At 47.1% G+C, this 72,089-nt stretch overlaps 3 protein-coding genes across 3 annotated transcripts; all 3 read right to left on the minus strand.

The window, feature by feature from the left end:
- Window positions 1-42,495: 42,495 nt before the first annotated feature.
- On the minus strand, window positions 42,496-43,213 carry LOC100694743 (neurogenin-1-like). Its single transcript, XM_003460371.4, has one exon. The coding sequence runs from the start codon at window positions 43,081-43,083 to the stop codon at window positions 42,496-42,498; it is 588 nt and encodes a 195-aa protein (XP_003460419.1). The 5' UTR covers window positions 43,084-43,213.
- A 2,502-nt stretch (window positions 43,214-45,715) lies between these two features.
- On the minus strand, window positions 45,716-46,547 carry LOC109198427 (GTPase IMAP family member 5-like). The gene is made up of 2 exons (XM_019353901.2): window positions 46,232-46,547; window positions 45,716-46,048 (listed from the first exon to the last, which is right to left on the minus strand). The coding sequence occupies exons 1-2, from the start codon at window positions 46,323-46,325 to the stop codon at window positions 45,810-45,812; spliced, it is 333 nt and encodes a 110-aa protein (XP_019209446.1). The 5' UTR covers window positions 46,326-46,547; the 3' UTR covers window positions 45,716-45,809.
- A 7,062-nt stretch (window positions 46,548-53,609) lies between these two features.
- On the minus strand, window positions 53,610-57,887 carry LOC109198428 (GTPase IMAP family member 5-like). The gene is made up of 3 exons (XM_019353902.2): window positions 57,825-57,887; window positions 54,334-54,437; window positions 53,610-54,150 (listed from the first exon to the last, which is right to left on the minus strand). Exons 2-3 carry the CDS (start codon window positions 54,425-54,427, stop codon window positions 53,912-53,914), a joined length of 333 nt encoding a protein of 110 aa, XP_019209447.1. The 5' UTR covers window positions 54,428-54,437; window positions 57,825-57,887; the 3' UTR covers window positions 53,610-53,911.
- Between the last annotated feature and the right edge of the window lie 14,202 nt (window positions 57,888-72,089).

Raw genomic sequence — 72,089 nt, forward strand, 5'->3', positions numbered from 1 at the left:
ATTCCTGCCTGGGGCGTCTGTATCCAGTAAGGGTCCTAAGGCTAGACCCCCTATGCTAAAGTGAGCCTACTGCAGACATGAGCGAGACAGATAAACATGAAGGCATGCCGGCTCGGACGTTGCCCGGATCAACAAGGTCCGCGTCAGGTGTTGAGGAACCAGGGCACCCTGACGACAAGTGGGCTACTGGAACAAGAAGGCATCGGTGGGCAAGAGACGAAAACAGGACGTTGTTGGAATGCTACTACGCAAGTAACCCTGGCGGAAGGGGTTACATGAATAGGATGAGGGACCTATGGATTCTTCGATACCCAACATCCACAATGACGGCGAAACAACTAGTAGCTCAGTGTTCCAACATTCGAAAGAAGGGACTGCTCTCACAGCTAGAGATTGACGAGGTACAACATAAATGCTACGGCAAGGAGGAGTCAGGACGCCAGGTCAGGGGGGAGATATCATCATCCCCACCCGAGATTGGGTACATAGCCCCAAGTGCGATAGGAGAAGGATCGTTGAGTGCGAGAGGAACTGACCTGAAAGATAGGATCATGGCCAAGCTTGAAACCTGGATCCCCCGTAGCCGGTTACCAAGATTACGTGAAGTACCCTCAGAAGGTCTGCTAGATGATGTTAATGCAGCACTACGGATGATACCTACAACCACGATTACCGACACTAACAAGCTGATCTACACTACGGCAGCAGTGATCAGTGAGATGCTTGGCTACAAGTTGAACAGCCACAAGGGGCAGTACCCTCCATGGAGAAGGAGGCTAGAGGGCAAGATCAAAGTAGCACGAAGGGAGGTTAGCCAACTAACGGAGTTGCAGAAAGGCGCGACAAAGAAGGTGCATAAGAAATACAACAAGCTGTCCATACCTGAGGCCTTGGAAACTGCCAAGCAAAGACTCACAGCCTTGGCCAGCCGCTTGAGGAGGTACACCAGAGAGATAGAAGGCAGGAGAATAAACCAGCTGTTCTCCACAGAACCAGCAAAGGTGTACTCTCAGTGGCAAGGGAACAATAATAACAGAACAGCACCACCAAGGCTGGAGACGGAGCAATACTGGAAGAGCATATGGGAGAAAGACACAACCCATAACGGCAATGCTCAGTGGCTAGTGGATCTGAGGGCAGACCATAGCGACCTCCCTGAACAGGGTCCAGTAACCATCACAGTGGCAGACATCCAAGAAAGGGTCTCCAGTATGAAGAATTGGACAGCACCAGGCCCCGACATGGTTCACGCCTACTGGCTGAAGAAGCTGACTGCACTCCACGAGCGTCTGGCAGCACAAATGAACCAGCTGCTAGTTGACGAGAGACACCCGGAATGGCTAACCGAAGGTCGGACGGTCCTGATCCCCAAGGACCCCAAGAAGGGACCGGTCCCATCCAACTACCGACCAATAACCTGCCTCAGTACTACATGGAAGCTCCTGTCAGGCATCATATCGGCTAAGATGAACAGGCACATGGGTCAATACATGAGCGGGGCACAGAAAGGGATTGGCAAGAATACAAGAGGCGCAAAACACCAGCTACTGGTAGACAGAACAGTCAGCCGAGACTGCAAGACCAGACTGACCAACCTGTGCACAGCCTGGATTGATTACAAGAAGGCCTATGACTCAATGCCCCACAGCTGGATACTGGAATGCCTAGAATTGTACAAGATCAACAGGACCCTAAGAGCCTTCATCAGGAACTCAATGGGGATGTGGCACACAACACTAGAGGCCAACTCCAAGCCCATAGCACAAGTCACCATCAAGTGCGGGATCTACCAAGGAGATGCTCTGTCCCCACTGCTGTTCTGCATAGGCCTGAACCCCCTCAGTGAGATCATTAACAAGACTGGCTACGGATACCGACTACGGAACGAAGCGGTTGTCAGCCACCTCCTGTACATGGATGACATCAAGCTGTATGCCAAGAGTGAACGAGACATCGATTCACTGATACACACTACCAGGATATACAACAATGACATTGGAATGTCATTCGGACTGGAGAAGTGTAGCCGGATGGTAACAAAGAGAGGGAAGGTAGTCAGAACTGAGGGGATTGAACTACCAGAAGGCAACATTGCAGACATAGAGGACAGTTACAAGTACCTGGGGATCCCGCAAGCGAATGGGAACCATGAAGAGACCGCTAGGAAAGCTGCAACCACCAAGTACCTGCAGAGGGTCAGGCAAGTCCTGAGGAGTCAGCTGAACGGTAAGAACAAGATCCGGGCCATCAACACCTACGCCCTGCCCGTGATCAGGTACCCTGCTGGGGTAATAGGCTGGCCAAAGGAGGAGATAGAAGCCACTGACATAAAGACAAGAAATTCAATTCAATTCAATTCAATTTTATTTATATAGTGCCAAATCACAACAAAGTCGCCTCAAGGCGCTTTATATTGTACAGTAGATAGCACAATAATAAATACAGAGAAAAACCCAACAATCATATGACCCCCTATGAGCAAGCACTTTGGCGACAGTGGGAAGGAAAAACTCCCTTTTAACAGGAAGAAACCTCCGGCAGAACCAGGCTCAGGAGGGGCGGCCATCTGCTGCGACCGGTTGGGGTGAAAGAAGAAAAACAGGATAAAGACATGCTGTGGAAGAGAGACAGAGATTAATAACAGATATGATTCGATGCAGAGAGGTCTATTAACACATAGTGAGTGAGAAAGGTGGCTGGAAGGGAAAAACTCAATGCATCATGGGAATCCCCGGCAGCCTACGTCTATTGCAGCATAACTAAGGGAGGATTCAGGGTCACCTGGTCCAGCCCTAACTATATGCTTTAGCAAAAAGGAAAGTTTTAAGCCTAATCTTGAAAGTAGAGATAGTGTCTGTCTCCCGAATCCAAACTGGAAGCTGGTTCCACAGAAGAGGGGCCTGAAAACTGAAGGCTCTGCCTCCCATTCTACTTTTAAATACTCTAGGAACAACAAGTAAGCCTGCAGAGCGAGAGCGAAGTGCTCTAATGGGGTGATATGGTACTACAAGGTCATTAAGATAAGACGGGGCCTGATTATTTAAGACCTTGTATGTGAGGAGCAGGATTTTGAATTCAATTCTGGATTTAACAGGAAGCCAATGAAGGGAAGCCAAAACAGGAGAAATATGCTCTCTCTTTCTAGTCCCTGTCAGTACCCTTGCTGCCGCATTTTGGATCAGCTGAAGGCTTTTCAGCGAGTTTTTAGGACATCCTGATAATAGTGAATTACAGTAGTCCAGCCTGGAAGTAATAAATGCATGAACTAGTTTTTCAGCGTCACTCTGAGACAGGATATTTCTAACTTTAGAGATGTTGCGCAAATGGAAGAAAGCAGTCTTACATATTTGTTTAATATGTGCATTGAAGGACATGTCCTGGTCAAAAATGACTCCAAGGTTCCTCACAGCATTACTGGAGGCCAAGGTAATGCCATCCAGAGTAAGAATCTGCTTAGATACCATATTTCTAAGATTTTCAGGGCCGAGTACAATAACCTCAGTTTTATCTGAATTAAGAAGCAGAAAGTTAGCGGCCATCCAGGTCTTTATGTCTTTAAGACATTCCTGCAGTTTAACTAATTGGTGTGTGTTACCTGGCTTCATGGATAGATAGAGCTGCGTGTCATCTGCATAGCAGTGAAAATTTATGCTATGTCTTCTAATGATGCTGCCTAGGGGAAGCATGTATAATGTAAATAGAATTGGTCCTAGCACTGAACCCTGTGGAACACCATAATTGACATTAGTGTGTGAAGAGGACTCTCCATTTACTTGAACAAATTGGAGTCTATTAGATAGATATGATACAAACCACTGCAGTGCAGTGCCTGTAATACCTACAGCATGTTCTAATCGCTCTAATAGGATATTATGGTCAACAGTATCGAACGCAGCACTGAGGTCTAGCAGGACAAGCACAGAGATGAGTCCACTGTCAGAGGCCATAAGAAGATCATTTGTAACCTTCACTAAAGCTGTTTCTGTGCTGTGATGAGCTCTGAAACCTGACTGAAACGCTTCAAATAAGCCATTCCTCTGCAGATGATCTGTTAGCTGTTTGACAACTACTCTTTCAAGGATTTTTGATATGAAAGGAAGGTTGGAGATTGGCCTATAATTAGCTAAGACAGCTGGGTCTAGAGATGGCTTTTTAAGTAAAGGTTTAACTACAGCCACCTTGAAGGCCTGTGGTACATAGCCGATTATTAGAGATAGGTTGATCATATTTAAGATCGAAGAATTAATTAATGGCAGGACTTCTTTGAGCAGTTTAGTAGGAATGGGGTCTAACAGACACGTTGATGGTTTGGAGGAATTAATTATTGAAGTTAACTCAGAAAGATCAATTGGAGAAAAAGAGTTTAACTTAACATCGATGGTACTAAAAGCTCCTTACCATGCATGGAGGGTTTCACCCCAAGTCCAGCACCCTGAGGCTGTACGCTAAGCGGAAGGAAGGGGGCCGGGGACTGGTGAGTGTCAGCACCACAGTCCAGGATGAGACAAGAAACATCCACGAATACATCACAAAGATGGCCCCAACTGACAGCGTGCTCAGTGAATACCTCAGGCAGCAGAAACCCAAGAAAGAGGAGGAAGGCGAGGAACCATCATGGAAAGACAGGCCCCTGCACGGTATGTACCACCGGCAGATAGAGGAGGTGGCTGATATCCAGAAATCCTACCAGTGGCTGGACAAAGCTGGACTGAAAGACAGCACAGAGGCACTAATCATGGCAGCACAAGAACAAGCTCTGAGTACAAGATCCATAGAGGCTGGGGTCTATCACACCAGGCAAGACCCCAGGTGCAGGCTGTGTAAAGATGCCCCAGAGACAATCCAGCACATAACAGCAGGGTGCAAGATGCTAGCAGGCAAGGCATACATGGAACGCCATAACCAAGTGGCCGGCATAGTGTACAGGAACATCTGTGCCGAGTATAACCTGGAAGTCCCGAGGTCGAAATGGGAGATGCCCCCAAGGGTGATGGAGAATGACCGAGCTAAGATCCTGTGGGACTTCCAGATGCAGACGGACAAAATGGTGGTGGCTAACCAACCGGACATAGTGGTGGTAGACAAACAGAAGAAGACGGCTGTAGTGATCGATGTAGCGGTTCCGAATGACAGCAATATCAGGAAGAAGGAACACGAGAAGCTGGAGAAATACCAAGGGCTCAGAGAAGAGCTCGAGAGGATGTGGAGGGTGAAGGTAACGGTGGTCCCCGTGGTAATCGGAGCACTAGGTGCGGTGACTCCCAAGCTAGGCGAGTGGCTCCAGCAGATCCCGGGAACAACATCGGAGATCTCTGTCCAGAAGAGCGCAGTCCTGGGAACAGCTAAGATACTGCGCAGGACCCTCAAGCTCCCAGGCCTCTGGTAGAGGACCCGAGCTTGAAGGATAAACCGCCCGCAGGGGCGTGCTGGGTGTTTATATATATATATATATATGTGTGTGTGTGTGTGTGTGTGCGTGTATATATATATAGCTCTGACGTCAGTCAGAGAGAACACATGCAAACTCTACGAGTTCAGGTTCAGGCTGTAGAATATATTTTTACCCATAGTTACGGTGACCCTTGAGACAAAGCATGTACAAACTCCAAAACACTTACAAATTCCACATAGCATGCACAAACTCCAAAACACATACAAAATCCGAAACACATGCAAAATCCAAAAACACGTACAAAATACAAAACACATGCAAACTCCAAAACACGTACAAAATCCAAAACACATGCAAAATCCAAAACACATGCAAACTCCAAATCACAACGGAAATGCTCCAGGACGCTAGGGGCAGTGTTGAGCTCGATTTGCAACGGTCTAGTCTCTGTCGCGCTGCCCAGGTTGCCTAGCAACCATGATACTAACCGCTGGAAATGTGTCATACAACTTTGTTTGACAGAAATGAAGGAGAACATATTTTGTTCATTTGTTTGTTTGTTTCTACGCAAGCTTTGTGTGATTTGATAAGTATCTGAGGCTGAGACCACAGCACTGTAAAACATGATTTTTGGGCTTCATTTCTGTACTGAACGGTCATTTAAGATTAGCTAGTAAATAACAATTAGCTAATGTTGTTCATAAGGCTAAAGTCATCTCACTTTGGTAATGTAAATAGAATATGGCCAATATTATAGTTATATTAATCATTATTAGCTATTACAGCAGTGAACATGAACTCTGTGTCAAATACTGAGCCTCAGTACAGATTCAAGTTGCAGTTATTGATATGTCTTATCACCTTAAATCTTCACTCAAAGACAAGTATCTTTGACAGTGCATATATAGGTGTATCATATATAAGAGACAAATGTTGTTCCTTCAGTATGTTGGCATTACTAAATTTGGCTCATTGCTTATGTAGCCGGTCTGGCCTTAAACTCCGTTTGCCGTTAGTTCTCTGCGTTGTGTTGTGTAAATAACCAGAGGATTCAGCTCTCTCTTTGCCAGCTGGGGCAGATTTATTCTCCCAGAACTGTTCAAAATAAACATAAAACAGTACAGCAACTTCACTTTCTGGACTTCTGCATGAACACCTCTCCTCAGCGGGACCTCTAGGCGACTGAGGTGCAACATCACAACGAATCTACTTAACAAATAATACTGCTAAAATGTATTTATAATCATATATATAACAAATGAAAATGCACTGCATCGTGAACATATAGTGACAAGTACCTCATCAACAAAATTATAGTTTAGGGAGACTTCATTTTCCAGTGGCAATTTTACATATTTTTTATATCTAACAGTAAGTTGAAACAATGAACATGAATCACAAACAAAAGATATAACCAGTACACATGACTCAAAAATAAAGAGGGAGCTCACATACCTGTTCAAAATAAACATAAAACAGTACAGCAACTTCACTTTCTGGACTTCTGCATGAACACCTTCAAGGGAGAGAGAAGGATAGCGGACCACATGAGAAGTCACCTGCATGCTCCTATGCTCTCATCTGAGGATGGCTAACTAGCACAGCATAAGTTGCTTAATGAACGGGTGAGGCAGACAAATTTTACCATCGACATGCTAAAATCTCAAGAGGAGCGGATCCGACGGAGACTGACAATGCTTCTAGATGAGAATACTCTTAAAAAGGTGTTTGACTTCACTGAGAAGGCTCGTCTAGCACAGCACAAGAAGTCTAAGACCAGGCAACAAAGGAAGTTTGACTTACTTGTTGTACGTCAGAAACCACCGCAAAATACAGAGAGTGTCCTCAGTGGTCAGAAGAGACAAGGATGCGACACAGAGGATGTGGACAAGTGGGTGAAGAATTTGTCTGACAGACAGCTTACCCCAACAGAGAAAAACATCCTCGCTAAAGGGTTGAATTTTGCCGTCACACCGAGACAAATCCCGCTAGTGGAGCTGATCACAGCCACAGAAACAGCAATTCGCAACAACAATATTGCAGAAGTGGAAGCAGAGCAACTACGGACGAAAGTTTCGGCCTGTCTCAGCAATGCAAAGCCCCCAGCATCCAACATCACCATGGAGGAGAGGAAGGCACTCACTTCACTTAGGGATGACAACAACATTATCATCCTTCCGGCAGACAAGGGTAGGTGCACAGTATTGCTTAACCAGAAAGACTATCATGAGAAGATTTTGTCACTACTCAGTGATGAAAATACTTATGAGCCCCTGAAACGAGACCCAGGAAGTGGCTACAGGAAGAGGGTGATAGACTGTCTGAAGCAGTTGGAACAAGACAAGGCTATCGACCGGACCTCATACCACAGGCTGTACCCAGGGGAGTCTACACCAAGTCTGTATGGTTTACCGAAAATACATAAGCAGGGTGCACCTTTAAGACCTATTGTCTGCATGATCAACTCGGTCACCTATAACATCTCCAAGTTTCTGGCTTCGATCCTCAACCCGCTGGTGGGCAGCTCTGAACACCACATCCAGAACACCCTGGATTTTGTTGAGAAGGTGAGAGATGTCATTATGGAGGCAGATGAAACCATGGTCTCGTACGACGTTACATCTCTCTTCACTTGCATCCCAGTCACGGAAGCGTTGGAGGTAGTCCGTAAGAGATTACAGGATGACACCAACCTCAGCAACAGGACCACTCTCAGCATCGACCAAGTGTGTTTGCTTTTGGAACTGTGTCTTCATTCCACCTACTTCACATACAAGGGTCAGTTCTACAGGCAGAAACATGGGTGTGCCATGGGCTCCCCAGTTTCACCCATCGTGGCCAATTTGTACATGGAAGAAGTGGAAAAGAGGGCTTTGCTATCCTACCCTGGAACACCACCAAGCCATTGGTTCAGATATGTGGATGACACCTGGGTGAAAATCAAATCTCAGGACGTACTACATTTCACGGATCACATTAACTCGGTGGACCGACACATCAAATTCACCAGGGAGGATATGAAAAGTGGCAGGTTAGCCTTCTTAGACTGTGAGATTTCCATCAGTAATGGGGGACATCTAAAGGCCAACGTGTACCGTAAACCTACACATACGGATCAGTATCTAAGGTTTGACTCTCATCATCCACTGGAGCACAAACTGGGTGTCATCAGGACGCTACAACACAGAGCGAACACCATCCCCACTGACACAGCGGCCAGGCAAGCAGAAGAACATCACATCAAGAAGGCCCTGAGTAAATGTGGTTATCCCAGCTGGACTTTTGTCAAAGCGGGAAAGGCACCTAAAGAAAGCTCCAGTCAATCCAGGAGAGAAGGACAACCGCTGCCCAGGCGAAAACCTGTAGTGATCCCATATGTGTCAGGAGTATCGGAACAGTTGAGACGCATTTTTTCTAAACACCGTGTCTCTGTGGCTTTTAAACCCCAAAACACGCTGCGCCAAAAACTGGTCCACCCCAAGGATCGGGTCCCCCGACACAAACAGAGTAACATAGTGTACGCTGTTAAGTGCCAGGAGGATTGCCAGGATTTATACATCGGGGAAACCAAACAACCTCTAGCGAAGCGGATGGCACAACACAGAAGAGCAACCTCATCAGGCCAGGACTCTGCAGTTTATTTACACCTACAGGCCAGTGGACACTCTTTCAACGATGAGGATGTACACATCCTGGACAGGGAGGAACGCTGGTTTGAGCGCGGAGTCAAGGAGGCCATTTACGTGAAGAGGGAAAGACCATCTCTGAATCGAGGAGGGGGCCTAAGGGTACATCTTTCGCCATCTTACAACACTGTGATTGCAGCCATTCCCCAACTCTCAGTGAATGGTACTCATGGCCATTGATCAGTGTTCATTGATCAGTGGGTTTTGGTCAGTGATTGTTGATCAATGGTCATGGGAATTTGCATAATTATGATTAAGGAACTGACCTCACAGCCCATTGTTCCTTCAGTGGGCTGGTTTCAGTCATTATGCAAATGTACTGTTTATAAGGTTTGGGGAAACCTGCAGTCAGCTGAGACTGAAGAAGTCACTTGGATGAGTGACGAAACGTTTCTCCCACAAAACGCTACGTCCAGATGAACAGATTCAACTTTTGGAGATTTACTTTCCTGGATGATTGAGAATGCATCAAGATCTTTTACTAACTCGGCCGGCTCGCGTCATGACAACATTGTGCGGGCCTGCCCGTGGCTGTTCTTGGGGACCCACATCATGACACACATCCGTTGGAGACATCTGTGCGTCGGCAACATGCACTGGGGCTATTGGTAGGGGCTTGGTGTGTGCATCACGATCTGTGCCTGATGGATGCGAGTGGGTGAGTGCAGTTTCTGGAAGTGTATCTAACACAGACGGGGAGTCTAAGTCAGGTTCTGCTACCAAACTGTCCAAGTCTGTGTCTCTGTCTGGGCAGTCCTCTCCTACCAGGGAACACTGGGCTGAATCCCCTGCAACCACCTCTGGTTCCTCACTCAGGGTCTCCTGACTCTCATCATCATCCGAGTTGATCCAAGCACTGGTCCTGTCCTCTGCAGTCTCCTCATCCAAGGAATCTAACTGGTCTGACGCACATGACCCTTCCTCTGATCCAGTGTCACCCAGTTCAGCTGTCACTACTGGCAGGAAGCTGATATTCAAAACCAGGTTGCGATGTACCACCTTTGTGTTGCCTCTGTCATCTTCCAACTTGTATGTGTGAGTCTGCAAATTTCTGTCTCTGACTGTGTACACTGTTGCGTCCCACTTGTCAGCAAGTTTCTTCTTTCCTCTCTCGCCCTTATTTGCAATGAGTACTCTGTCTCCTATGTTCAAATGAGTGCCCTTTACTTTTCTGTTATATCCTTTTGCCTGTTTGTCTTGTTCCTTGATGGCATGAGTCTGGGCAATCCTAGCTGCCTCATGAAGATGTGACATGAGTGTTTTCACATAACTTTTGTGATCCACAACTACAGGATCACAGAGCACCTGTTTAAACATCACATCAACAGGGAGCCTCGGGATGCGGCCAAACATGAGCTGAAATGGGGCAAAACCCGTGGTCTCATGTACAGTTGCATTATATGCAAATGTCAGACTCTGTATTTGTTGAGGCCACTTGTTCTTTTCTCTGAGGGGCAAGGACCTAAGCATGTTGCCAAGTGTCCTATTAAACCTCTCAGTCCCTCCATTTCCCATGGGATGGTACGCCGTAGTATGGGATTTGGAGACCCCCGAGAACTTGAGCAGTTCTGCCAAGAGCTCACTTTCAAAATTTGCCCCCTGATCGGAGTGAATCCGCTCAGGAAACCCATACACACAGAAAACATGGTCCCATAGTTTCTTAGCCACCTGCTTTGCAGTCTGGTTTGTGCAAGGAAAGGCATGGGCTAGCTTAGTGAAATGATCTGTAAGGACAAGAACATCTACTGAGCGCTGCTTACTATCCTCTGCACTCCAAAAATCCAAACACACCAACTCCATAGGAGCGGAGGTTCTGATGCTCTCAAGTGGGGCTCGAGCAGATGGTTCTGGTGTTTTGGCCAGGATGCATCTTTGACAGCATTTGACATACTCCTTTATATCAGACTCCATCTTCGGCCAAAAGAACCGTTGTCTTGCCAGATATAAAGTCTTCGCCTGCCCCTGATGTCCTGCAATATCATGGACACCGTTCAATGCTTCTGCTCTGAGACTTTCAGGCAAAACAAACTGATGTCTCCTTTGTTTACTCAGGGGGTCCTTTGTGATCCGATAGAGAACTCCATTTTGGATCCTAAGCCTCTCCCACTGTTTAAATAACACCATGGCTTTCGCATCAAATCCTGCCCTTTCACGCCTGGAAGGTCGCCGTCTCCTTGTGACAAATGGTAAGATCTTTGAAATGCTGGGATCAAGTTCCTGGCTACGCTGGAGTTCCTCTAGTGTGGACACAGGAAATGACTCCTGTCCTGGCAACACTAGGTCCTGAACTGACTGGAACAGTTCCACAGCCCTTGTTTCAGCAGCCAGATCCCACTCACTGTGACAATCCAAGATTGCCTTAACATCCATAGCATCACATCCAGGCTGAGACGAGGGCGGCTGCAGTCCTGTGGTGCGGAAAGGTGGTGTGTCCACGCGTTGACCTTGGACCTTCAACCGGAATGTATTTTGTATTCCCTCAGAACTGACACTCTCAGATTCAGCAAGGAGGTGACTGTACTGCTCTGTGATCAGCCTATGGCTGACTGTTGTTGCAAAGGGGTCTCTGCTGAGAGCATCAGCTACAACGTTCTTGGTACCAGGTATGTGCTTCAGATCAAATGTGTAAGGAGCAAGCTTGGACACCCAACGCTGCTCACAAGCATCAAGCTTTGGCTTTGTCATGATGTAGGTGAGAGGGTTGTTATCTGTCCACACTGTAAAGGAATGACCTCTTAGCCAGTGACTGAACTTCTCACACACACTCCACTTCAATGCCAAAAACTCTAGCCTGTGGGCTGGGTACTTTTTCTGTGAATTGCTCAGGGTCTTACTGGCAAAAGCAATTGGACGGGCTTTCTGCTGTCCAGCTGGTATTTGTGACAATACAGCACCGAGCCCATCTAATGAAGCATCAATGGACAATATGAAAGGCAAAGAAAAGTCTGGATGTGTAAGGACTACACAATTCAACAGCTTCTCTTTCAGATTAGACAGAGCTGCATCACATTCATCTGTCCAGTCAGAGGGCCTCAGTTTTCTGTATACACCAGCATTGGTGCCTGTTTTAACTCTCCCTCTCCTCTTTTGTCCAGCAGTGAGGGCAAACAAGGGCTTCGCCATAGAGGAGCAGCTAGGGATGAAATGCTGATAGTAGAATATCATTCCCAGGAATGACTTAATCCTCTTAACTGATGGGGTGCAGCCATCATCCTCCATCAATTCAGCCTTTGTCATCTTTGCTATGACCTCAACCTTCGCCGGGTCCACAGCCACTCCATTGCCATCTATGATGTGGCCTAAAAACTTGACTGATGACCTCATTAAATGGCATTTCTTAGGACTTAGTTTGAGGTTATGGATACGCAAGCGCTGAAACACAGTCTCTAGCCGCTCCAAAGCCTCCTCTTCTGTCCGAGCAAATACAAGCAGATCGTCGAGATAGCACAGCAGGCTACTGAAGTTCAGATCCCCAAAAATGCTGAGCATCATTCGCATGAATGAGGCGGGGCTGTTGCAGAGTCCTTGGGGCATTCTGTTGTACTCGAACAATCCCATTGGGGTTGTAAATGCTGTGTATTTCTTGTCTCCCTCTGCCATTGGGATGTTATAAAATCCCGAGGTCAGATCCATGGTGCTGAAGTAGGTATTTCCACCCAATGCGGCAAGGCAGTCAGACTGGTGCGGCAGTGGGTGTGCATCTTTGAGGGTCCTTGCATTCAGCCATCTGAAGTCAGTGCAGATTCTCAAACTACCATCCTTTTTCCACACTAACACCAGTGGAGAGGCATACTCGCTCACGGACCTTCTGATGATTTCCTGTTCTTCCATTTCAGACAAAACTTGTCGCAGCTTTTGGTAATGTGCTGGAGGGACTCGGCGGTAAGGAAGGCGGAATGGCCTCTCATCAGTGAGCCTGATGCGGTGTACAAAGCCCTCGGCCTTGCCACAGTCATGTGTATGCTTCGAGAAAATGTCATTGTACTTCTCAAGCATTTTAACCAATTTCTCCTTCCCCCCTTGACCAACATGGCACAGGTCAATATCAATTTCGCTGAGCCCAACCTGTTTTAGTCTCTGTTTAAGATCAGTGAGGTGGGCATCATCCTTTTCTTCCTCCTGCTCAGATTTCTGGGGTTGACAGGTGCCCTGGAAAACTTCAAAATCCTCAACAGCAACACAAGGGGACACGTCAGCCAACTTACTGTTTCTTTTCAGGGTGACTGGTTTATCCAACAGGTTAGTGACCTTCATGGGAACCCACCTATCACCCCACAATGGCGTTATGATGCGGCCAACCATGATGCTACGTGGCATGGACTTTGATGAAGTGGCTTCAACAATCACTGTGCTCCCTGGTGACATAGAAACATTACTCGGCAGCTTGCCCCAGACTAGATGCTCTTGTCTCGCTAACAAGGTGACTGATTGCTGAAGCTTGACTGTGCCGATCTTGTCTGGGAGCTCTCCACCTCTCCATCGGGATGAATTAGCCATGAGGTCAAGAAACTGCTCACACTCTGGGGGACAACTGCCACCTGACACGAGGCGCCAATAGTCATTGGTTATTTTCAACTGGTGCATGAGAAACCGGATGACATTTGTGCCAATGATTATATCATCACGTTGACCTGGCACTACAAGGATGGGAACAGTACAGGTCTCTCCATACAGTTTCATTTCAACTTCATACATGCATTTGGGCTTTGTAAGTGTGCCACCACAGCCTACTAGCACGATTTCTTGAGTCAGGGGAGTGGGTTCTGGCAGTATATTCTCACTCAGCATACTCTGTTCTGCTTGCTCACTGAGTGTGCACGCCATGGAACCAGAGTCAAGCATACCCTGCATGTGGTGTTTGTTATTAATGCTGACAGGAGTGTAAAACAGTTTGTCAAACGGGCCAACTCTCTGTGTGTTTTGTACTACCACCTTAACACCATCTGGTGCGGCTGCACATGCTTTAATGTAATGCTTTTCAACATCATCACTGCCGAGGGTTTCAACATCTGTGCCCACACAACCCCTCACCAAATGCGGGCCAGCTAGTTTAAAGGCTGGGTGTCATGAGGTTGGGAGGCAGGGTGCCTTTGAATAGGTGAGCGACGAGGGCAGTTTCTCTTAATATGGTTTGGCTCAAAGCATGCAAGGCATAGGTGTTTCTGCCTACAATGCGCAAGGGTAGAATGTTCAGGGGACTGGCATACTCTACAACATCTGGGTCGGGCTAGACCTGGAGGCAGCTGCTTGTCTGCAACCTGGTTATTCTGCGACAAAGCATGGTCAAAAAGGCTGATTAGTAATTTCAGGCAACTGTCGTTACAAGGGGCCTTTAGTGTCTCATTTGATCCCGCCTGCACCTGTGCTTCTCCGGGGTGCATTGATGTTGCTAGACCATCAGCTGCAGGGGTCTGGATGTTTGCTTTAACTGGTGTGAGACACTTAGACCTGGGGAGCATACGTTCTTTCATCTCAAGCTGGTACCGATTCACATGCTCCTGAATCTCACTGGCTGCCCACTTATCTGGTGCCTTGAACTTGAAAACAGCAGCAAGGGTGGGATCAGGGCAGTACTTCACAAACATCATGGCTGCCTCCTGGCACGGATCCTCTATGTGCCGTCCGAGCCTCTTCAGGCTTTCCTCTGCTGCATCAACTGCCTTATTCAGCCTGACCCAGTATTCTACAGGAGTTTCTCCTGGCGCTGGAACGGTGCTGTAGAAATCGGCCATAGGCATACACGAATATGTCATGTCACTGAAATGTTGCCTCAGTATGTCATATATAACATCAGGATTCTCACAAGGTTTCAACGATGGGGTGCTTCTCAGAGTTATTCTTACAATGTCCTTAGCTTTGCCCATCAACTTGAACATTATTTCTTGGTACTGTTCCTGAAGAGGTGTTGCTCGCTTCTTGAAATACATTCTCATCAACTCCTCCCACTCACAGACTGTATGTTTATCCGACCCATCTCCTCTGAAGACTGGAGGCTCTCTCACATCTGACTGCAGGACTAGCTTTGCCCCAGTCAGGTTGAGGTAAGTGGGCTCGCTGGGTGGCTGGCTTAAACTGCTCTGAGCTTGTGCGGCACCGTCATCCCTTTCCCCACATTCCCCTTTCAACTGATCCCTAATGGTCTGCCCCACCTGTTGAGCTATGTGTGTTATCAGGTCATTTAATGCTGGGTCTGCTGTGGCTGAAGGGTCTGAGAATGATTTACCTTTACCACTACTGGAAGATGTGCAACCAAGTATGCGAGTGGAACAGAAAGCTGGGGAGCCTGCATTACGAACTGGTGTACTAGGCAACCCCTCAATTACCCTCCCTCTTCCCATGGCAAAGCTGAACCCGTCACTTGAAACTTTTTCATCATCCATTGTTCTAATATATATACAATGCAAACAGCAGAATTAATTTTTTTGTAAACAACAGTCCAAAAAAAAAAGGTGCAAGTGTCTCCTAGAACGCTTGGGATTTGTGTTCAAAGCTTACATTACATTGTCCATTACAGCAACCTCTGGTGACCAAACTGACGTTGATCGCATCTCCACGAACCACGATGAGCAAGTCTGAAGTGGTGTGGATCCGGGTCACGGCACCACTGTAGCCGGTCTGGCCTTAAACTCCGTTTGCCGTTAGTTCTCTGCGTTGTGTTGTGTAAATAACCAGAGGATTCAGCTCTCTCTTTGCCAGCTGGGGCAGATTTATTCTCCCAGAACTGTTCAAAATAAACATAAAACAGTACAGCAACTTCACTTTCTGGACTTCTGCATGAACACCTCTCCTCAGCGGGACCTCTAGGCGACTGAGGTGCAACATCACAACGAATCTACTTAACAAATAATACTGCTAAAATGTATTTATAATCATATATATAACAAATGAAAATGCACTGCATCGTGAACATATAGTGACAAGTACCTCATCAACAAAATTATAGTTTAGGGAGACTTCATTTTCCAGTGGCAATTTTACATATTTTTTATATCTAACAGTAAGTTGAAACAATGAACATGAATCACAAACAAAAGATATAACCAGTACACATGACTCAAAAATAAAGAGGGAGCTCACATACCTGTTCAAAATAAACATAAAACAGTACAGCAACTTCACTTTCTGGACTTCTGCATGAACACCTTCAAGGGAGAGAGAAGGATAGCGGACCACATGAGAAGTCACCTGCATGCTCCTATGCTCTCATCTGAGGATGGCTAACTAGCATGTTACAATAAAGTGCTGTACTTGACAGAGAAACAATAATTCATACTGAAACATCTAACAAAACTGTGAGACAAAATGTACAAAGGGAACAAGCAGCGTTTGAATCACTTTTAGTTACTTTAACTGTGTTTATTCACTCTGTAACTGAGAACACTAGCGTACGCTCACCTCTCCTCAGCGGGACCTCTAGGCGACTGAGGAAAATAGCGCGCAGCTACAGGAAGTGACTTCACGGGAAGTCAAAGGTCACACAAACAAAATAAAAGCTCCCAAAATATAAATACAGAAAATAAATATATATAAATAAACACATATACATAACCAGTACTGACAAGGAAAATAACACTGCAGGATGGATCTTTGGTGAAATATAAATTATTTTTTAATACACCCGTTACACTTACATATATTTATAAAAAAAAAAGGTACAAGCTGTGATAACTGTTTCTGATAGAATGAAGAGTAGACTGATATATTGAATATTCCTTTATTGGGTGATAAAATCATACCATGTCATAACTGCCTCAAGTCATACAGAATAGATATCAGGGCCTTAAACAGGCTGACTTCTGCTAAATGGGTCAAACTGGGCAGAAAGTATACAAACACATAACATCCTTATAGAATATGATGTAACATTATAGATCAACTTACCTCAGAATATATAAAGCATATAAACAATTACAGCAATATGATGCAACAAACACAGCAGTACTACTAATCCAAAATACTCAAAGCTTCACATAACTGAAACAAACATTTATTTTTAGGTCCATTCTGCTGCTGATAAATACTTAAGGTTTCTGAATATTAAACTTGTTTCTGCCTTTCATAGTGTGTAACTTGAAGGCCCTGAGTACTTTCTCCCACACTGAAAACACTCGAATGATAAAATTATTAGAACATTACCTAATAAGACTGATTCAGGACAGACAATTAGTTATGTTAAACTTTCATAGCAGTCCTTCACAAACAAGGAACAGTCTGTCTATTCTCTCCATCTGTCAGCTGCTGCTGGCTCTTCCTCCTCCTCTTCCTCACATACTGCTGAGTTTGTCCTGGTGGATCATCAGGGGTGCAAAGCCTCACAGATGATGTGCAGCAGTGGGTCCCTCAGTCTGTCCTCACTCTGGACACTTGCAGTTGTCACACATGGAAATCAAATGTGTGATAAGCTGCAGGATTCAAACACAAGTGTAACTTATAAATACATGTTCATACTTTTATTACACAATCAGAGAGAAAGAAAAAGAGAGAGAGTGCAGGACAGACAGACAGGTGACAGTCTCAGATGTATACACTGCTACAAAACAGCACAAGAGAAGGAGGATTTAGAGTTTGTGTTATTACGAGTGCTAAACAAGAAGAGTTCCCAGATGGTACAGTGGACACATGTGTGACTCCTGTGATTAAAGCATCTTTCTTTCAGCTTAACGAGTGAACCGTCAGCTCGTTCAAACACACGTTAAAGTCCGTTTAGCTCGACACCACCGAACAGAGGCAGCAATATAACATAGCTAACATTAACATTGCAGTGAATCCTGCTTGTGAGGTGATATTCAGGACTGCAAACCGAGCAGCATCACTGACTTTCAGCTTGTTGTGTTTGTGGATATATGACTGACTTTAATTATCCATAAAATCATCACATTCTCTGTAAGATTAAAGTCAACTATTGAACGGCGTATATTTTGAAGTAAAGGCTTTAAAACCAAGTTAGTACAAACATCGCTAATGTCACATAAATTTCCCGACATGTGGCCAACAATAATGTTTTAATGTTCTTCATTATTAAACATTTGCGCATAAATAAGTGACATAATATTCAGTACTTTTTTTAAAGTTTACTCTTCGGCCGCTCTGCTTCCACCGTTTTCTTTCGGCAAAAATTATCCACACCACCGCCGCGCTATGAAGTCTGGGATATGTTGGGCCATGAAGGCTACACCGACCCATCCTTAAAATTCAGGGAAATGAAGGACGCATTTGAGGGCCGCATTTCGAGCAGCCTTTGAATTGGGACAGCCTTCGTCACGTCGCTGTGACGTAATCGGCCTTAAAATGCGGCCTTTAACGCTGCAGACCCTGAATTGGGATACAACCCAAATCCGGTCATTGGTACTTCCTGGCTTGTGTAGTTACTAGGTAACAAAAGCTCAACACTGCCCCTAGCGTCCTGGAGCACTTCCGTTGTGATTTGGAGTTTGCATGTGTTTTGGATTTTGTACGTGTTTTGTATTTTGCATGTGTTTTGGATTTTGTACGTGTTTTGGATTTTGTACGTGTTTTGTATTTTGCAAGTGTTTTGGAGTTTGCATGTGTTTTGGATTTTGTAAGTGTTTTGGAGTTTGCATGTGTTTTGGAGTTTGTAAGCGTTTTGGAGTTTGCATGTGTTTTGGATTTTGTACGTGTTTTGGAGTTTGTGCGTGCTTTGTCTCTAGGGGCCACCGTACATAGTTGCCATCAGCAGAATTAAATTTTAAAACCACTGAGTTGTTAGCCAAGTACAGTTTTTAAAAAAAACAAAAAAAAAACAATGCTCACAGTGAATGAGTTTCCATACAAACGTGGAAGGAAGTTACTTCATTATTCTCTTATAATCTCACTTTTTAACGTACATAAAGCTGGTAAAATACTGTATAAACAGATACTTGTATTTAAACAAAACCATAACATTAACATTATCATGGAATAAAAAAATTTCTAACTAGTGTGTTTTTCTAAACTCTGCAGTAAGAATAAGATCTCTATAGCTCTACAATAAATAGGCTGTGGTTTAAGCTGTGTAAAGGCGAGACAAAGGCCCTGACTATTCAAACAAGCTTTACTTGTTCCACAGCATTACATTTGTCTTTATTTATTTTTCTTGCAGTGCATCGTGAAAACTTCTGTGTTAAGATTGGCTGTATGTAAAAAAGGGGAGAAAGTATAAAAGAGGCAAAGAAGCTGTCACTTCTCTTGAACCACGCTCCAGAAACAGCAAAATCACAGACTCTGCCTGAAGCACTAGACTGAGTAAGAACAGATCATTTTATTTGTCTTTAATTCACTGTTTGTTTATTTTACACTCAGAAACACTTTGTTTGTTTTTAAAGTGTTGGCCATGATTTATATAACTTGCATGCAGGAATAACAGAACATATAACATCTGGTATAAATGACCAAGGTTTGTCTTTTGCACTCAGGAAGCCGCTGTGGGTTCAGTAGACTCTTCTTCACACCAAGTTAACTGATTCAGAGAAATGGCAGGAAACACCACTGGAACTGTGAGTACTAAATACAAGAGCTCTAAAGTAAATGTGCATTAAGTAAGTAAATGTGCTGTGCTGGTCTTGATCATGTATGCAAATGTGAAGCATGCTTTTATTCATTTACTAATAGTTAATTAATGCTTTATCTGTTAATGCATTGAACATCAAGTACTGGGACTGACCTGTAAATGAAGAAGAACTAAAAGTCAATGTTCAGCTGAGCTCGTGTTTGGAAAATAAATAGTAATGTATTATATCGTATATGAATAATGTTTGCAAAGACCACCATAAAACTTAACATAAGGATTATGCTCACTGCCAAAATGAAATTCAGATTATATGTACAATCAGCAGACTCATCTTCTTAAAAACATAAAACCATTTATGTATAACTCTAACTTAGCTATCTCTGGCTATCATTAGCTAAATGACTCAGTACAGTCTCCATGAAGAACAGTGTTGGGCAAGTTACTTTGAAAAAGTAATTAATTATAGTTACTTAGAGCTCGGAGTTAGTAACTGAGTTACAAGATTCTAAAAGTAATTAATTACTTGAAAAGTAACTATTGCATTACTTTAAAAAAATGTTTAAACCTCTGGGGTCCAGGGTATAACTGGCTATTTTTAACTACTTCCGATTTGACCTCTACATTTCACCTTCAACCCTGGAGAACCCATGGGGTCAGAGCCGACTTCATTGGTTTTCTAGGGAAACCATGGGGTCAAATTTGACCCGTCCGGTTAAAAGGGAGTTTTTCCTTTCTACTGTCACCTTGCTCATAGAGGGTTGTATGATTTGGGGTTTTTTCTTGTTACATTACTATTACTTGTTACATTATTACAATACTGTAATGGAAAAAAAATTATGACACAATTACAGTATACTGTAATGGAAAAAAAATTATGACACAATTACAGTATAGTGTAATGGAAAAAAAATTATGACACAATTACTTTTTAAAATATTTTATTTTAGGTGCTGGCACGTCGTTTTGATTACAGAGGTGAAACGGAAGACGCCAGAAGAAAGGAAATTAAAAAGGATATCCTGACAAACAATCCAAATGAACTCTTTTGTGACACTTATGAAACCAATGAAATCAGCAACTTAATTTTCTATAGTGACTTTATAGAACAATGGAAAGAAGCAATAGAAGCAGCCTACCCTGGAACTAGAAGAAGAACTCTGCCGAACGCAGTACAACTAAAATTCCCTGACAATGGTGCGGTGAATGTATATTTGAATCGCGGCCTTCCTGGTGCAAAGTTTGTGATTAATCTAAGACCGGTTGCATACAGAGAATTTGCAGAAACCTTTTATAAACTAAAAGATGGTGACATATTTGTGCAACAACTAATGATTATAGGGAGTGATTCTGATTCTGATTCTGATTAATCCCTCCATCTGAATAAAACGTTTTGGTTTACTTACACACACACACACGCATGCATGCTGTGAGATTATTATATTATCTTATGCCACGTTATACCCCTAATTAAAGATTGTGAAATTATTATGTAGTTTTAGTTTGCATTATTCTCCTGACTTAGAAGAAGGTGATAACTGTTACATTTATTAGACTGATTTGTATTACATTAGACTGCTGCTTTATTGTGAATGAATTACATTGTTTTATGATACATTTTACTGCTGATTTATAAGAAAATACTGTTTTCAGAGAATCATGGCCTTTCTTTTCTGATTACAAAGAGAACAGAACATACTGCACAGGAAGCCAAGGTCATAACTTAGGCTCACTGAGAGATAGAAAGTATGTGGATGTTTAGGCTTTTATGACTAGGTGGGGTCCACCAGAGACTATAAGAGTTTGAGTAACGGTCCGACATTTTGAGATCTGCTGTGACCGTCTTCAGCACATCTCCCATCCAGATGGTCAATGGTCAAAAGTGTTGTATGGAATAATGAGAATTCTATGGAATAAAGGGATTGTTGATTGAGCATTTATACACTGAGTGTTGTTCTTCCTTCAGCCCAAAGATAAAAGAATTGCGATATTTAACAACTTGGTGCCATGTGACCAGGATCTTTGGCGTGCTGAGGAAGGCAGATTTGGCCCATGGTGAGATTGTGAGACGAGGCGAACAGAGGACCGGTCCAACAGAAAAATATTGCTGAATATTTTTCAGCAAAGTTAAAGCACAGAAACTCAACATACTACTGACAAATAAACTCTCTGGGTTGCAGGACAACAACTTAACTAAAAAAAAAAGAAAGAAAGAGACAGGTATGACCAACCAGCAATGGTCAAAAAAACAGACTGAAAAGGAGGAGGGCAGGATCTTAAGGCCGTGGTTTACCCAAGACACCAGAACAGGAAAGTGATGAACACACACACACACATCTACACACACACACGTCTACACACACACTGAAGCTTGAAGTGAGACACACACATGAACACATGTGCACTGTTGATTGAGTGAGAAAGGACACAAACCTAAATCGAAATGCTGATTCACTGAAAAGTGATCCACATACAAAATACACATGTGCACGCTTGTGCAATGAAGAGTGATACACACACACATGCTGATGCAATGAAGAATGCTTTGCTAACAAATGCTTATGCTGATATGCAAAATGCTGCACACAAACATCCAAATACAGAATTTGTTACAAGAAGCATTGATTACTTATTAGTTAAATGCGTTTTATGTCACCCAGAGGGCATTTATGTTGATTTAAGGAACAAGGTCTAAAATTGTCTGGTTATGAAAACAATGTCTGTGAGTGATGTCTGTTTATGGCTGCTCAAGGCCTGGATTGAATTGTTTACTGTGCCTCACATAGACCTGATGAGGAGCAGTTGTACAGAGTGAAAATGATGAACTAACTATGTAAGGTTTATTTCGGAGCACCACATTTTTTATGACTGAGATTTAATTTAGGCAGGACCAAAAGGTGCTACGGCACCTGAGGTTCTTATTCCCACATAATATTGTTCCATGAGGAAGCAATAACTTCCTGTGAATTTTCTTTTGGTTGAGTTTTAGGTTTTGCTTAGCACAAGGTTGATTTTATCAGTGAGGTTTGGGTTGTTTTCTTTCTCTAAGCGAGAGAGAGAGACGGTTTTATGCTTGGACATGTCTGCAGTGGGCCCTAGTATGTGTTATTTTATTATTATTTTATTGGTTACCTTTGTTTTTGCTTTTGTTACAGTGCATTGAGATAAGGAAATCTGGGAGGTGTGATCCACCAGTGGTGATATTTTGTGAGTTCATGATTTAACAATTAGCTCTTTAAACAGGCCTGAAAGATTGAAATTTAAAGTGCTATAAAATATTCTTACTGGAAACAGTCGCAAAGTGTGTTTCTCCATGATTATAGTGGGCTTTGGAGAAATTCAATTATATGGGACACTGATCACATGAGATGGTAAGTCCTGAGTCTAAAAGGATTGCACCAAGTCAATCCAATCCAAAATCATAAAGAATTGTTTTCAATTTAAAAAGATGGCGTCATCTTGTTGGTGATGGATACTCGAATAGGTTGCGCGTGAGACTCCACTATCAGCAATATCTGCAGTGTTGGGAAGGTTACTTTTAAAATGTATTCCACTACAGATTATAGAACACATGCCCCAAAATGTATTTTGTAACGTATTCCGTTACATTACTCAATGAGAGGTTGGATTGGATTACTTAATATATTATCATGCTTTTTACAACTCCATCAATGTACTATTGCTGTGTGATTTATTACTGTTACTGAAGGTCCGCAGCTCCGAACCGTAGTAAAGGGACCTCTGGCTAATAAGTCGGGTTCCGTGTCGGGCTCGTAGCCGAAAACTAGCTTTACTTTGTTGTCTGGGTCAACTTTGCTAGCGAGAGACAGAGAGAGGCGTTGAAAGGCTGCTCCAATGGAACTTATTGTTTGGGAGGAAAACACGAACACAGTGTAGAGTCAAGTCTTAATAGCTTACTTACAACTGGGCTTGTCAGGCACTCTTCTTGGCTGCAGTGGTTATTATTATATTTACATGCTTCTAGCTCCCGTTTCTGCTTGATGACAACTCGTACTTTTCCTATTTTATTTATTTATTTATTTAGGACAGTGCATGTTAATGAACATAAATGTAAAAAAAACATTACATGAATGTAAACATGCCAGATTATAGCCAAAGGCTAATTTCCATCTGTTGTCCTTAAACATAAAAAAAATAAACATAATAATTCATAAAAATTCATCATTCATTCATAATAAAAACTCTATCACCAAACTTACACATACACACCATTCTGTTCCCAAATAAAACATTAAAACTATACAACTCATACATGATCACATACTTGATTTGTCCATAACCAGTTTTTAACCTTTGCCTTAAACAAATTGAATGTCGAGCATTCTCTGATGGATGGCGGAAGACTGTTCCACAGATGGCCACCCTTAACCCTTGTGCGGCCTGGACCAAAAAAAAAAAACAAAAGGGAGGGGGGGTCACGCAGACCCCGGCAGCGCAGACCCAGGTCTCGTCGCGAAACAGGGCCCCGGCTCGGGGTGGGGGCGGATGGGGGTCAGGTGGACCCCCGGCTATAGCGGGTCTCGTCACAGCGTCGGACAAAGGCACCTAATCGGCTGTAACCCTCCATCGATCGGGTAAGTTACGATGGCAAACCGTGGGGTCTGGAGGGACCCCCAAACGCCAAGGCAACAACTCTCAACTTCACATCATCATCTTCATCATCATCATCATCATCATCGTCTCCTTCTCGAGAGTGTTCGCGTAAACCGGCCTCAGTGAGGACCTCGGGCGCTCTGTGTTCCGTGGGTACTCTGTGACCCCTTAGTAATGGTGATGAGGTATTTCGCAACCCCAATGCACATTCGTAAGTTGCAATGACAAACACTGGGGTCTGGAGGGACCCCGAACTGCCGGAGGAAACAACTCTCAACTTCCCATCATCATCATCATCATCATCATCATCATCATGATCATCTCCTTCTTGGCAGTGGTCGCGTAAACCGCCCTAGCTGAGGACCTGGGACTCTCCCTGCCTCCTAGTCCTCCTACCTCCTTCCTCTTGGTTCTCCTGCGCCTCGCTGTGGGATTCTTAGCTTTGCAGAGGGCAGTGTTCGCATAAACCAGCCTAAGTGAGGACCTCGGACGCCTCCTGCATCGCAGTCCTCCTACCTCCTGCTCCTCGGTTCTCCTGCTCCTCGCAGGGTAGGGCTTAGCCTTACGGGCCCCGGGTTACGCGTAAACCGGCCTAAGTGAGGACCTCAGACTTTCCATGCCTGCTGGTCCTCTTTCCTCCTTCTGCTCCGTTCTCCTGCTCCTCGAAGGCGAGCACCTTGCCGGATGGGCCCCGGTTTACGCATAAACCGGCCTAAGTAAGGACTGGGGGTGCTCTCTACACTGTGGGTACACTGTGACCCCTTAGTAATGGCGATGGGGTATTTCGCAACCCCAAAACACATTCATAAGTTACGATGACAAACACTGGGGTCTGGAAGGACCCCGAACCGCCGGAAGAAACAACTCTCAGCTTTAGATCATCAACTTCATCATCATCATCATCATCATCATCGTCTCCTTCTCGGCAGTGTTCGCGTAAACCAGCCTAAGTGGGGACCTCGGACTCTCTGCTCCGTTCTTCTGCACCTCGCAGGCCAGCGCTTAGCCGGATGGGCCCCGAGTTACACGTAAACAGGCCTAAGTCGGGACCTCGGGCGCTCTGTGTTCCGTGGGTAATGTGTGACCCTTTAGGAATCGCGATGGGGTATTTCGCAACCCAAATGCACATTCGTAAGTTACAATGGCAAACACTGGGGTCTGGAGGGACCCCGAACGGCCGGAGGAAACAAATCTCAACTTCACATCATCATCATCATCATCGTCTCCTTCTTGGCAGTGTTCGCGTAAACGGACCTAAGTGAGGACCGGGGGTGCTTTCTACTCCGCGATTACTAAGGGGTCAAAGTGTTCCCATGATGGGGTATTTCACAACCCCAATGCACATTCGTAAGTTACGATGGCAAACCTTTGGGTCTGGCGGACCCCCAAAACACCATGGCAACATCTCTCAACTTCAAATCATCATCATCATCATCATCATCGTCTCCTTCTCGAGAGTGTTCGCGTAAACCAGCCTAAGTGAGGACCTCGGACTCTCCTTGCCTCCCCGTCCTCCTTCCTCCTTCTGCTCTGTTCTCCTGCTCCTCACAGACGAGCGCTTAGCTGAATGGGCCTCGGGTTACGCGTAAACCGTTGTAAGTGAGGACCTCGGACTCTCTCTGACTCCCTGTCCTCTTTCCTCCTTCTGCTCTGTTCTCCTGCGCCTCGCAGGTGAGCGCTTAGCCAGATGGCCCCGAGTTACGCGTAAATAGGCCTAAGCGGGGACCTCAGGCGCTCTGTGTTCCATGGGTAATGTGTGACCCTTTAGGAATCGCGATGGGGTATTTCGCAACCCCAATGCACATTCGTAAGTTACAATGGCAAACACTGGGGTCTGGAGGGACCCCGAACGGCCGGAGGAAACAACTCTCAACTTCACATCATCATCATCATCATCATCATCATGATCATCGTCTCCTTCTCGGCAGTTTTCGTGTAAACGGGCCTAAGTGAGGACCGGGGGTGCTTTCTACTCCGCGATTACTAAGTGGTCAAAGTGTACCCACCATGGGGTATTTTGCAACCCCAATGCATATTCGTAAGTTACGATGGCAAACACTGGGGTCTGGAGGGACCCCGAACGGCCAGAGGAAACAACTCTCAACTTCACATCATCATCATCATCATCATCATCATCATCTTCTCCTTCTCGGTTGTGTTCGTGTAAACCGACCTAAGCAAGGACCTCGGACTCCCCCTGCCTCAGCATCCTCCTTTCTCCTTCTCCTCGGTTCTCCTGCGCCTCGCTGTCCGACGCTTAGCTTTGCAGAGGGCAGTGTTCGCGTAAACCGGCTTCCATGAGGACCTCGGACTCCCCCTGTATCCTTATCCTCCTACCTTCTGCTGCTCTGTTCTCCTGCTCCTCGAAGGCGAGCACTTAGCTGGATGGGCCCCGGGTTACGCGTAAACCGGCCTAAGCGGGGAACTTGAACTCTCCCTGCCTCCTGGTCCTCCTACCTCCTTCTGTTCCGTTCTCCTGCTCCTCGCAGGCAAGCGCCTAGCTGGTGGGCCCCGGGTTACGCGTAAACCGGCCTTCGCGAGGACTGGGGGTGCTTTGAACTCCGTGGGTACACTGTGACCCCTTTGTAATCGCGATGGGGTATTTCGCAACCCCCAATGCACATTAGTAAGTTACGATGGCAAACACTGGGGTCTGGAGGGACCCCGAACCGCCGGAGGAAACAACTCTCAACTTCACATCATCATCATCATCATCGTCATCATCATCATCATCATCTCGTTTTCGACAGTGTTCGCGTAAACGGATCTCAGTGAGGACCTCGGACTCTCCCTGCCTCAGCGTCCTCCTTCCTCCTTCTGCTCCGTTCTCCTGCTCCTCACAGGCGAGCGCTTAGCGTGATGGGCCTCGGGTTAGGCGTAAACCGGCCTTCGAGAGGAGCAGGGATGTCCTCTACTCCACGATTACTATGGGGTCAAAGCGTACCCACGATGGGGTATTTTGCAACCCCAATACACATTCGTAAGTTACGATTGCAAACACTGGGGTCTGGAGGGACCCCGAACCGCCATTCGTAAGTTACGATGGCAAACACTGGCGTCCGGAGGGACCCCGAACCGCCGTGGGAAACAACTCTCAACTTCACATCATCATCATCATCATCGTCATTATCGTCGTCTCCTTCTCGGCAGTGTTCGCGTAAACCGGCCTAAGTGAGGACCTCGGACTCTCCCTGCCTCCAAGTCCTCATTCCTCCTTCTGTTCCGTTCTCCTGCTCCTCACAGGGGAGCGTTTAGCCGGATGGGCCTCGGATTACGCGTAAAACGGCCTTCGAGAGGAGCAGGGATGTTCTCTACTCCACGATTACTATAGGGTCAAAGCGTACCCACGATGGGGTATTTCGCAACCCCAATACACATTCGTAAGTTACGATGGCAAACACTGGGGTCCGGAGGGACCCCGAACCGCCGGAGGAAACAACTCTCAACTTTACATCATCATTATCATCATCATCATCATCATCATCATCATCGTCGTCTCCTTCTCGGCAGTGTTCGCGTAAACGGCCCTAAGGGAGGACTTGGGACTCTCCCTGCCTCCAAGTCCTCATTCCTCCTTCTGTTCCGTTCTCCTGCTCCTCACAGGGGAGCGTTTAGCCGGATGGGCCTCGGGTTACGCGTAAAACGGCCTTCGAGAGGAGCAGCGATGTTCTCTACTCCACGATTACTATGGGGTCAAAGCATACCCACCATGGGGTATTTCGCAACCCCAATACACATTCGTGAGTTACGATGGCAAACACTGGGGTATGGAGGGACCCCGAACCGCCATTCGTAAGTTACGATGGCAAAAACTGGGGTCCGGAGGGACCCCGAACTGCCGGAGGAAACAACTCTCAACTTCACATCATCATCATCATCATCGTCTCCTTCTCTGCAGTGTTCGCATAAACGCGCCTAAGTGAGGACCTCGAACTCTCCCTGCCTCCAAGTCCTCCTTCCTCCTTCTGTTCCGTTCTCCTGCTCCTCACAGGGGAGCGTTTAGCCGGATGGGCCTCGGGTTACGCGTAAAACGGCCTTCGAGAGGAGCAGGGATGTTCTCTACTCCACGATTACTATGGGGTCAAAGCGTACCCACGATGTGGTATTTCGCAACCCCAATACACATTCGTGAGTTACGATGGCAAACACTGGGGTATGGAGGGACCCCGAACCGCCATTCGTAAGTTACGATGGCAAACACTGGGGTCCGGAGGGACCCCGAACCGCCGGAGGAAACAACTCTCAACTTTAGATCGTCATCATCATCATCATCATCATCATCATCGTCGTCGTCTCCTTCTCGGCAGTGTTTGCGTAAACCGGCCTAAGTGAGGACCTCGGACTCTCTTTGCCTCCTAGTCCTGCGACCTCCTTCTGTTCCATTCTCCTCCTCCTCGCAGGTGAGCGCTTTGCCGGATGGGCCTCGGGTTACGCGTAAATGGGCCTGAGTGAGGACCTCGGGCTCTCCGTTGCTCCCTGTCTTCCTTGCTCCCTCTACATCATTCAGATGCTCCTCGCTAGCGTACGCTTAGGTCTCCGGAGGGCCGGTTTCGCGAACACCCTCCTTCGTTTAGGACCTCGGGCTTTCCGTGCCTCCGTGTCCTCCTTGCTTTCTCTCCATCATTCTCAAGTGCCTCGCTAGTGAAAGAGCAGCTGTTTGGCCTGCCCATTACGCGAACACCGCCCTCTGTTTATGCTCCTCGCTAGCATACGCTTATGTCTGCGGAGGGCCGGTTTCGCGAACACCCCCTTCGGTGAGGACCTCGGGATCTCCGTTACTCCGCGTCCTCCTTGCTCCTTCTCCTTCGTTCTCATGCACCTCGCTAGTGAAAGAGAAGCTGTTTGGCCTGCCTAGTACACAAACACCGCCCTCGGTTTATGCTCCTCGCGAGAGTAGGCTGAGGTCTGCGGAGGGCCTATTACGCGAACACCGCCCTCCAGTTGGACCTCGGGCTCTCCGTTGCTCCTCGTCCTCCTTGCTCCCTTTACATCCTTCTCAAGCGCCTCGCTAGTGAAAGCGCAGCTGTTTGTCCTTCCTATTACGTGAACACCGCCCTCCAGTTGGATCTCGGGCTCTCCGTTGCTCCTCGTCCTCCTCGCTCCCTCTACATCATTCTCAAGCGCCTCGCTAGGAAAAGAGAAGCTGTTTGGCCTACCTATTACGCGAACACCGCCCTCCAGTTGGATCTCGGGCTCTCCGTTTCTCCTCGTCCTCCTCGCTCCCTCTACATCGTTCTCAAGCGCCTCGCTAGGAAAAGAGAAGCTGTTTGGCCTACCTATTACGCGAACACCGCCCTCTAGTTGGACCTCGGGCTCTCCGTTGTTCCTCGTCCTCCTTGCTCCTTCTCCTTCGTTCTCATGCACCTCGCTAGTGAAAGAGAAGCTGTTTGGCCTTCCTATTACGCGAACACCGCCCTCCAGTTGGATCTCGGGCTCTCCGTTGCTCCTGGTCCTCCTCGCTCCCTCTACATCGTTCTCAAGCGCCTCGCTAGTAAAAGAGAAGCTGTTTGGCCTTCCTATTACGCGAACACCGCCCTCCGTTTATGCTCCTCGCTAGCGTACGCTTATGTCTGCGGAGGGCCGGTTTCTCGAACACCGCCTTCGGTGAGGACCTCTGGATCTCCTTTGCTCCTCGTCTTCCCTGCTCCCTCTCCTTTGTTCTCATGCCCCTCGCTAGTGAAAGAGAAGCTGTTTGGCCTACCTATTACGCGAACACTGCCCTCCAGTTGGACCTCGGGCTCTCCATGCCTCCTCGTCCTCCTCGCTCCCTCTACATCGTTCCCCTGCTCCTCGCTAGTGAAAGAGCAGCTGTTTGGCCTGCCTATTACGCGAACACCGCCCTCCGTTTATGCTCCTCGCTAGCGTACGCTTATGTCTGCGGAGGGCCGGTTTCGCGAACACCCCCTTCGGTGAGGACCTCGGGATCTCCGTTGCTCCTCATCCTCCTTGCTCCTTCTCCTTCGTTCTCATGCGCCTCGCTAGTGAAAGAGAAGCTGTTTGGCCTTCCTATTACGCGAACACTGCCCTCCAGTTGGACCTCGGGCTCTCCGTTGCTCCTCGTCCTCCTTGCTCCCTCTACATCGTTCTCAAGTGCCTCGCTAGTGAAAGCGAAGCTGTTTTGCCTGCCTATTACGTGAACACCGCCCTCCAGTTGGACCTCGGGCTCTCCGTGTCTCCTCCTCCTCCTTGCTCCCTCTCATTGTTCTCAAGTGCCTCGCTAGTGAAAGAGCAGCCGTTTGGCCTACCCATTACGTGAACATGGCCCTCCGTTTATGCTCCTCGCGAGCGTACGCTTAGGCCTGCGGATGGCTGGTTTCGCGAACACCGCCCTCTAGTTGGACCTCGGGCTCTCCGTTGCTCCTCGTACTCCTTACTCCCTCTACATCTTTCTCAAGCGCCTCGCTAGTGAAAGAGCAGCTCTGTGGCCTGCCTACTACGCGAACACCGCCCTCCGTTTGGACTTCAGACACTCCTTGCCTCCTCCTCATCCTTGCTCCCTCTACATCGTTCTCAAGTGCCTCGGTAGCGTACGCTTAGGTCTGCGGAGGGCGGGTTACGCGAACACCACCATCTTTGAGGAACCCAGTACCTCCTACACACACACACACACACACACACACACACACACACACACAGGAGGCAGTGAGGAGGAGAAGGAGGTTGTTGCTACGCCTGCGTCGCGAAACCAGGGCTCATTGTGTGCGCGCCCGGAGCAGCTACGGGGAAACACGTGGGACAACCGACCAGTTTGGGGTCATGGTTTATTCAACGTGTATTTTCAGTGTGGTTTAACTTGCTAATCTGATCTGAAAGACTTTCCCTGAATGTGCCTTTCTCCTTTTCTTAGCTTACTGAAAATGTTGGCGACCAAAGGCCGGATTCAGGGACGTGTGCTGCTTGTGCTACTGGCGTTATGTGGGCAAACTGCTCGCTGTCAACATCGATACAAAGGTAAAGCGCAATCCCAGGGTTGTGTGCTGCTTGTGGTACTCGCTTTATGTGGACAAACTGCTTGCTGTCAACATCGACACAAAAATAACAAAAGAATAGCCTAGTGTAAGGTAGTGTTTTATTTTTTTATTTTTTTCTAGAATGATTCAAATGTAACCATCATTTCCCCAACCCCGCAGGCTCTGCGACCCGTGAAGAACTGAGACTCCTTCTGGTCGGTAAAACAGGATCGGGAAAGAGTGCGTCCGGAAACACCATCCATGCGTACGCTTTCAAAGAGGACGTTTCGCCCGAGTCTGTCACCGACAGCTGTCTCAGAAAACAGGCAGAGGGCGACAAACTGGTGGGAGAGGATGTGGTGAAAATCGGCCAGCTGGTCACAGAGTGTTACAAAGGAGATTACTGAGATTCGTTTGTAACAAAAGGCTGATTCTTTCAATGCACGAATCCTACGGTGAGATTTATATCATGTATTCACAGCCACCAGAGGCGCTGTACAGCACCGAGCGCCTGAAACACGGACAGTTTGTTGATATTGTAATCAAAAATACAGACCCCGGGGGGGGAGGGGGGGCGTTTTAAAAACGCACCCCCCTATTGCTCATGTCCCTAAATGGTATGCCTACTTCCTGGCCAAGTTCCCTGGCAGAAGGGGCCAACCAACAAAACCTCAAAAACACTACCAATGGACCCCCCTCACCAGGAAAGCCTGTGAACAGCCCCCCACAAAGTACTCCTAACAAGAAGAAAAGTAAGGGCGCCTCCTCACCAAGTACAGGTGTAAGCGTCCCATCGCGTAACCCTCAACGGGTGAGGCTGAAACGCTGGAATACAAAAACCAACCAAACACCCTGTAAAAGAACAACGAAAACCAAACGTGTGGTAACTACAACGCCTCCGCAAAAAACACAGTGTGTGCTCAGCAAGTCATCACCCACTGCACCAAAAGGCCAAATGGAGAACCTCGACTTGAAAATGGACGAGATTCCTCCTGAGATAGACCCCGCTGAAACAGCGCACGAAACCACCACCATTGGAGATACTCAGGTCCATGATAACACTGAGATACAGATGTTGCGCGATCCAAAGGAGGACGCTGATTGCATATCCGAGCGTCACGGCGAACCCGCACTTGGAAACTGCGAGACCGGCAGTCTAGCCCCGCTTCAAGGTGATATGCCAACTGAAGGCGGTCACAACTCGGGTCACGACATCGACTTGATCAGCGCTGCAAAAACCCAAGCGCTAATCCAGGTGTTAAATAACAATAACCCATCATACCTGTCAGAAGGTACCTCACGACAAGTTACAACGCAGCAGCAACAAAGCGCAGGTCCAGAGTCTGCAGATCCCTCAGCTGAGGAGACAATCAGAGCCAATGAAAGTTTGTAAGTCAATCATTTTGCATAACATAACCCAACTGATCTGTATCAAAGGTAAACTAATGCTGTTTTTTAAAAAAAATTGTACAGGTTCCATAACAATAACCCATCATACCCGTCAGAAGGTACCTCACGACAAGTTACAACGCAGCAGCAGCAACAAAGCGCTGGCCCAGAGTCTGCAGATCCCTCAGCTGAGGAGACAAAAAGAGCCACTGAAAGTTTGTAAGTCAATCATTTTGCATAACATAACCCAACTGATCTGTATCACAGGGAAACTAATGCTGTTTTTTTTAAAAAACAAATTGTACAGGTTCCACGTAATGGATGAGTTTCAAGAGAGCGCTGCGTACATAAATGACATGCAAGAACATTTCACCCCACTAAATGGTCCACAATTTGCTGACGTGCTCGTCTCGGTAGTGGAAGGGACCTGTAACGCTTATAGTAGCAACGACCAACAAGCCTCATACCTCTTGCCACCGCATAATGCAGAACCTAGCGCGGATACTCACACTCTGATGATCAGCCATGAAAACTCAGATGGGCTGTCAATCGAACCCAAACAAACAACCCCCTTTGAAGAACACGTTGGTAAAACAATAACAGAAGAAGCCAGCTCGCACATCCACACCGGGGATGAGTCGACCACTAAAGCATACCGACAATCACCTTCCGACACATCCTTCCTCCCAAGGCTGTCCCGGAGGAGTCCAAATGAAAACTTCCAAGACTGGAACCGAGAGTATCGTGAATTCCTGCAATCCATACTTGAAATGGTGCAAAAGTCCATCAGATGCACAGTCTGCGAATGCACATTCAACAATACTGTACTCTGCAGTAATTACATCATCAAGTTAAACCGACCAGTTCAGTGCGCCTGTGGTTGTGTGATATGCTCACTGTGTTACACCAAAGACCGAGGTTGTGTTAAGCACAAGATAGTATCAAAACGCGCTACTGTCAACGTTACAGCTAGTCAGCTGGCTAACATAGCTGAAGCCGATGCTCAGTGGGATCTACAGCTAGATAACACAGCTCCATTTAGGACCGAGATCAACAGAAGCGTACAAGATATTATACACCTGCACCGCAGCGCTCCCACCGTAGACGAATTGAAACAAGGTTAGTTGTGAAAGTGTTGTCTTGTGTGTCTATGCTATCCACTGCGAGCGATGTTCATATTTTCGTATGTTTTCTTTTTTTTTCTGTTTAAGCTTTCGAGAGTTTGATCAACGCACAAGATGTGACGGCCTTCAGGTACTGGCTCAACTCCCCCATGCCGCAGCAGTCGGCGTACAGATACGTGTGTATACCGCACGTTCCAGGCTTCTGGGATCACATCGTGGTGGGATGCAACGTGCCCAACACAGAAGCTATCCTAGCCTCTGATGTACACACACCAAGATTGTTTGATGTTAACATGGGTGCCGTAGACTTTCATTGGTGTTGTTTTGTATTCGTTGACCGCGTTATCCTGGCCATGTGGTGCTCCACGAGAAATAATGACACTGGTGTCATCCTACTGCCAATCACCGACAGAGCCGACAATCGAGTACGGACTTTGACATCGTCTAAGGAGTTTAACTCTATGGTGTACTATCTACATAGATGGGTTTGTGTGAATTATGGCAAAGGAACGTTAGACCTTGTCAAGGTCGTATTCGATTGCATGCCTTCCGAGAGTCCCACTTTTGCTCATTTCATCTCTATGCTCGCAGCTAAAACTGGCATGGATGCAACTGTGCCTCAGATTAAACAGCAAAGAACAGAGACAGATTTAAGCTATGCCATTGACCTCAGGTACCCAGAGCAGCTATTTAGTCAACCCCCTGACTATCTGGATGGAGATCCTAAGATCGACATCACACACGAGTTTGGGTGTAATCGTGTTATGGCACTTCATATGCCTCAGGTCTATACTTGCAATGATGACTTACTCAGACCTCTGTGATAACTGGGAATTGTTGAAAGTGTTTGTTTGTAATTTTGATATGGTGCTCGTAATCGTGTTACGGTGCTTCATATGCCTAAGGTCTGTACTCACTATGATGACTTACTACTGGGACCATTGTGATAACTGGGAATTGTTGAAGTGTTTGTTTCTGTTACATTTCTCGTCAATGATGACTTACTACTGGGACCACTGTGATAACTGGGAATTGTTGAAGTGTTTGTTTCTGTTACATTTCTCGTCACGTGTGTACTTTTATCTAACACTGGTGTACCTTGGGAAACTTTTTTGTATATTTACATTTCAATAATGTGAAATCACCACATATGAACTTTGTTAGTGTTCACAGAATGTATTATCTAAATCATGAAGCTTTTACTTGTTTCTGTCTTACATGTATTTTGATCAACACTGTAGTCGAACTCTTGATGATGGGAGGGATCCGAGGTCATTATGATACCCACCAGAAGTATCCAGTTCATAAGGAAAGACCGTCATGTATAACATTTTATATTTCTTACAGCAGGTCTTACTGGATGTCTTACATCTCTTGCACTTGATCTCTTTTGTTTTGTATTTTGCACTGCCTTTTACATTTACATATATGCCTTGCATGTCATTAAAGGTGTTACAAGAACTCTTATATTGTATGGTTGTTTGTACTTGACGACAAAAGCCTTGATCGTGTGAAACATGCGAAATACACGAATGTGTTCCTCTGAGACAGAGGACCATGACAAAAGCTACTACGCTTTATAATTCTGGATGGAACACTGAACAGCGTCACATTCACTGACACGGGCACACATCTTAAATCTGTGCAATACACAAAATCTACATACATAGGTAAAATTGCGCTCTTGCGTCGGGCAACATACTGTCGGTTGGGAGATTATCTCTCGGTCCGGATATTATTTTTTTTTTTTTTTGGTCTCTTATGGGGTATGCATATAAAATGTCAGCACAGCACACAACTGAACAGTTATATCATTCAACTTCACAAGAGTTAGTTGGTGTACGCCTGGATCATCTACTGTAGTTCTGGGATGGAACTTTCATGGAAATTTCGCATCTCACACTACCTGAGCAAAAATCGAAATGATTTCGAGTGGTTATTGAAAACACTGAGTGAAGACCAAGGATGTCTCAATGAAAAACAGCAGGATTTCGTCAAGCGTGCGTTTAAGAAACACAAACATGAGACTGAGCACATGCTACATCCCGAGTGTCTGATCTCCAAACTGTCCAGGTTCATGGGCACAAAGGATGCAGAAACGATGATCATGGGCATGTTTGAATCATTAAAAAACGATGCTGTGACATCACACAAGGATTACAACGTCACATGTCCTCTTGAACTGAAAATCCAAGGAGAACTTGACTACATCGATGAGAAACAAGCGTTGTGTCATGTGTTCTCCATGCTGAGCGCGAATGAGCTATGTCGAGTGAAGAAGCTGTTGTCATGGAGGATTGTGCAACGAGAGGCCAGCATTCCCTATGGTACTATGGAATTGATGAGCAGCTACCAACTGGCTGAAAAGGTCACAAATCACTTTTATGGCATGCACAAATGTATCATGTTCGCGATCCTAATCCTTTTGGATCGCAAGGATCTGATGCCGGGGTTGGATATCCCGGAGGAGACACATCTGGTCATCTGGGAAAAATGACTGTTGTGACAAACATTTGCTGACATTGTTACGTTTGTACCAAGAACCTATAGCTGTGATTACTAACAATGTTGGTGAAAAAAAAATAAAGCTTTATTCCATTACGTGACTGATATTCGACTGTTCTTTGACTGTTTTTTTTTTTTTCTTGTTTTATTGAAGACACCAGTCAAGATTATGGCTAGTCATAATGATTGGTGGATCACAGATGGTGACGATTGGCTCAAGGCAACACTTATAGCTGCTCCGATCTTGATTGTGTTTGGTTTAATTTTGATCGCCTACAGGCTCCACGGAAAACGAACATCATCGTACATTTACAAACCAGGCTCTCAGACTCGCATTTACGGCTCTGTGTATGAGCCTACCACCTGCGCAATCGACGAGAATGTGTGCTCCGATGAAGAAATACACGCCACCGTAGCGTACCCGCACAGCCCTTCGGTTTTGACCATGTCCAAGGAGCAACAGCAATGCAAGACCAGAACAGAGGCCGACTGATGGTGTAGCTCGCTAAAAGCATTATGACATATTCTGTGTACACTTGAGTGGTCTGGAAGTATCTGACACACAAACAGTGGATAATGTATCATCAACATGCTTTATTGGTTTTTCACACAATTATACTTCTGTACTATGAAACCTAGTCATTCTAATGTATCTGTTTCTCTGAACACAAAGAGTGTAAAGGCAATACACACCATAAACGAAAAGTACGAAAGACACAATTAGAACCAGTATCATAGTCCATGTACACCACTTGTTGTGTTGTTCGGGGTTAGAGGGAATATACTGGGTGTGATTCCACATTGTTTAGGTGAATTGCTTTAGGCTGTAATATGGCCGCGAATCCAGCGTAGGGTTTTCTCAGCGGCTTGGTTCTTTGCTTGTTGCTTAGAGGCTCCAGTGCCTAAAGCAAAACATAAACACAGTTGAATGTGTTGAGATTGCACGTAGTGTGATTAAAAAATTAAAAAAAATAAATAAATCACAGGCCTCCGGCGCCTGGAGCGAAGCACAAACACAATGGAAATCTTTTGAGATTACACATATTGTGAGTAGATAACACTACATGCTTTACCGTGTAAGTATGTACGGACGCAGTCGTCTAGAATTTCGTCTAGAGGTATAGTAACCTGGCACTGGCACCTGAATAGACAAGTCTCTTCGATGCGTTCTACATCATACACTGGTAAGGGCCATTTGTTCTTCTGGCAGATTTCCTATTGAATTGGAACGATTGTATTATTCCTCTGTACAAGTATGTATTAGTGTGTAAATATTAAATACAACTCCTATACCTGCAGTTGTCCAATGTTGTTCACGAAATCTTTGGCGTCTTTTTTCTCAGGGTCTATGTCTTATTTTCTCTCAGACTTGTTGTCCTTTTTTCTCTCAGACCGGTTGTTCTCTTTCTGCTCAGAATCGCTGTCCTCTTTTCGCTTAGAATCTTGTACACATTCGCTTTCCTGACACTCAGTTGTATGGACATTACAAGTCTTTTGTTGTAACAAGGCATACAACGTTTTCGAGGCTTGCCGTTTGGCTTTTTTAATCGTTGTACCAATTCCTACAGCTGTACGATCAACGTCACTATCAAAGTACGCGGTGACAGCATGCATAGGCCTGCGTGTCAAACCAGTAGTTTCTACAGTGTACACCACTTGACAACCTTTAGAGTCAGTGTATTCTTTTAACAGTGAAATCCAATTGACCTCCATCGTGTAATAAGAGTAATGCGTATTGACCGCACCACAGTGTTTATGCACACAATCTCCTAAATGAGTGTCGTCTTAAACGCAGCCACTCGGTAAAGTGCTCTTGGCTGGGAAAAACACTGCCGGTCCGGACTGCCCGTCGGGAAAGTTCTCTCAGTTGGAAAAACACTGCCTGTCGGGAAAACGCTGCCGGTCGGGACTGTCGGTTGGGACAATAGGCTCAGTCGGGTGTTAACTGCTGGCTGAAAAGCAGTGAGCTCAAGACAAAAAGACCTTCGTCAGAGATACAAGTCTTGGTGAAACACGCATCGTCATCGAACTTTATCATGGAGAACATGACATTCGTAGTGACGGACAAGCCTCCCTGGTACTGGACTACACAAAATGACAGCCAGTCGTTCAGGTGCGACGACACCACCGGTCTATTTCACCAGGTAGCTCTTACTATGAGTGTGAAGTCATCTATGTTATCCGAGAAGCACAAGGCGTTTCAACACAAGACAACTCGGAAAATCATCAGGGACATGGTCATCGAAGACATCGGCAGTTTCAAACAAAAGCCTTGCAGGGCGCTGTTAAGCGCGCTAATGGATATCGTGGACATTGAAGCCAATGGATTGGAATGCATGTCAACCGACGACAGGGCCGGTATGAAGCAACTGTTGTTGGCTTTGAAAAACTACACTCTTTTCTACATACCTAGTAATGAGTTAAAGGCGACTGCGGACAACCGGAAAATTATCCCCGTCGTCACTGTGTGGTCACAAAACGATGTGGAACTAGAGCTATGCTTCTGCGACAGACCCAGATCCATGCTGGGTACGTACACGGTGAACCTGATGTGCGGAACCGCTGCTTATTTCATGCAGCAAGTGCTGGTTGTGCCAGGTGCCGAAAGCTTAGAGTTGTTGAAGGATGTAACTGGCAACAAGTACCATTTCTGGGACATGTCACTAGAAGTCCCCACTCATCCGGACGCTCTCACCCCAGTCTTTAAGCAGATTCAGCCCTCCCAGTTGCTATGTACTTCGCAGTCAGAAAACTCGACTAACCGCGACGAAGCCATTGACAACGCAGCCTCTCACGTGGAACCCATCCGGCCCATGTGCTGCGTGCTCGATGCAGAATCTGCCAATCTGCAGAATGTAAAACGTCAGGGTAGCGTCGACTGCTTCGGTGACACCGAGGTAGTGTGCGATTTGTCGAACTTCAGATGTGACTCGGGTGTAACTAAAACGTTGTACTTCAGACGAACCGGCAAGGTTCTGGGAAAAAAGCGAGGCAACATGGTACCCGTAGTGTCGCTAAAAGACATCCAAATTGACAAACGGACCTTGTATATCTCCACCACCGCAAGCTTTTGCAGAGCCCTAAAACACTCCTGCGTGAAAGGCAGCGGAGAGCTTATAAGGTGTTGTCACACAACCTTGAACGAGCTTGGACAAAGGGAGACTTTCTTGAGCGGACCCGAGTTGCATCAGGACATAATCAGCCCCGTGCTTACTGCGTTCGTGAAACGCGTAAGTCCCGCTGCCAACAACTGGTGTAACTACACCCCAGCACACGTAGCCTGCTTACTGGAAGATCCCATAAAGTGTGAAATAGTGGATCTCGGTATCAAGCTAATGGACGACAGGATACCAAACGCGTTCGCCGTTGCGGAACTGTTACTTTGTCCTATGAATAAAGTGAAGCAATACATGCTGGCTCACAAACGTTACACTACCGACAAAACATTCCGTCTTCAGGTTCACAAAAATAACATCAGCTCGTTGGAGGACCAGATAAAGAGCGCCTGGGAGTCCCTAGTAGTCTCCGTGGACAAGTTCATAGAACTGAGATACGGAGACAAAACATACAAGAAGAGCTCTGAAGACACGGCGGCGATATTGAACCTGAGGGAGTTGTTCAAGTCTCATTCTGCCTTCCGTAACATAAATGCGATCTTAAAACAATGGCAACAACTGATCAAACAAGAGTCTCAAGGCGTTAAAGGAGCAGACTCTAAAAGTGAAAAGGACAAGTGGCTAGCTAAAGAGTACAGTGAAACAAAAGTGCTTTTCCATAACCTCCGCGTCTACCAAAACAAAATAGGCAAACTCAACAAGAAAGTAAAAGCTTGCGAAGAGAAGAAGGGTGAAGGCGAGAATTATCAACAATCGATGCCATCGACCGCCGATGTGTCAACCTCCTCCTCGCCTGGATCAGATGAAGCCTCTGGAGCTGAGTCTGCAACACCGAGATCTTCACCTGAAACCACTCTAACCTCGGGCGCTTCGGTGATTGTACCGGACAACCCGCCTTTGATATCCTGGGTGAGAAACATCGGTACCCTTTTGATGAGCACAGCATGGTTGTATGCCGCTAACGTAAGGAGAGAGGCTGTATGTAACTTGCTTGGTCTGGAAAAAACTTTGCTACACACAAAACACGTTGATGTCCTCAACCAGTGGGTTGCCCACAACCCTACCACGGTGGAGCAGCTGAAGCATCTAGGTTTACAAGATAAACTAAGCCTGGCGTTAATCAACCGTTTGGATGTTATATCTACAGAAAACTGGATACGTAAAATCGAATATTCTTTCAGATGGAAACTGGCAAAGAAGTCTGCTAAGCTCGCAACCAGGAAAGTTCGTAAGAGTTATTACAAGAGTGAGCTTGACAAATCCACAACGAAGAAGTGAGCCAAAGGTCTTGCCTCATTGTGTCTCGGGACTTGTTTTCTGGGGAAGCCTGCTATGACGCAAACATAATGGAAGACTCCGAGGAGGACTATGATGAGGACGACCAGGGTGAGGATTTGATAGAAACTCTGGATTACGATAACGACGAAAGGTTGGGCAAATATGACATTGAGGATGAAGAAAGGTTAGACGAATACGATCTACAAGACGATTTCATAGACGATCGGAGTTACGACGATTACAGCATTGCCTCGAGCGACCGTGATGACCACGATGAACCGTCATGGACACGACAGAAAAAACCTAGAGCTAAACGTGAAGTGTATGAACAGATCACCGTAGGTTCTGGTGAATATAAACCTGTATTATCCTCTGACTCAGACTCTGATGAAGAAGTTCCTCTTGCTAGAAACAGAAAAAGACGCCAACGTGTTATGTCTGAGGTGGAGAAGGAGGAGGAGGATGATGAGGAGGAGGAGGCATATGAGAGGAAGGGAGCAGCCACTCGTATGATAGGAAAACCAGCAGAAAGAAACCAGGCAAAACCAAGAGTAAGTCATCTCTGACTTCGAACCCTGCACAGCTTACATGTCGATGACTGTGGTGACATGAATGAAGACTGCCTGAGAAAGGACCAAGGACTCTATCCTTCGCATGAATCAGATTTCGTTTCATCAAAGAAAAGCGGTAGCAAGAGAAACCATTCTAAATACTGCAAGGCCATAACTAAGCACCACAGAGAAGCTCAACCCGTAAAGTTGTCTTCTTATGATTCTGATTCAGGCTCCGATTCACCGAAGACTCGACGTAAAAGACACAGACCGAGCGCTGACATTTCTACATCCATCTCACCTCAACCAGGCTGCAGCTACGACGCTGAAGCAGAAGTTTCCGAGGCACCCCCGCGCATGACTGCGTGTTCGGAGTCTGACACAGACCCCGATACAGACTCTTACGATTTTCATGTGAATATGTGAGTTGTTCCACTATGTCAGCTGTGTCTAGGAAAAGAAAAACGTGCCCTGGTCCACAGAGCAATGTCATGATAAAATATTCAGAGTCTCTTGTGAGAGGAATGGATGTTAGTCAAATATCAGAACCTTGTTCAAATAGAGTACCCACCGCAATGCATTCGGATTACGGGGAACCCGAGGCGAAGCGTGTACGCTCGACCGATGATAATGTGATTGTCAAATACCTCGAAGAAAAGTAAAGAGCTTGCATGTCATATTAACATTTGCTGGGTTTTTTTGTGTGTAGCTACGCCACAATGATGTGAGATAATAAAACAAGACAAAAGACCTGGTTTGTTTGATTGTTATCATTTATTCACATGCAACAGGTTACACTACACTCATGTGGTTCATAACATACATGGTTTATTCACAAGTAGGTAGTAGTCATTTCTTTATGCACATCAGCGTGTATCGTCTCATTGTTGTCAACCTACAATATCACAAGTGGTGGTTACACTACACTCACATTGCTCATAACATACATGGTTTATTCACAAGTAGGTAGTAGTCATGCAGAGAGAGGGTGTGTGTGTGTGTGTGGAATACATAATGAATGCGGGCAGCTCCTTTCAGTCTATTGTGGGAGCGTTGAAACTCGATTTCCACGCTCTCTTTTCTGCAGAATCACTTTACTAATTGTAAAATTGACTTTTCACCTCCGACACGAAAACAGAAAAACTGAGACTGACTGTAACCTGCAGACTGTGGGGGAGAGAGAGGGGAGAGGGGAAAGTGCAAAGGTTTTTGGAGAAATTTACAAAACCCAAAACTAATAATAAAAAACAGATCAAATTCAGTTCCTCTCATTTCCAGTCCATCCGTAGAAGCACGACGATGATGATGGTGATGAGGAGAAGGAGGTGTGAGTAAGGCAAATAGCGGCTCTCAGTCTTATTCCAGCGGGACCTCCGGGCTCATGGATCAGTAGATGCCCGGCACGAAGCTGCGGAAGCCGTACAGCGCGTCCTGCCGCAGGTAGCTGTAGTCCTCGGGGGCGGCGAGGCTGCCCGGGCTGGATGCGCAGTAGGCCGGGGAGGAGGAGGACGAGGAGCCGCTGGAGCTCCAGGAGCAGGCATCGCTGCCCGGGCTAGGGGCCTCGGCTAGGCACGGGCTGAGCAGCACGGGCGGCTCTCCGACCTTACCCGCCTGCAGGTCCGCGATGCGGATGGTCTCGGACAGCGCCCAGATGTAGTTGTGCGCAAACCGCAGAGTCTCGATTTTCGTCAGCTTCGTCTCGTCCGGGAATGCGGGCAGCACGCCGCGCAGCGCGTCCAGCGCGTCGTTCAGGTTGTGCATGCGGTTACGCTCGCGGTCGTTGGCTTTCAGGCGCCGGTTCTTCTTCACCACCTGCACCGTCGCGTCGCTGCGCGCGCGACCGCGACGCTGCTGCTTCTTCTGCTGCTGCTCAGGCTGCAGGGACGCGCAGCGCGGGCCTCGGGACTCCTCGTCTTCGCTGTGCGGGAAGAAGTTGCAGCTGTTGCTGTCGATGTCGGAGTAGAGCGAGTCCATGACTGCGGGGAGAGGAGAGGAGGCGTGAGGGATCCACGCAAGAGGAATTCACCTGAAGTCTGTGGCAGTTCGGAGCGGCGCGCGTGTCTCTGCGTGTTTTCTGCTCTGGATCAGCTCGTGCGAGCCGGTGAGCCTGGCACACGACCGGCCTCAGCCCGCTTATATAGCGTGCTTGGGACAATGACCGGCCCCTGCCCCGCGCCCCCTGTGACCCCCCCCCAGCCTGGCATTAGCGCGCAGGATGAGGGGATGAATGCTGCGGCAGGTCTGCCCCGTGCCGCGGGAGAAGCTCATTAACATAATGACGCCCGCGGTGTTTGTCCGCCCCGCGCAGAGAAGCGTGCCGGTAATCACGGCCAGCCAATCAGAGCACGCGGTCGGCCACGCGAACTACACGCAATGCCCCCCCGCGAGACAGAAAGGACCAAAGCCACTACGAGAGTTTAAACCAAAAACATGAAAAAAGGTGGAAGAAGAAAGCAGAGGCAGAGAGACCTCCACCTCCTCCACCCCGCCGGGCTGAGACACGCTTCGGAGAATCCATCCATCCATCCTCTGCTCACTGCTCTACAAACAGAAAGAGGAGCAGCAGCAGAAGGAGAAAGGAGCTTCATCCTAACAAAGAAAACTAGTCCTTTCTACCCGGAAGTCTTCGTCATTGTTTGGCTTTTTCCTTAACGTGAAGAGAAACGTCTCAAAGTTTAACTTGCACCTGCTCATTCTGTGCACCTCAGCAGCCATACAAAAAAAACTACTGTTCACCTTTAAATCCGACAGACGTGCAACTATGAAGCCTTTCACAATAAAAGTCTGACCACCAACAGCTTTTAAACATAATTATTATGTGCTCCGGACCCCGGGGGTCCCAGAGTACCCCTGGGTCGCATTTCACAGGCCGAGCATCAGGGTTGCCTTATCACACATCTGTCCTCCACAAGCCAGGGAGTTTCGCGTAATACAAGCGCTATCCTCTCACGTCGCCTTCTCCACTGGGTCGCATTTCACAGGCCGAGCATCAGGGTTGGCTCCCGCGTGTGGTAACAGACAATACGGTGAAGCGACACGCAAGCTACGCGAAAGCTGTGCTCTGTCCGTGTCCCAGCCTCCACCACACTCTGTTCCGTGTGTGTTTTGCACAACCCCCCCCCCCCCCCCCACCCCAAAAAAAAGAACCAACCCAATATCACTCCCGGCCTACAATTTCACCTTGCCTAATTTGTTTTGTTTTTTTTTATTCAGCGCATGAGACTCAATTTCAGACCCTCTCCATGAGACCTGCGCCTGTGTTCATGAGCTTGTGTTCATGAGCCTGTGTTCATGAGCCTGTGTTCATGCTTATCACACATCTGTCCTCCACAAGCCAGGGAGTGTCGCGTAATACAAGCGCTATCCTCTCACGTCGCCTTCTCCACTGGGTCGCATTTCACAGGCCGAGCATCAGGGTTGGCTCCCGCGTGTGGTAACAGACAATACGGTGAAGCGACACGCAAGCTACGCGAAAGCTGTGCTCTGTCCGTGTCCCAGCCTCCACCACACTCTGTTCCGTGTGTGTTTTGCACAACCCCCCCCCCCCCCCAAAAAAAGAACCAACCCAATATCACTCCCGGCCTACAATTTCACCTTGCCTAATTTGTTTTGTTTTGTTTTATTCAGCGCATGAAACTCAATTTCAGACCCTCTCCATGAGACCTGCGCCTGTGTTCATGAGCTTGTGTTCATGAGCCTGTGTTCATGAGCCTGTGTTCATGCTTATCACACATCTGTCCTCCACAAGCCAGGGAGTTTCGCGTAATACAAGCACTATCCTCTCACGTCGCCTTCTCCACTGGGTCGTATTTCACAGGCCGTGCATCAGGGTTGGCTCCCGCGCCCCGTACACCCACGTTTCCCTCCCCGGATGCCACTCCCGTTTCAATTTTTCTCCTAGTTTCGGGCAGGCTCTATGGCGTTCGTCCATGAGAGGCCGCTGTTAACCCTCATGCTCCCCTTCGGGCAGCCCCAGACCCCGGGGGTCCCACAGTACCCCACCCTCAGTAGAGACCGGTGAATGAAAAGGTTAACCCTCGTGCTCTCCTTCGGGGCAGCCCCAGACCCCGGGGGTCCAAGAGTACCCCAACCTCAGTAGAGACCGGTGAATGAAAATGTTAAAAAAAAGACAGAATGATCATTTGGGGTCGAAGAGTGCCCCAGAGCGATTCTAATGGGTTCGTCAGGGGATCGGGAAAGAAAACGTAGCACTTGGGGACCACGCACAGAAGCTGCTGCGGCACCATGGGGGTCATTGATACCCCAGTACATGAAAATGAAGCATAATCACAATAATAATAATAATAATGGTAATAATAATAATAATAATAATAATAATAATAATAATAATAATAATGAGAAGAAGAAGAAGAAGAAGAATACAACACACAGATGCTTCTGAGTTTTATTTTAATTTATTTGAAATTACACTCACGATACAACTGAGGCAATCTGGAAGGCAAAATAAAAGTCAACAACGGGGTTGAATCAGCCTTTCAAGACAAACGAATCTCAGTAGATATGTCAAGAACAGGTTTACATGAAAAAAAAAGAAGGTTTACATTAAAAAATATCAACAAACTGTCTGTGTTTCAGGCACTCGGTGCTGTACAGCGCCTCTGGTGGCTGTGAATACATGATATAAATCTCACCGTAGGATGCGTGCATTGAAAGAATCAGCCTTTTGTTACAAACGAATCTCAGTAATCTCCTTTGTAACACTCTGTGACCAGCCGCAGCTGGCCGATTTTCACCACATCCTCTCCCACCAGTTTGTCGCCCTCTGCCTCTTTTCTGAGACAGCTGTCGGTGAGAGACTCGGGCGAAACGTCCTCTTTGAAAGCGTACGCATCCCCCAGGATGGTGTTTCCGGACGCACTCTTTCTCGAGCCTGTTTTACCGACCAGAAGGAGTCTCAGTTCTTCACGGGTCGCAGAGCCTGCGGGGTTGGGGAAACGATGGTTACATTTGAATCATTCTAGAAAAAAACAAAACAAAACATGAAACACTACGTTACACTAGGCTATTCTTTTGTTATCTTTGTATCGATGTTGACAGCAAGCAGTTTGTCTACATAAAGCGAGTACCACAAGCAGCACACAACCCTGGGATTGCACTTTACCTTTGTATCGATGATGACAGCGAGCAGTTTGCCCACGTAACGCGAGTAGCACAAGCAGCACACGTCCCTGAATCCGGCCTTTGGTCGCCAACATTTTCAGTAAGCTAAGAAAAGGAGAAAGGAAAAAGAGGTGAAATTAAGGCACATTCAGGGAAAGTCTTTCAGATCAGATTACCAAGTTAAACCACACTGAAAATACGCGTTGAATAAACCATGACCCCAAACTGGTCGGTTGTCCCACGTGTTTCCCCGTAGCTACTCCGGGCGCGCACACAATGAGCCCTGGTTTCGCGACGCAGGCGTAGCAACAACCTCCTTCTCCTCCTCACTGCCTCGTGTGTGTGTGTGTGTGTGTCTGTGTGTGTGTGTGTGTGTGTGTGTGTGTGTGTAGGAGGTACTGGGTTCCTCAAAAATGGTGGTGTTCGCGTAACCCGCCCTCCGCAGACCTAAGCGTACGCTACCGAGGCACTTGAGAACGATGTAGAGGGAGCAAGGATGAGGAGGAGGCAAGGAGTGTCTGAAGTCCAAACGGAGGGCGGTGTTCGCGTAGTAGGCAGGCCACAGAGCTGCTCTTTCACTAGCGAGGCGCTTGAGAAAGATGTAGAGGGAGTAAGGAGTACGAGGAGAAACGGAGAGCCCGAGGTCCAACTAGAGGGCGGTGTTCGCGAAACCGGCCATCCGCAGGCCTAAGCGTACGCTCGCGAGGAGCATAAATGGAGGGCCATGTTCACGTAATGGGTAGGCCAAACGGCTGCTCTTTCACTAGCGAGGCACTTGAGAACAATGAGAGGGAGCAAGGAGGAGGAGGAGACACGGAGAGCCCGAGGTCCAACTGGAGGGCGGTGTTCACATAATAGGCAGGCAAAACAGCTTCGCTATCACTAGCGAGGCACTTGAGAACGATGTAGAGGGAGCAAGGAGGACGAGGAGCAACGGAGATCCCGAGGTCCTCACCGAAGAGGGTGTTCGCGAAACCGGCCCTCCGCAGACATAAGCGTACGCTAGCGAGGAGCATAAACGGAGGGCGGTGTTCGCGTAATGGGCAGGCCAAACAGCTGCACTTTTACTAGCGAGGCACTTGAGAATGATGGAAAGAAAGCAAGGAGGACACGGAGGCACGGAGAGCCCGAGGTCCAAATGGAGGGCGGTGTTTGCGTAATAGGCAGGCCAAACAGCTGCTCTTTCACTAGCGAGGTGCAGGGGAACGATGTAGAGGGAGCGAGGAGGACGAGGAGGCATGGAGAGCCCGAGGTCCAACTGGAGGGCAGTGTTCGCGTAATAGGCAGGCCAAACAGCTTCTCTTTCACTAGCGAGGCGCATGAGAACAAAGGAGAGGGAGCAAGGAGGACGAGGAGCAAAGGAGATCCAGAGGTCCTCACCGATGGCGGTGTTCAAGAAACCGGCCCTCCGCAGACATAAGCGTACGCTAGCGAGGAGCATAAACGGAGGGCGGTGTTCGCGTAATGGGCAGGCCAAACAGCTGCACTTTTACTAGCGAGGCACTTGAGAATGATGGAAAGAAAGCAAGGAGGACTCGGAGGCACGGAGAGCCCGAGGTCCAAATGGAGGGCGGTGTTTGCGTAATAGGCAGGCCAAACAGCTGCTCTTTCACTAGCGAGGTGCAGGGGAACGATGTAGAGGGAGCGAGGAGGACGAGGAGGCATGGAGAGCCCGAGGTCCAACTGGAGGGCAGTGTTCGCGTAATAGGCAGGCCAAACAGCTTCTCTTTCACTAGCGAGGCGCATGAGAACAAAGGAGAGGGAGCAGGGAGGACGAGGAGCAAAGGAGATCCAGAGGTCCTCACCGATGGCAGTGTTCAAGAAACCGGCCCTCCGCAGACATAAGCGTACGCTAGCGAGGAGCATAAACGGAGGGCGGTGTTCGCGTAATGGGCAGGCCAAACAGCTTCTCTTTTACTAGCGAGGCGCTTGAGAACGATGTAGAGGGAGCGAGGAGGACGAGGAGCAACGGAGAGCCCGAGATCCAACTGGAGGGCGGTGTTCGCGTAATAGGAAGGCCAAACAGCTTCTCTTTTACTAGCGAGGCGCTTGAGAACGATGTAGAGGGAGCGAGGAGGACGAGGAGCAACGGAGAGCCCGAGATCCAACTGGAGGGCGGTGTTCGCGTAATAGGAAGGCCAAACAGCTTCTCTTTCACTAGCGAAGTGCATGAGAACGAAGAAGAAGGAGCAAGGAGGACGAGGAACAACGGAGAGCCCGAGGTCCAACTAGAGGGCGGTGTTCAAGAAACCGGCCATCCGCAGACCTAAGCGTACGCTCGTGAGGAGCATAAACGGAGGGCGGTGTTCGCGTAATGGGCAGGCCAAACAGCTGCGCTTTCACTAGCGAGGCGCTTGAGAAGGATGTAGAGGGAGCAAGGAGGACGAGGAGCAACGGAGAGCCCGAGGTCCAACTGGAGGGCGGTGTTCGCGTAATAGGCCCTCCGCAGACCTCAGCCTACTCTCGCGAGGAGCATAAACCGAGGGCGGTGTTCGTGTACTAGGCAGGCCAAACAGCTTCTCTTTCACTAGCGAGGCGCATGAGAACGAAGCAGAAGGAGCAAGGAGGACGCGGAGCAACGGAGATCCCGAGGTCCTCACCGAAGGGGGTGTTCGCGAAACCGGCCCTCCGCAGACATAAGCGTATGCTAGCGAGGAGCATAAACAGAGGGCGGTGTTCGCGTAATGGGCAGGCCAAACAGCTGCGCTTTCACTAGCGAGGCACTTGAGAATGATGGAGAGAAAGCAAGGAGGACACGGAGGCACGGAAAGCCCGAGGTCCTCACCGAAGGGGGGTGTTCGCGAAACCGGCCCTCCGGAGACCTAAGCGTACGCTAGCGAGGAGCATCTGAATGATGTAGAGGGAGCAAGGATGAGGAGGAGGCAAGGAGTGTCTGAAGTCCAAACGGAGGGCGGTGTTCGCGTAGTAGGCAGGCCACAGAGCTGCTCTTTCACTAGCGAGGCGGTTGAGAAAGATGTAGAGGGAGTAAGGAGCACGAGGAGAAACGGAGAGCCCGAGGTCCAACTAGAGGGCGGTGTTCGCGAAACCGGCCATCCGCAGGCCTAAGCGTACGCTCGCGAGGAGCATAAATGGAGGGCCATGTTCACGTAATGCAATAAACTGCAATACTGCAAACAGTAAACTGCAATAAACCGATGCCTTTGCAGACACAGAGACTGTGTGGTTAATGATTGTGCCCATCACATTTGAATATGTATGTTGTTACACAGTACAATAAATGAATGTTATACAGAATGTAACTGACATTCACCATTTTAGAATAGTTTTTATTATACACAAATATAACACTTGTAGTAGAAATACTTGTGGTTCTTTATTATACAAAAATATGTTGGATGCAGTAGCCAAACTCATAATGGCAATACTTGTAATGGCAATACATCTACTATACTTGTAGTAGGTTTTTTATGTATCATACACACAGATAAGCTGTTAGTTTGTCAATCCATTCACAGAAACTTCTCACAGTATGTTTGGTGTTACATTCTGAACAAGCTTTGTTCACACACGCGCAGGTCGCGTGACCGCATAGCATCATGTACACTCTGCGCTGGTTACAGTCAACGCAGGTAACATCTGACACGCAGCTGGTGTGCACCGGTCGATAAAATGCGCATTCTACCTTACACATAAAACACATTTGTTTCCCAGTTACCCTCACGTTCTCCTTGATGCATGCCTCAAAGGAAACATGTCCGCAGCTTAACATGTACATCTGTCTAAGTTCACAACAACACACACAAGTCAGCACATGTCCCATGTGACCCCACAGTGGCTAGCGCGGAGGAAGTTGAAGTTGAAGGCTCTGGCTGAGGCTCCGGTTGAGGTTTATTGAAAGACGCAGTTATTGCTGTGGCTAAAGACTCTTCTTCAGAGTCTGCAACAGGCTCGGGCATCGCTTCAATTTCTTCTTCCGCTTGGGTTTGCTCTTGCCTACAGCTTGCCCTCTCTGTTAAGGCCAAACTATCAGTATACTTTGCTCGAAGAGACCTCCACTGAGTTGGTGCATCGAGCTCAAAATTTAAAATGTGTACACCAAATGTACTTTCTCGGTCGGGACTCTCGGTCGGGAAAGTTTTGGTGTAAAGAAAGGTTTGCCGTTTTGATGGATTCTGTGTAATGTACGTGAAATGGCATGGATTTTGTGTGATGCAAAAGAAATAAATGTTATGGCAAAGTTATACTTTGGATTTCGTTTTTTTTTATGATTATCAACACATTCATCTACATTTTACAGCTTTTACAATGTTAAAAAAGATACACATACAAAAGTTGACCATGATTTCCTACAAATGCCTGTGTGGCGTTCAGGACTCATATCTGGCTTAGCAATCATCATTGTGTAAGATGAACCACGGCACAACATTTCACATACCCATGATAAAATGAAACAATGAAAATGACAGCTGGTCTGAAAATACCAGCCTGAGTCTATGAAACACACTGCCTGTTTGAAAACTTTCTCATTTGGACTCTCGGTCGGGAAAACTTTCTCGGTCGGGACTCTCGGTCGGGAAAACTCTCTCGGTCGGGACTCTCGGTCGGGAAAACTTTCTCGGTCGGGACTCTCGGTCGGGAAAACTCTCTCGGTCGGGAAAACTATCTCGGTCGGGAAAACTTTCTCGGTCGGGACTCTCGGTCGGGAAAACTTTCTCGGTTGGGAAAACTGTCTCGGTCGGGACTCTCGGTCGGGACTCTCGGTCGGGAAAACTTTCCCGGTCGGGACTCTCGGTCGGGAAAGTTTTGGTGTAAAGAAAGTTTGGCCGTTTTGATGGATTCTGTGTAATGTACGTGAAATGGCATGGATTTTGTGTGATGCAAAAGAAATAAATGTTATGGCAAAGTTATACTTTGGATTTCGTTTTTTTTTATGATTATCAACACATTCATCTACATTTTACAGCTTTTACAATGTTAAAAAAGATACACATACAAAAGTTGACCATGATTTCCTACAAATGCCTGTGTGGCGTTCAGGACTCATATCTGGCTTAGCAATCATCATTGTGTAAGATGAACCACGGCACAACATTTCACATACCCATGATAAAATGAAACAATGAAAATGGCAGCTGATCTGAAAATACCAGCCTGAGTTTGTGAAACACACTGCCTGTTTGAAAACTTCCTCATTTGGACTCTCGGTCGGGAAAACTCTCTCGGTCGGGACTCTCGGTCGGGAAAACTTTCCCGGTCGGGACTCTCGGTCGGGAAAACTTTCTCGGTCGGGAAAACTTTCCCATTCTCATGGATTCTGTGTAATGTACGTGAAATGGCATGGATTTTGTGTGATGCAAAAGAAATAAATGTCAAGTCAAAGTTATACTTTGGATTTCGTTTTTTTTATTATTCTCAACACATTCATCTACATTTTACATCTTTTACAATGTTAAAAACGATACAGATACAAAAGTTGACCATGATTTCCTACAAATGCCTGTGTGGCGTTCAGGACTATTATCTGGCTTAGCAATCATCATTGTGTAAGATGAACCACGGCACTTCACATACCCATGATAAAATGAAACAATGAAAATGACAGCTGATCTGAAAATACCAGCCTGAGTTTGTGAAACACACTGCCTGTTTGAAAACTTCCTCATTTGGACTCTCGGTCGGGAGAACTCTCTCAGGTCGGGAAAAGTCTCTCGGTCGGGACTCTCGGTCGGGAAAAGTCTCTCGGTCGGGACTCTCGGTCGGGAAAACTTTCTCAGTCGGGACTCTCGGTCGGGACTCTCGGTCGGGAAAACTTTCTCGGTCGGGACTCTCGGTCGGGAAAACTCTCTCGGTCGGGACTCTCGGTCGGGAAAACCCTCGTGCTCCCCTTCGGGGCAGCTCCGGACCCCGGGGGTCCCAGAGTACCCCTGGGTCGCATTTCACAGGCCGAGCATCAGGGTTGGCTCCCGCGTGTGGTAACAGACAATACGGTGAAGCGACACGCAAGCTACGCGAAAGCTGTGCTCTGTCCGTCGCCCAGCCTCCACCACACTCTGTTCCGTGTGTGTTTTGCACAACACCCCCCCCCCCCCCCCAAAAAAACAACCCATTATCAATCCCGGCCTAATGTTACTTGTTGTACTAGTCAGCATTGTACTTTGTGATATTTCACTGCCCTGCATATATAAAGATTGCATACAATTTCACCTTGCTTAATTTGTTTTTGTTATTTTTTTTTTATTCAGCGCATGAGACTCAATTTCAGACCCTCTCCATGAGACCTGCGCCTGTGTTCATGAGCTTGTGTACATGAGCCTGTGTTCATGAGCCTGTGTTCATGCTTATCACACATCTGTCCTCCACAAGCCAGGGAGTTTCGCGTAATACAAGCGCTATCCTCTCACGTCGCCTTCTCCACTGGGTCGTATTTCACAGGCCGCGCATCAGGGTTGGCTCCCGCGTGTGGTAACAGTCAATACGGTGAAGCGACACGCAAGCTACGCGAAAGCTGTGCTCTGTCCGTGTCCCAGCCTCCACCACACTCTGTTCCGTGTGTGTTTTGCACAACCCCCCCCCCCCCCCAAAAAAAACAGAACCAACCCAATATCACTCCCGGCCTACAATTTCACCTTGCCTAATTTGTTTTTTTTTTTTTTTATTCAGCGCATGAGACTCAATTTCAGACCCTCTCCATGAGACCTGCGCCTGTGTTCATGAGCTTGTGTTCATGAGCCTGTGTTCATGAGCCTGTGTTCATGCTTATCACACATCTGTCCTCCACAAGCCAGGGAGTTTCGCGTAATACAAGCACTATCCTCTCACGTCGCCTTCTCCACTGGGTCGTATTTCACAGGCCGTGCATCAGGGTTGGCTCCCGCGCCCCGTACACCCACGTTTCCCTCCCCGGATGCCACTCCCGTTTCAATTTTTCTCCTAGTTTCGGGCAGGCTCTATGGCGTTCGTCCATGGGAGGCCGCTGTTAACCCTCATGCTCCCCTTCGGGGCAGCCCCAGACCCCGGGGGTCTCAGAGTACCCCACCCTCAGTAGAGACCGGTGAATGAAAATGTTAACCCTCATGCTTCCCTTCGGGGCAGCCCCAGACCCCGGGGGTCCCAGAGTACCCCAACCTCAGTAGAGACCGGTGAATGAAAATGTTAAAAAAAAGACAGAATGATCATTTGGGGTCGAAGAGTGCCCCAGAGCGATTCTAATGGGTTCGTCAGGGGATCGGGAAAGAAAACGTAGCACTTGGGGACCACGCACAGAAGCTGCTGTGGCACCATGGGGGTCATTGATACCCCAGTACATGAAAATGCAGCATAATCACAATAATAATAATAATAATGATAATAATAATAATAATAATAATAATAATAATGAGAAGAAGAAGAAGAAGAAGAATACAACACACAGATGCTTCTGAGTTTTATTTTATTTTATTTGAAATTACACTCACGATACAACTGAGGCAATCTGGAAGGCAAAATAAAAGTCAACAACGGGGTTGAATCAGCCTTTCAAGACAAACGAATCTCAGTAGATATGTCAAGAACAGGTTTACATGAAAAAAAAAGAAGGTTTACATTAAAAAAATATCAACAAACTGTCTGTGTTTCAGGCACTCGGTGCTGTACAGCGCCTCTGGTGGCTGTGAATACATGATATAAATCTCACCGTAGGATGCGTGCATTGAAAGAATCAGCCTTTTGTTACAAACGAATCTCAGTAATCTCCTTTGTAACACTCTGTGACCAGCCGCAGCTGGCCGATTTTCACCACATCCTCTCCCACCAGTTTGTCGCCCTCTGCCTCTTTTCTGAGACAGCTGTCGGTGAGAGACTCGGGCGAAACGTCCTCTTTGAAAGCGTACGCATCCCCCAGGATGGTGTTTCCGGACGCACTCTTTCTCGAGCCTGTTTTACCGACCAGAAGGAGTCTCAGTTCTTCACGGGTCGCAGAGCCTGCGGGGTTGGGGAAACGATGGTTACATTTGAATCATTCTAGAAAAAAACAAAACAAAACATGAAACACTACGTTACACTAGGCTATTCTTTTGTTATCTTTGTATCGATGTTGACAGCAAGCAGTTTGTCTACATAAAGCGAGTACCACAAGCAGCACACAACCCTGGGATTGCACTTTACCTTTGTATCGATGATGACAGCGAGCAGTTTGCCCACGTAACGCGAGTAGCACAAGCAGCACACGTCCCTGAATCCGGCCTTTGGTCGCCAACATTTTCAGTAAGCTAAGAAAAGGAGAAAGGAAAAAGAGGTGAAATTAAGGCACATTCAGGGAAAGTCTTTCAGATCAGATTACCAAGTTAAACCACACTGAAAATACGCGTTGAATAAACCATGACCCCAAACTGGTCGGTTGTCCCACGTGTTTCCCCGTAGCTACTCCGGGCGCGCACACAATGAGCCCTGGTTTCGCGACGCAGGCGTAGCAACAACCTCCTTCTCCTCCTCACTGCCTCGTGTGTGTGTGTGTGTGTGTGTGTGTGTGTGTCTGTGTGTGTGTGTGTGTGTGTGTGTGTGTAGGAGGTACTGGGTTCCTCAAAAATGGTGGTGTTCGCGTAACCCGCCCTCCGCAGACCTAAGCGTACGCTACCGAGGCACTTGAGAACGATGTAGAGGGAGCAAGGATGAGGAGGAGGCAAGGAGTGTCTGAAGTCCAAACGGAGGGCGGTGTTCGCGTAGTAGGCAGGCCACAGAGCTGCTCTTTCACTAGCGAGGCGCTTGAGAAAGATGGAGAGGGAGTAAGGAGTACGAGGAGAAACGGAGAGCCCGAGGTCCAACTAGAGGGCGGTGTTCGCGAAACCGGCCATCCGCAGGCCTAAGCGTACGCTCGCGAGGAGCATAAATGGAGGGCCATGTTCACGTAATGGGTAGGCCAAACGGCTGCTCTTTCACTAGCGAGGCACTTGAGAACAATGAGAGGGAGCAAGGAGGAGGAGGAGACACGGAGAGCCCGAGGTCCAACTGGAGGGCGGTGTTCACGTAATAGGCAGGCAAAACAGCTTCGCTATCACTAGCGAGGCACTTGAGAACGATGTAGAGGGAGCAAGGAGGACGAGGAGCAACGGAGATCCCGAGGTCCTCACCGAAGAGGGTGTTCGCGAAACCGGCCCTCCGCAGACATAAGCGTACGCTAGCGAGGAGCATAAACGGAGGGCGGTGTTCGCGTAATGGGCAGGCCAAACAGCTGCACTTTTACTAGCGAGGCACTTGAGAATGATGGAAAGAAAGCAAGGAGGACACGGAGGCACGGAGAGCCCGAGGTCCAAATGGAGGGCGGTGTTTGCGTAATAGGCAGGCCAAACAGCTGCTCTTTCACTAGCGAGGTGCAGGGGAACGATGTAGAGGGAGCGAGGAGGACGAGGAGGCATGGAGAGCCCGAGGTCCAACTGGAGGGCAGTGTTCGCGTAATAGGCAGGCCAAACAGCTTCTCTTTCACTAGCGAGGCGCATGAGAACAAAGGAGAGGGAGCAGGGAGGACGAGGAACAAAGGAGATCCAGAGGTCCTCACCGATGGCGGTGTTCAAGAAACCGGCCCTCCGCAGACATAAGCGTACGCTAGCGAGGAGCATAAACGGAGGGCGGTGTTCGCGTAATGGGCAGGCCAAACAGCTTCTCTTTTACTAGCGAGGCGCTTGAGAACGATGTAGAGGGAGCGAGGAGGACGAGGAGCAACGGAGAGCCCGAGATCCAACTGGAGGGCGGTGTTCGCGAAACCGGCCATCCGCAGACCTAAGCGTACGCTCGTGAGGAGCATAAACGGAGGGCGGTGTTCGCGTAATGGGCAGGCCAAACAGCTGCGCTTTCACTAGCGAGGCGCTTGAGAAGGATGTAGAGGGAGCAAGGAGGACGAGGAGCAACGGAGAGCCCGAGGTCCAACTGGAGGGCGGTGTTCGCGTAATAGGCCCTCCGCAGACCTCAGCCTACTCTCGCGAGGAGCATAAACCGAGGGCGGTGTTCGTGTACTAGGCAGGCCAAACAGCTTCTCTTTCACTAGCGAGGCGCATGAGAACGAAGGAGAAGGAGCAAGGAGGACGCGGAGCAACGGAGATCCCGAGGTCCTCACCGAAGGGGGTGTTCGCGAAACCGGCCCTCCGCAGACATAAGCGTATGCTAGCGAGGAGCATAAACAGAGGGCGGTGTTCGCGTAATGGGCAGGCCAAACAGCTGCGCTTTCACTAGCGAGGCACTTGAGAATGATGGAGAGAAAGCAAGGAGGACACGGAGGCACGGAAAGCCCGAGGTCCTCACCGAAGGGGGGTGTTCGCGAAACCGGCCCTCCGGAGACCTAAGCGTACGCTAGCGAGGAGCATCTGAATGATGTAGAGGGAGCAAGGATGAGGAGGAGGCAAGGAGTGTCTGAAGTCCAAACGGAGGATGGTGTTCGCGTAATAGGCAGGCCAAACAGCTGCTCTTTCACTAGCGAGGCACTTGAGAGTAATGTAGAAGGGGCAAGGAAGACGGGGAGCAACGGAGATCCCAAGGTCTTCACCGAAGAGGGTGTTCGCGAAACCCACCCTCTGCAAACCTAAGCGTACTCTAGCGAGGAGCGGGACAAGGATGTAGAGGGAGCAAGGAGGACGAGGAGGCACGGAGAGCCCGAGGTCCAAACGGAGGGCGGTGTTCGCGTAATAGGCAGACCAAACAGCTGCTCTTTCACTAGCGAGGCGCAGGAGAACGATGGAGAAGGAGCAAGGCAGACGAGGAGCAACGGAGAGCCCGAGGTCCTCACTCAGGCCCATTTACGCGTAACCCAAGGCCCATCCGGCAAAGCGCTCACCTGCGAGGAGCAGGAGAACGGAGCAGAAGGAGGTCGCAGGACTAGGAGGCAAAGAGAGTCCGAGGTCCTCACTTAGGCCGGTTTACGCGAACACTGCCGAGAAGGAGACGACGATGATGATGATGATGATGATGATGATGATGATCTAAAGTTGAGAGTTGTTTTTCTCCGGCGGTTCGGGGTCCTTCCAGACCCCAGTGTTTGTCATCGTAACTTACGAATGTGCATTGGGGTTGCGAAATACCCCATCGCCATTACTAAGGGGTCACAGTGTACCCACGGAGTAGAGAGCACTACCGGTCCTTACTTAGGCCGGTTTACGCGTAACCCGGGGCCCATCCGGCAAGGTGCTCGCCTTCGAGGAGCAGGAGAACGGAGCAGAAGGAGGAAGGAGGACCAGCAGGCAGGGAGAGTCCGAGGTCCTCACTTAGACCGGTTTACGCGTAACCCGGGGCCCGTCCGGCTAAGCCCTACCCTGCGAGGAGAGGGAGAACCGAGGAGCAGGAGGTAGGAGGACTGGGATGCAGGAGGCGTCCGAGGTCCTCGCTTAGGCTGGTTTACGCGAACACTGCCCTCTGCAAAGCTAAGCGTACTCTAACGAGGAGCGTGACAAGGATGTAGAGGGAGCAAGGAGGACGAGGATGCACGGAGAGCCCGAGGTCCAACTGGAGGGCGGTGTTCGCGTAATAGGCAGGCCAAACAGCTGCTCTTTCACTAGCGAGGCGCAGGAGAATGATGGAGAAGGAGCAAGGAAGACGAGGAGCAACGGAGAGCCCGAGGTCCTCACTTAGGCCCATTTACGCGTAACCCGAGGCCCATCCGGCAAAGCGCTCACCTGCGAGGAGCAGGAGAACGGAGCAGAAGGAGGTCGCAGGATGGAGAGGCAGGGAGAGTCCGAGGTCCTCACTTAGGGCCATTTACGCGAACACTGCCGAGAAGGAGACGACGACGATGATGATGATGATGATGATGATGATGATGATGATCTAAAGTTGAGAGTTGTTTCCTCCGGCGGTTCGGGGTCCCTCCGGACCCCAGTGTTTGCCATCGTAACTCACGAATGGCGGTTCGGGGTCTCTCCAGACCCCAGTGTTTGCCATCGTAACTCACGAATGTGTATTGGGGTTGCGAAATACCCCATCGTGGGTACACTTTGACCCCATAGTAATCGTGGAGTTGAAAACATCCCTGCTCCTCTCGAAGGCCGGTTTACGTGTAACCCGAGGCCCATCCGGCTAAACGCTCCCCTGTGAGGAGCAGGAGAACGGAGCAGAAGGAGGAAGGAGGACTTGGAGGCAGGGAGAGTCCGAGGTCCTCACTTAGGCCGGTTTACGCATAACCCGGGGCCCATCCGACAAGGTGCTTGCCTTCGAGGAGCAGCAGAACGGAGCAGAAGGAGGTAGGAGGACTAGCAGGCAGGGAGAGTCCGAGGTCCCCACTTAGGCTGGTTTACGCGAACACTGCCGAGAAGGAGACGATGATGATGATGATGATGATGAAGATGATGATATGAAGTTGAGAGTTGTTGCCGTGGCGCTTGGGGGTCCTTCCAGACCCCAGTGTTTCCCATCGTAACTTACGAACGTGCATTGGGGTTGCGAAATACCCCATCGCCATTACTAAGTGGTCACAGAGTACCCACGGAGTAGAGAGCTACCCCAGTCCTCACTTAGGCCGGTTTATGCGTAAACCGGGGCCCATCCGGCAAGGTGCTCGCCTTCGAGGAGCAGGAGAATAGAGCAGAAGGAGGAAGGAGGACCAGCAGGCATGGAAGGTCCGAGGTCCTCACTTAGGCCGGTTTACGCGTAACCCGGGGCCCGTAAGGCTAAGCCCTACCCTGCGAGGAGCAGGAGAACCGAGGAGCAGGAGGTAGGAGGACTGGGATGCAGGAGGCGTCCGAGGTCCTCACTTAGGCCGGTTTACGCGTAACCCGGGGCCCGTAAGGCTAAGCCCTACCCTGCGAGGAGCAGGAGAACCAAGAGGAAGGAGGTAGGAGGACTAGCAGGCAGGGAGAGTCCGAGGTCCTCACTGAGGCCGGTTTACGTGAACACTCTCGAGAAGGAGACGATGATGATGATGATGAAGATGATGATGTGAAGTTGAGAGTTGTTGCCTTGGCGCTTGGGGGTCCCTCCAGACCCCAAGGTTTGCCACGGTAACTTACCCGATCGATGGAGGGTTACAGCCGATTAGGTGCCTTTGTCCGACGCTGTGACGAGACCCGCTATAGCAGGGGGTCCACCTGACCCCCATCCGCCCCACCCCGAGCCGGGGCCCTGTTTCGCGACGAGACCTGGGTCTGCGCTGCCAGGGTCTGTGTGACCCCCCCCCCCCCCCTCCCTTTTTTTTTTTTTTTGGTCCAGGGCGCACAAGGGTTAAGGGATCGAGCGCCTGAAACACGGACAGTTTGTTGATATTGTAAAAAAAAATTCAGCCACAGGGGGGCGTTTTAAAAACGCACTCCCCTGTTGCGCATGTCCCTAATGGTATGCCCCCCCGTGCATCATCATTTCCCTCCGTGGATACCACGCCCATTTAAATTTTTCTCCTAGTTTCGTGCAGGCCAATATTTTGTACAGTTCAATATCGACACCGCGCTCGGTCTTCCGACCGCCGTATGATTCTCCTGACCGACCTATGATTATATCGGGTGCGCTTGATTGCAATAAAAATAAACTGTTGTGGCATACTTGTAACTACCTTGCTTGAATAAAAGTGTTCACATTTCATGTTCGTGTGCGGTGTTGTGCATCACATTGGACACTTGGAAACACTCACCTTTTAGATGAATTTCAGCTATATAATCTGTGGCTGCATGTGTAAGGAAACACATTGACGCTCATTTGTCATGTATACACAAGGTGTTTATTTGAAATAAGTTGCACTTCACAATTAGCACAGCTACGATAAGCCGCATCACATTTGAGTAATTCATCCACTCTTATTACTTGAAATTTGGTGCACATTCAATATGTACATGTAGTCGTTAGTTACAGTTGTACAGAGCTATCCAGAATGGGCCTTCTTCTGAAGTAGCTCCACACGATGTCACATAGACCAGGATCACTGGGGTGATGAGACCTGTTGGATGCATACTGGCTGGTCGATGTGATCAACAGAGGCTTCGCTTTGACTGAGTATGCTAAATACAACATATTAGCGACGTGGATTCTTTGCACCGTGGCCTAGTCGTGTAACCCGACGTCTTATAGCACGACGCCTCAAGGTGACCCGTTGTCGCCACTTTAAGCTCATTCGGACATTCTCGACCTATATTGGGAATAATGGTAACCCGTAGCTTGTTGGTTAGCGAACTAGCCTGCATGTATTGGTGATGTACCTTGACTTGTGAACTTTACCTAAATAAAGAAATGTAATACTTTGCCAGCACTGTGTCGTTCAATATCATACAGACAAAAGTGTAACATTTCACTTCTATCTTCACGTGTCTTCACAAACACTAATACAATGGGTGCGGGAGAATCAAGAGTCCGTGTCACAGCTGTGTTCTTACTCGTAGGGCTCACGATCGTTAATGCTACCCTTAGCTTTAGGGGTCCAGTAACGTATCTGATGGATTCCGGATCCTACAGGTGCTCCGTCTTCATGGCGGTTGCGTTTGACTGGATCTTGGTTCACTTCGGACTGTTGTTCCACGTTTTTCCCGTAGTTATAATAAGCTGCCAGCAAAGTGTAACCCTCCCCGAATCCGACAGGGTCCTTTCCAGATGAGCTGGTGTTTCTAACAGGCAGAGGCCGGGGTGTCGCTTCGGCGAAGAGTGTGGGACTGTCATTATTCGGCTTCAAGTTTCTGTGAACGACAGGTGGATTGTCTGACGCCAACCTCGGGAACACTGTCTTTATTGCACGTCCTGGGATTTAGATCCCTGTCAACAGGTGGTGCTCTGAAATCCGTAGGTTGTACAGCCCCGCTTCTGTGAACAACAGGCGGATTGTCCGACGCCAGCCTCGGGAACACTGTGTCTGTATTACGCATTCTAGGTTTTAGATTCCTGTGAACGACAGGTGGCCCTCTGAGGTCTGTACGCCGGTCTATTACCTCGCAATGCGGATCTGATCTCAGTTTTAAGCCTTCGAGCTTATCACAGAACTTGATCTGATCGGCGCTTTGAGTCTGGTGACATTGCAGTTCTCTGATCATGTCGTAGTCTTCTTTGCCATCTGAAAGCTTGCTCACATCCTTCATACAATAACGTACGAGCGATTGCATGTCTGGGAACGTAAGCTGGTGAGGCGACTGCGCGGTAGACAATAGGATGTATCGTGTGTACGTGTCGTCTGCACCGATTGCGTATTTCAGTGTGGTTCCCTTGCCTCTGATCAACAACAAGAAGTCGAATGCAAATCCTTGTGAACCAACTGTACTTGACACGTAAGGAAGTTATCGCTTCGTTGCGATCTTGATCGACTAACCACCAGGCAGAGCATCTCCACTCGATCTCTTAGTTCAACCGAGGTTTTTTCAACCGCAAGTATGCCCTGCTGCGCAGATCTCCAGCTTCTTAAGAAAAGCAAGTGCCTCACGCCAAAAAACTAGCTCATGTACACGAGTGTCACTTTGGGAAATGTAAAGTGTTGTTCACTTGGATGTCTTTTGTGTACAGCGGTACGGTTTGCTTTTACATTATGATCAAAGTATTGTTTTCTTTTGTGTACAGCTGTATGCTTTGCTTTTTTTTAAAAAAAAATACGCTCTTCTCAACTGCACACAATTGTATCTGTATGTTGTTAGACGCTGCAATAAACAGATGCCTTTGCAGACACAGAGACTGTGTGGTTAATGATTGTGCCCATCACATACCCTTTGCGTTTAGTTTATGGTCTTCTTAACTGTGTACAATTTTATCTGTATGTTCTTAACCCTCATGCTCCCCTTCGGGGCAGCCCCAGACCCCGGGGGTCTCAGAGTACCCCACCCTCAGTAGAGACCGGTGAATGAAAATGTTAACCTTCATGCTTCCCTTCGGGGCAGCCCCAGACCCCGGGGGTCCCAGAGTACCCCAACCTCAGTAGAGACCGGTGAATGAAAATGTTAAAAAAAACCAGAATGATCATTTGGGGTCGAAGAGTGCCCCAGAGCGATTCTAATGGGTTCGTCAGGGGATCGGGAAAGAAAACGTAGCACTTGGGGACCACGCACAGAAGCTGCTGTGGCATCATGGGGGTCATTGATACCCCAGTACATGAAAATGAAGCATAATCACAATAATAATAATAATAATGGTAATAATAATAATAATAATAATAATAATAATAATAATAATAATAATAATGAGAAGAAGAAGAAGAAGAAGAAGAAGAAGAAGAATACAACACACAGATGCTTCTGAGTTTTATTTTATTTTATTTGAAATTACACTCACGATACAACTGAGGCAATCTGGAAGGCAAAATAAAAGTCAACAACGGGGTTGAATCAGCCTTTCAAGACAAACGAATCTCAGTAGATATGTCAAGAACAGGTTTACATGAAAAAAAAAGAAGGTTTACATTAAAAAATATCAACAAACTGTCTGTGTTTCAGGCACTCGGTGCTGTACAGCGCCTCTGGTGGCTGTGAATACATGATATAAATCTCACCGTAGGATGCGTGCATTGAAAGAATCAGCCTTTTGTTACAAACGAATCTCAGTAATCTCCTTTGTAACACTCTGTGACCAGCCGCAGCTGGCCGATTTTCACCACATCCTCTCCCACCAGTTTGTCGCCCTCTGCCTCTTTTCTGAGACAGCTGTCGGTGAGAGACTCGGGCGAAACGTCCTCTTTGAAAGCGTACGCATCCCCCAGGATGGTGTTTCCGGACGCACTCTTTCTCGAGCCTGTTTTACCGACCAGAAGGAGTCTCAGTTCTTCACGGGTCGCAGAGCCTGCGGGGTTGGGGAAACGATGGTTACATTTGAATCATTCTAGAAAAAAACAAAACAAAACATGAAACACTACGTTACACTAGGCTATTCTTTTGTTATCTTTGTATCGATGTTGACAGCAAGCAGTTTGTCTACATAAAGCGAGTACCACAAGCAGCACACAACCCTGGGATTGCACTTTACCTTTGTATTGATGATGACAGCGAGCAGTTTGCCCACGTAACGCGAGTAGCACAAGCAGCACACGTCCCTGAATCCGGCCTTTGGTCGCCAACAGTTTCAGTAAGCTAAGAAAAGGAGAAAGGAAAAAGAGGTGAAATTAAGGCACATTCAGGGAAAGTCTTTCAGATCAGATTACCAAGTTAAACCACACTGAAAATACGCGTTGAATAAACCATGACCCCAAACTGGTCGGTTGTCCCACGTGTTTCCCCGTAGCTACTCCGGGCGCGCACACAATGAGCCCTGGTTTCGCGACGCAGGCGTAGCAACAACCTCCTTCTCCTCCTCACTGCCTCGTGTGTGTGTGTGTGTGTGTCTGTGTGTGTGTGTGTGTGTGTGTGTGTGTAGGAGGTACTGGGTTCCTCAAAAATGGTGGTGTTCGCGTAACCCGCCCTCCGCAGACCTAAGCGTACGCTACCGAGGCACTTGAGAACGATGTAGAGGGAGCAAGGATGAGGAGGAGGCAAGGAGTGTCTGAAGTCCAAACGGAGGGCGGTGTTCGCGTAGTAGGCAGGCCACAGAGCTGCTCTTTCACTAGCGAGGCGCTTGAGAAAGATGGAGAGGGAGTAAGGAGTACGAGGAGAAACGGAGAGCCCGAGGTCCAACTAGAGGGCGGTGTTCGCGAAACCGGCCATCCGCAGACCTAAGCGTACGCTCGTGAGGAGCATAAACGGAGGGCGGTGTTCGCGTAATGGGCAGGCCAAACAGCTGCGCTTTCACTAGCGAGGCGCTTGAGAAGGATGTAGAGGGAGCAAGGAGGACGAGGAGCAACGGAGAGCCCGAGGTCCAACTGGAGGGCGGTGTTCGCGTAATAGGCCCTCCGCAGACCTCAGCCTACTCTCGCGAGGAGCATAAACCGAGGGCGGTGTTCGTGTACTAGGCAGGCCAAACAGCTTCTCTTTCACTAGCGAGGCGCATGAGAACGAAGGAGAAGGAGCAAGGAGGACGCGGAGCAACGGAGATCCCGAGGTCCTCACCGAAGGGGGTGTTCGCGAAACCGGCCCTCCGCAGACATAAGCGTATGCTAGCGAGGAGCATAAACAGAGGGCGGTGTTCGCGTAATGGGCAGGCCAAACAGCTGCGCTTTCACTAGCGAGGCACTTGAGAATGATGGAGAGAAAGCAAGGAGGACACGGACGCACGGAAAGCCCGAGGTCCTCACCGAAGGGGGGTGTTCGCGAAACCGGCCCTCCGGAGACCTAAGCGTACGCTAGCGAGGAGCATCTGAATGATGTAGAGGGAGCAAGGATGAGGAGGAGGCAAGGAGTGTCTGAAGTCCAAACGGAGGATGGTGTTCGCGTAATAGGCAGGCCAAACAGCTGCTCTTTCACTAGCGAGGCACTTGAGAGTAATGTAGAAGGGGCAAGGAAGACGGGGAGCAACGGAGATCCCAAGGTCTTCACCGAAGAGGGTGTTCGCGAAACCCACCCTCTGCAAACCTAAGCGTACTCTAGCGAGGAGCGGGACAAGGATGTAGAGGGAGCAAGGAGGACGAGGAGGCACGGAGAGCCCGAGGTCCAAACGGAGGGCGGTGTTCGCGTAATAGGCAGACCAAACAGCTGCTCTTTCACTAGCGAGGCGCAGGAGAACGATGGAGAAGCAGCAAGGCAGACGAGGAGCAACGGAGAGCCCGAGGTCCTCACTCAGGCCCATTTACGCGTAACCCAAGGCCCATCCGGCAAAGCGCTCACCTGCGAGGAGCAGGAGAACGGAGCAGAAGGAGGTCGCAGGACTAGGAGGCAAAGAGAGTCCGAGGTCCTCACTTAGGGCCATTTACGCGAACACTGCCGAGAAGGAGACGACGACGATGATGATGATGATGATGATGATGATGATGATCTAAAGTTGAGAGTTGTTTCCTCCGGCGGTTCGGGGTCCCTCCGGACCCCAGTGTTTGCCATCGTAACTCACGAATGGCGGTTCGGGGTCTCTCCAGACCCCAGTGTTTGCCATCGTAACTCACGAATGTGTATTGGGGTTGCGAAATACCCCATCGTGGGTACACTTTGACCCCATAGTAATCGTGGAGTTGAAAACATCCCTGCTCCTCTCGAAGGCCGGTTTACGTGTAACCCGAGGCCCATCCGGCTAAACGCTCCCCTGTGAGGAGCAGGAGAACGGAGCAGAAGGAGGAAGGAGGACTTGGAGGCAGGGAGAGTCCGAGGTCCTCACTTAGGCCGGTTTACGCATAACCCGGGGCCCATCCGACAAGGTGCTTGCCTTCGAGGAGCAGCAGAACGGAGCAGAAGGAGGTAGGAGGACTAGCAGGCAGGGAGAGTCCGAGGTCCCCACTTAGGCTGGTTTACGCGAACACTGCCGAGAAGGAGACGATGATGATGATGATGATGATGAAGATGATGATATGAAGTTGAGAGTTGTTGCCGTGGCGCTTGGGGGTCCTTCCAGACCCCAGTGTTTCCCATCGTAACTTACGAACGTGCATTGGGGTTGCGAAATACCCCATCGCCATTACTAAGTGGTCACAGAGTACCCACGGAGTAGAGAGCTACCCCAGTCCTCACTTAGGCCGGTTTATGCGTAAACCGGGGCCCATCCGGCAAGGTGCTCGCCTTCGAGGAGCAGGAGAATAGAGCAGAAGGAGGAAGGAGGACCAGCAGGCATGGAAGGTCCGAGGTCCTCACTTAGGCCGGTTTACGCGTAACCCGGGGCCCGTAAGGCTAAGCCCTACCCTGCGAGGAGCAGGAGAACCGAGGAGCAGGAGGTAGGAGGACTGGGATGCAGGAGGCGTCCGAGGTCCTCACTTAGGCCGGTTTACGCGTAACCCGGGGCCCGTAAGGCTAAGCCCTACCCTGCGAGGAGCAGGAGAACCAAGAGGAAGGAGGTAGGAGGACTAGCAGGCAGGGAGAGTCCGAGGTCCTCACTGAGGCCGGTTTACGTGAACACTCTCGAGAAGGAGACGATGATGATGATGATGAAGATGATGATGTGAAGTTGAGAGTTGTTGCCTTGGCGCTTGGGGGTCCCTCCAGACCCCAAGGTTTGCCATCGTAACTTACCCGATCGATGGAGGGTTACAGCCGATTAGGTGCCTTTGTCCGACGCTGTGACGAGACCCGCTATAGCAGGGGGTCCACCTGACCCCCATCCGCCCCCACCCCGAGCCGGGGCCCTGTTTCGCGACGAGACCTGGGTCTGCGCTGCCAGGGTCTGTGTGACCCCCCCCCCCCCCCCCCCTCCCTTTTTTTTTTTTTTTTGGTCCAGGGCGCACAAGGGTTAATAAACAGGAGAAAACGTACAAAAATAAGTTGCCAGTTCATCCCTTCTGCTTTATTACTGTTTACAAATGGTCACAACGATTTAAAATACTTTACACAAAGCCTAGGGATTCTTAGATCAAACAAACACACACACACACACGCACACATGATTAAGCACTACAAGTTGGGAGGCTGAGGCTTCAGCAAACAGCCTGATTTAAACATTACATTGTACATTTAGATTGACAGAGCTCTAAAGAGTCTTGCATTAAAGGATGAACTTCAGCAACAAATTTGTGTTGAGGATTTTTCATACAGTTATTATAACTATAAATTGACTATTAATTGCTTTCACATCAATTCTTGATGTTTCTCTCGTGCCACCAAGAAAACAGTTTATTTTTCATTATGTGTTTATTTGTTTGGATATTTCATTTAATATTGGGTTAATTTGGTACATAGTTTACAATCTGTATAGTCTACAGACTGTAAACTATGGACAAGATTTATATTTAAGTTTTTTTTCTTGTATTTCTGTAATGATACAACCATCAGTTACGTTATTTTTGTATTAGTATGACAAAAGTCAAAGTAACAATGCGAGTGTGGGAAACATGAACCAGCCTGCTAGTTGTGTCAGATGCAGCAAAAGTCTGAAGTGGTAACTTGTTCCACCCACTGATATGAACGTAATCACAGAGGCTTAAATTGTCACAAGAGAAAATTGGTCTCAGTGGAAACTACTTTCGTAAAACTACTTTTTTGCGTTGCATGAAATTTTAATAACATTTGATCTTAAAACTGTTTGAGGACGCCCCCGCACACTTCAGTCTTCAGCAAAACAACATGGATGTCAGAGCTCTCGGCATCAGACTGTGTGAGTAATTTTCACATTTGAAAAAATAAATAGAAATAAATTAGATAAATATATTTATAAAAAAAGTTTTTTTTAATTAATCTTGTAAAAAAAAAAGTGTCAATGTTGTTCATGTTTTGCTGCAAAGGACTGCATTTTTATGAAATGGTTATGAGATGTCAACTTTGTCACATATCTTTGTTCCACATTACAAAAAGGTTATAAAGTTAAAAATGTTGTATAAAATATGTTTATTTCAATTTGTTTTACTTAAAGACAAAGTAGCCTATAGCCTAGTGGGCCATGTATGATGAATTCATGTATTACTACCTGTAAGATTCAGCAGATACCTTCATAAATCTGCTTTTATCTCTTCAGTGATGACCATTATGATTCTGCTGGGTGTTCAGGGTGAGAGAGTTGGTGAGTACCAGCTATGTTCTTGTTTATATAAATTTCATTTTTCATTTCTGAGTAGCAAACAATTCAAGAAAGAAAAGTAGGTTGTTATAGGTAGGTTCTTTGTCCTTGTCTTAATTAACATAGGTATTATGATATATTTTGATATTATTATTATTATATTATGATATTATTTCTTGCCATGATATTCTTTCATCAATCGATGATGTTTTATTTATCTACATTTTCTTTTAATGCCCGATATAATCGGCACTGAAATAAGCACACAAAATGTCCCAGAGGTTGTTTTTTTTAAAGGCTTTTAAAACAGTTGGGTTTTATTTTGTCTTTCTCTTTCATTTGAACTCTTTTTACATATTCATTATTTAATCCAGACTGTTTTGAAGAGGCGGGCCTTTTCTCTTCTGATGGTACACCTTGGATCATTGTCATTGTTTTATGGAGCGCTCTGGTGCTGTCGTTTGGAATCTACTTTGGCAACGATTGCTGGGACAGAGGTGTGATGTTTTGCACACAACTTTGTGTTGATCACTTTCACTTTGTCACATGCTCACATCATGCACATCAGCACATAATTCAAGCTCAGCCAGGAATCAAACAGAGTCAGAACTCAAATGTTGTTTGTTAATTGTTGTTGTGCTATGAAACACAATAATATTATGTAACAAATTGGACAAAAGAAACAGAAATTTTGTGAATGTTCTGTTTTTGGTTTTTTGGTGTAATTGTAATGGGTGTAAGTTAAATGGCTTAAACTAAGCTGTTCAGTGTGCTTCTCTCGTTATTGTATTATTTCTCTTGTTTAATTAATTTAATTTTGTAAATTTATTTATTTTCAGTCTTAACAGAAAATATGCAGAGCACTCTAAGAAAAGACATAAAGTAGATATTTAATCAGTTTTTTTCAGTAATAATACAAATAAAAAGTTAAAAAGCAGGAGATAAATACATTTACTAAAAAACAATGTGCTGTTTTTCTGGTATCTGTAAACATGAATAAACAAAGAGTAGGTGCTGGTGATAATACACTATGAGCTTTCTACACTTCTGCTTCAAATGAAAATAGTTTCATCGTACAGGTAATAACTGTGGCCTGAAGTGCAACCTTTATTGTTCCATTTAGAATAAACTTTGAACACATCCACTTTAATTTTTGAACAAACAAAACATTGCTTAGCTTAGCAGAAAGAGATGCCCAAGAAATACAATATTTTCAGCTTCATCTACAACCAGCCCATTGGTATCACCCTGTAATAAAGAAAAATGCTTTGAAAAGCTGGTCACATTAGAGCACTCCTGCCCCACAGTTTTGACCAACACCAGTTTGCTTACAGAGCAATTAGATCTACAGAGGACACCACAGCCACAGTCACACTTAGAGCAGCAGTGGAGCTATGTGCAGATGCTCTTGGTTGACTTTAGCTCTGTATTTAATGCCATCCTCCCCCACAAACTGGCAGACAAACTCAGGGAATTGGGTCTTCCACACGCCACCATCATGTGGGTCAGCAGCTTCTTGTCCAGCACCGAAGAGTAAAGAGTGGGAAACCACACATTTTTGTTGGGATGTATGTAGTGTAAAGCGCTTTGGGGTCCTTCGGGACTAAGTAAAGCGCTATACAAATGCAGGCAAGCCATTTTTGGGGCCTCAGCCTTAGCACTGGCTCCCCAAAGGGCAACGACTGCACTCGTTCCAACCACAGCAACATCAGTGACAAATTTCCAGATGATACCACTGTGGTAGGGCTCATCTCAGGATGAGTTGGGATACACAGCCTTTACTCAGCAGCTGTAAATACACTCAACAGAGCAATAACATGATTATGTTTGTGAAATTAGGGATGGGTACAGTACAATAGGACAGTATGTCTGTGTCTATCATGTGTGTGAGTGATCGTCTTGTTTTATTAATATTACTGTCAATTTTATAATTTTTTTTACCTAGTGTGCACTGACTTATTACAATGACAATAAAGTTCTTCTATTCTATTCTAAAAATCAAGAAGCTCATCAGAACAGCTGACACTTTTGTCATCAAAATAAAACTGTCAGACTACAGTGAATACCAAATAGTATTCATTGTCACTGATGTTATTGTGGATATCTGTCCTCTCACTCGTGCTGTATCTGTCCATTAGATGACGACATTTTGTCTTCTGTCGCCATTTACTACACCCGAAGCCTGAGTGAGACTGAACTTAAAGGTGAGATTAATGATTCCATATGTGCTTTATCTAATTATGATATGTTCTAAATATTAATTAAAAGCTTTTAGGAAAAGGAAAACCACGCTTAAGCTTGACTAGCTATTTATGTCATTAAGATGAAACTGCAGAAAAATAAGAATGACATTATTTTCATCTGATTGTCAAGATTTAAAATTAGATCTGATGAATACAGTAAATAGAAAATATTGTACATCATCACTGATGTTACTGTGGTCGTCTGTCCTCTCACTCCGGCTGTATCTCTCCACTAGATGATGACATGTTATCTTCTACTACATCTTACACCCGGGTGAGACTAAACTCAAAGGTGAGACTAAACTCAAAGGTGAGACTAACTTTGATTAATGATTATTTATGTATTGCATTCAGATAATATGTAATATGTGATGGGTGGTAAATATTAAATACAAAATATAATATTAAGAAAACTAACGGTTCATGGCCAAATGTTCATAGTTGTTTAGTAGCTGTCCTGTGAAGTTAATATTGGTGTGTAATACGAACAATAGGCTTTTTTCTTCTCCACCGTTAAGAAAATACTGTTTTAGTTCTTTACTACTTGTATATCTGACAGGTTGCAGAAAGAAAGCTGACTGAAGACAAAATCACATCTGAGTGAAAGTGAAGTCGATGAAGTAATCCACATTTATCACATATTGTTTTTGCAATTGAACAAGCTGTACATCATTTGCTGGGCTTGGTGTGAATGTTAGTGTGTAAAATCTCATTTCTTGTGTATATTCAGAAATAGCTGGCCGCCAGATGTGGCTGATCATAAGTACTCATAAAGTTCACATGCTGACGAACACTTCTGTCTGTTATTTAGAAGTTTAATTTAAACCACTTGTTGCTTCTGCTCTTTTGCTTGTGCATAAATGCTGTTCAAAAGAAAAGAGCTGCTGCATCTCATTTCTTACTCACTGTGGTCAACCACTAATGTAAATGTGTCGCTTTTTTTTCCAAAACAGATGAAGCAAATTTGTGGTAAGCAGTGAACTATAACTGCAAAGTTTGGTACTCAGCATGGCTCTGCACAAAATATTGTATATCGCACAGACTGAATGTGCTGTGGCTTATGTCATACTGCAGCAGTAGAGGCACAGAAAATAAGCAGATTTCGTTTTGTTTTACACTTTCTAATCAGACTGTGTGAAAGCAGAAGTCAGAAGCTGAGTGAGTGTAATACTATAATCTCAGCATCTAAACCGTTTTGAGCTGCTTCTTAAAAAGATTAAAAAAGAGCCTTCACTTAATCTTTTTTTGTTTTGTTTTTTTTATCCACAAAACAGGAATGTAAACAGAACTTTGCAAGTCTTTTTATAAAGTTACAATGCTTCATCATGTTTTGTGATGAATTACAATATGCAACATAACTTTTTGCATTGCATATTCAAATATCATTCAAAATATTGTTAAAAAATATTCAAACTTGAAGCAGTAGAAAGAAATTAAAATATACAAATCAAAGGTGTCTCATTTTAAATTTCGTTTTAGAAAAAAATTCTTTGAATCTTCAAACACAAATAATATAAAAGGTCAAGACAATCTTTAATTTTAAAGAAATCAAGTACTGATGGACCAGCATTGGTTGAGAAGCATAAATCCCGATCAAAAGTTTAAGGCCACTTGAAAAATGGCAAGATATATTTTGCATGGTTGACTCTTAACAAGGTTCCAAGTAGAGCTGAAATGGGAATGAGAAAAAACATTTTTTGAGCATGCAATTTATTTAAAACAACTTTTAAACTGTCTGTGAAGGTTCTCTGTCATCCAGGTCATCGTAGTCAAATGAGTTTGCAAAGAAAAGCATCTGGACTTCTTTAACTTGCTTGAAGATGTTTCACCTCTCATCCGAGAAGCTTCTTCAGTTCTAAGACAAAACTCCAAAAGACAGACTTAACAATGTGGTGTATGCTGTACAGTGCAGCGAGGAATGCCCAGACCTCTACATTGGAGAGACCAAACAGCCACTTCACAAGCGCATGGCACAACATAGAAGAGCCACCTCCACAGGACAAGACTCAGCAGTTCATCTGCATCTAAAGGATAAAGGACACTATTTCGAGATTGCCAATGTTCACATTTTGGACAGAGAGGACAGATGGTTTGAAAGAGGAGTGAAAGAGGCCATCTATGTCCACTGTGAGCGACCATCTTTGAACAGAGGCGGTGGTTTACGACACCAACTGTCTACCATCTATAATCCAGTTTTGAGATCCCTTCCCAGACGCCTTAACGCCCACTCACATCCTGGGCCATCTGACCTCA

This window comes from Oreochromis niloticus, linkage group LG3, assembly GCF_001858045.2.
Source record: "Oreochromis niloticus isolate F11D_XX linkage group LG3, O_niloticus_UMD_NMBU, whole genome shotgun sequence".
In the NCBI taxonomy this organism is placed as follows: Eukaryota; Metazoa; Chordata; class Actinopteri; order Cichliformes; family Cichlidae; genus Oreochromis; species Oreochromis niloticus.

Bases quoted from the DNA above. Each gene is read 5' to 3' on its own strand.
- LOC100694743 (XM_003460371.4), bottom strand. From the start codon at position 43,083: ATGGACTCGCTCTACTCCGACATCGACAGCAACAGCTGCAACTTCTTC.
- LOC109198427 (XM_019353901.2), bottom strand. From the start codon at position 46,325: ATGTTGGCGACCAAAGGCCGGATTCAGGGACGTGTGCTGCTTGTGCTA. The intron at 46,049-46,231 runs GTAAAGTGCAAT...CCAACCCCGCAG, and splicing joins CTGTCATCATCGATACAAAG to GCTCTGCGACCCGTGAAGAA.
- LOC109198428 (XM_019353902.2), bottom strand. From the start codon at position 54,427: ATGTTGGCGACCAAAGGCCGGATTCAGGGACGTGTGCTGCTTGTGCTA. The intron at 54,151-54,333 runs GTAAAGTGCAAT...CCAACCCCGCAG, and splicing joins CTGTCATCATCGATACAAAG to GCTCTGCGACCCGTGAAGAA.